This window comes from Gopherus evgoodei, chromosome 10 (assembly GCF_007399415.2).
Source record: "Gopherus evgoodei ecotype Sinaloan lineage chromosome 10, rGopEvg1_v1.p, whole genome shotgun sequence".
Taxonomy (NCBI): domain Eukaryota; kingdom Metazoa; phylum Chordata; order Testudines; family Testudinidae; genus Gopherus; species Gopherus evgoodei.
The window spans coordinates 34,270,384-34,331,331 of record NC_044331.1 but is presented as its reverse complement, the minus strand read 5'-3'; the positions used below and the strand labels follow the sequence as shown (position 1 = coordinate 34,331,331).

General features: G+C 42.5%; 2 protein-coding genes across 3 annotated transcripts; one reads left to right on the top strand and one right to left on the bottom strand.

Annotated features, from left to right (window-relative positions):
- The first annotated feature begins 605 nt into the window (after window positions 1-605).
- RPS27L (ribosomal protein S27 like) lies at window positions 606-6,220 on the top strand. The gene is made up of 4 exons (XM_030577389.1): window positions 606-710; window positions 2,600-2,708; window positions 3,757-3,867; window positions 5,089-6,220. Exons 1-4 carry the CDS (start codon window positions 705-707, stop codon window positions 5,115-5,117), a joined length of 255 nt encoding a protein of 84 aa, XP_030433249.1. The 5' UTR covers window positions 606-704; the 3' UTR covers window positions 5,118-6,220.
- Window positions 6,221-7,603: 1,383 nt separating this feature from the next.
- On the bottom strand, window positions 7,604-37,950 carry LACTB (lactamase beta). 2 transcript variants are annotated; one of them, XM_030577386.1, is made up of 6 exons: window positions 37,171-37,456; window positions 35,615-35,681; window positions 31,718-31,908; window positions 30,989-31,346; window positions 28,413-28,578; window positions 7,604-11,133 (listed from the first exon to the last, which is right to left on the bottom strand). In XM_030577386.1, the coding sequence occupies exons 1-6, from the start codon at window positions 37,450-37,452 to the stop codon at window positions 10,602-10,604; spliced, it is 1,596 nt and encodes a 531-aa protein (XP_030433246.1). In that variant the 5' UTR covers window positions 37,453-37,456; the 3' UTR covers window positions 7,604-10,601. The 2 variants fall into 2 exon arrangements, with proteins under 2 accessions (XP_030433246.1, XP_030433247.1); XM_030577387.1 differs by lacking the exons at window positions 35,615-35,681; window positions 37,171-37,456 and adding an exon at window positions 37,869-37,950.
- Between the last annotated feature and the right edge of the window lie 22,998 nt (window positions 37,951-60,948).

Here is a 60,948-nt window from a genome sequence, read left to right as displayed (position 1 = left end):
CATCTGAAGAAGTGGGTATTCACCCATGAAAGCTCATGCTCCAAAACGTCTGTTAGTCTATAAGGTGCCACAGGATTCTTTGCTGTTTTTCCTGTAGAAGAAACGTTTTGTAGCGCCAATGTTCTGTACCGTAGAGAGCCAGGCCTGCGGCTCGCCTGCTGTCGCTGGGGGACTAGCTTGGTCACTGAAGGGCTAGCCTCAGGGTTGGGTGCTGGGCCCTGTGATCTCCGCAGGGCAGCCAGGCCTTGGGGCCCGCCTCTAAGGAAGGAGTGCCCAGTGGTAGCCATCCATCCTCGGAGCACGCCACTGGCGTGGGGCGGCTGGGATGAGGCCGCGGGGCCTGGGGTTGTGCCCACCTCCGTCCTGTCTGTGTGGGCAGCTGCAAGCGGGGCTCGGGCCGAACGCCCCTGGCGCCCGGGATCCCAGCTGGCTAACGGGCTCCATATCGCACCGCACGGCCCGGGGAAGCGGGGAGAAAAGCGCTCAAGTTCCCGCCACTCTCCAAGGCGGAGAATCACCGAGCCCCGCCATAGGCTGGAGAAAAGCTCTACGTAAACCATAGAGAAAAGACCACCACGCTTCTTGCGCGCCGCCTCCCGGAAGCGGAAGTCGGACTATGAGCCCCGATTCGCTGCCGTGGCCTGAGAGGCCCGCCCCGTTCGCTGCTCAGTCAGTCGAAGGGTACTTCCGGTTAGGGAGACAACATGCCTGTGAGTTGTTTTGTTTACAACGTTGGGACCGAGGGCGAGTCACCTTGGCAGCCCCCTGAAGGGTGGGGTGAGGAGCCGCAGACTGCGGCCAGGGGAGTGTGCCCCCCTCCCACAGCCCTGTGTATGGGACCCAGCTCCAGGGGCCCACAGTGCGGGCCGCTCAGGGGCAACCCTCCCCTCGTGACCTGGATAGGTGTGACGCGGGGCCGGGGGGAATTCTCCCGCATTGCGCTGGGCGGGAGGGACACTGGGGAGGGGGCGCGGCCACGGCCACGTGACACGAACGGCACAGCGGGACGGAGTAACTGACACCCGTGGAATTTTGAAGGGAGGGAGGCGGCGACGTTAGCAGGACGCTCGCGTGCTCACGGGATCCTGGGGGCGCCTAGTGCCCTTCGCACGTGCCGGGACGCCCGTTACAGGCGTCTTACGTTGGCTTCTCAGAATATAGCAGACGAGCGCCACGGGCCTGGCTGCTCCAATCTCCCGGCCTGCCCTGTGTTGGGGTCTGTTAACCCAGGGGCCTGACTGCTGAGCCTGCCCCCTTCTGCCCTGTAGTAGGGCTGAGAGTGCTAGGGGCCCTGCTGTGGGACCTGTCCAAATTCCTTTTCCTGCCGTCGTCCTCTTCCTTCATCTTGAGTGTGGACTATCTCTGCCAGGAGGGAGTCCAGGTTGGGGGTAGGAGGTGTTGCATCTCGTCCTGCTCTAGTGAAGACAAAGTTTAGTCACTCAAGTCAAAGTCAGGAGGAGGATTGAGGTCCCTTTTCATTTCTGCTCTGGTAACATGGGAGGACACTTGTTTGCACTTTGGGAGGGTTGGATTCTTAATTGGTTTAATCTGTTCTGAGCTATCAGATTACCAGGTGGCAGCTGTGGGGCTGTCTTTTGAAAAGCAGTTCAAGGAACAATCAATCACATTGTACTGGGCTTGGCCTATTGGCTGCATTCCAGCTACCTTGAGCTAGCTCAGTGGCCTAGGTTTTAGAAGTTTTCTTTAATCATCTGTTCCATTATGCATGTTTTTAGCAGCTTTGTTTCTTCCATGCGTTCCTGTTTTGTTTGTGTAGAAATGCTGCTTCTAGCAACCCACTTAGCTTTTCCAGCGATGGCAGCCTGATGCCTTCACACTGATTTTAGACACCAAGAGAGACTGTAGAATTGGAAATTCCTTTCTGAAACAAACTATCCAGAAATCATTGCTAGTTTTCTTTATTCCACTGCTCACATCTGATTTTTTTTTAATCAAGAGTGATTAATTCATTCATGCAGCTAGTTCAATATTGTGAGACATTGTATTGGTAAGAATGATGTAATAGTGTGTGTCCCAGTACAGTACATGTTCTACTACATTACAGTAAGAAGCATCTCCAAAGGTAATGATGGTATTGCAGCTGCTTCTAAGGGCTGGTCTACACTACGGGGGGAAATCAATCTTAGATACGCAACTTTAGCTACGTGAATAACGTAGCTGAAGTCAAATATCTAAGATCGGATTACTCACCCGTCCTCACCGCGCGGGATCGATGTCCGCGGCTCCCCCTGTCGATTCCGCAACTCCGTTGGGGTTGGTGGAGTTCCGGAATCGATATAAGCGCGCTCGGGGATCAATATCGCATCTAGATGAGACGCGATATATCAATCCCCGAGCAATCGATTTTAACCCGCCAATACGGCAGGTAGTCTAGACGTAGCCTAACACACAAATGCTTGCATATGTTATGGTTTAGTTTTAATGCACTGGAATTTGCATATTAATATGCATATACTAACTAGGAAAAAAACAGCAGCATAACATCAACAGGAAGTCTCCTATCCAACTGATGTAACTGGATTGAGCAGTATTTACCATCCAATACCATGATTTACCTTTTTTTTGCTGTTAAATCTAGTTGGATAGGGACATAGCACATCCATCTCTAGAGGAGGAGAAGAGAAAGCACAAAAAGAAACGTCTGGTGCAGAGTCCAAATTCCTACTTTATGGATGTAAAGTGTCCAGGTAAATATTTAAGTGCTTTACCCTTTCATTATGCATAACAGTAATGAAACTTACATGCAGTGAAGAGTGATAACAAAAGGTCAATGAAATGTCATTCCTAATTGTGATGTAAACCTGCTATAAAACGGAATATGGGTGTACTTTCTGTGCTCCAATAAAGAGGGGTTTTCTTCTTATATTAGAAATATCAGGATTTCACTTTGTTTTTGCCAGAAGACTGACTTGGGAGCTCTCTTATGCTTCAGGATCTTAATTTTTCTTCCAAATGTATACTAAAAATTTGAGTGAAAGGGATGGGGTTTTGGCAACAAAAGGCTAAGCTTTTTGTTCAGGTGACTCAAAATAGGAGAAACTCTTAGCTGTACTTTTGTTCTTCCATTATTCCAAATGCACTCATGGTACTAATAATGGGAGTATGAATGTAAGCTCGTTCTTGGCATTTTAATCAGTCATATCTAATTCTACTAGTAAGAGATTAACTAGATACTGTAGACAAGGCTTCAGAGGCTTGATTCAGTAACACAATTATATGTCATCCTAGAGTAACTTGTATTGTTGTAGGCCAGGGGTTGGCAATCTTTCAGAAGTGGTGTGCAGTCTTCATTTATTCACTCTAATTTAAGGTTTTGTGTGCTGGTAATACATTTTAACATTTTTAGAAAGTCTCTTTCTATAAGTCTATAATATATAACTAAACTATTGTTGTATGTAAAGTAAATAAGGTTTTAAAAATTAATAAGCTTCATTTAAAATTAAATTAAAATGCAGAGCCCTCTGGACCAGTGGCCAGGACCCGGACAGTGTGAGTGCCACTGAAAATCAGCTCATATGCCGTTTTTGGCATGCGTGCTGTAGGTTGCCTAACCCTGTTGTAGGCAGTGTCCAACTGCTAATATCAGGCGCTTTTAAATTTAATTGTCTAGTATCTTGCAGTTGCCAACTTTTTGTTGGAGGAAGGTTGTAAACCAAATAAAAGCAGACTTTGCTATGTCTCTTTAAACATTTAACCTGGGTCACTTGAATGAAGTCTACCACTATTCCCTTTTAGGATGCTACAAGATCACCACAGTGTTCAGCCATGCTCAGACAGTGGTTCTGTGTGTTGGGTGCTCAACTGTGTTGTGCCAGCCTACTGGAGGAAAGGCCAGGCTTACAGAAGGTAAGAGAGTATGTTTACTAATTAAGCCAGTTTTATTCCTTTTGAAGGCTGTGCATTAATATACTAGCAAAGTGCTAAAGCTTTAATTTTCTCTGTGGCTTAAAAAGCAAAGACTGAAAATGAACAAAGTTCTTCAAATCCCTCAGAAATGAGTGTGTTTGAGAAGTGTTGATTTCTGGTAAACTGGGAGCTGGATTGCAACTGTACATGCAACTCATCTTTTTTGTATTATATAAGGGTGATGTAACTAAACCAGTTTTCATCAAATACTGTATAAATTAAACACCCTGAATAGGCTTTAATGAGTTGTAATTCCTTTCAGATTAACAGTAATGGAAAGCATATGGCCAAAGCTTATAGTATGGTTCATTTACTTCTGAACCTGAAGGTTATGAGGTTTAAATCCCTGGGTCACACATTCACTCTTATGTTGTGGGGTACTGCTGTCAGATTCAAACAGTGGCAGCTGGCCCTCTCCCCCTAGTATCAGCAAGATTCCTTACTTAACATTCTGTGATTAAAATTTGTTTTTATCAAACTATAATTGAGTAAATAATGCCTGCTCTGTTTGCATAGATAACTGGTAGAACCAGTGTTTAACTTTTACTATTTAAGTGTAGCAAAATGCTTAAGATATGAAAAGTGGTATAAAAAACCCCATGAGGTTATATTTAATCTCTTTTTGGAAAAGTATGCATTCAAAGTTGATTTCTGGGCTATACTTGTCAGTGGTAAAACAGGCCAACAACTGTGGATATATAGGTATTAAATAGTAGTGATGCATCTATGTACATTCACAGAGGAGTTTACAGAGTGCAGGGTGCTTGGAATAAGGCTGCTGGCTGACCAAGCTACAGAACAACCCACCCTTGCCCGAGAAGTCACTGCAATTTAGGGTGTTTGCCATTGGAGGAGAGAACAGCGAGATCTGCCTTTAAAAAGATGCAAAGTTAAGCTTGCAATGGCATAGGCATAAAGCCCCTCTCACTGCACATTGAGATATAAAAATGTAGCTGTGTCATTATTATAATCAGATTAGGCCTGATCTGAAATGCTAATTTTTCACTTGACTGTCCTGTAGAGAAAAAGTAAATTAAACCCATTATTTATGTAAACTCAGCTACAGAAATGGCGAGGGCAATAGGATGTTCTCAGGGTTGGCTTCTACAACAACTTAAGGACTATCCCAGTTTGATATCCTTTTGTGTGATTTGTTTACAGGTTGCTCATTTAGAAGAAAGCAGCATTGAATGCTCCCTTTGCCAACATGACTCATATTATACGCTCCTGGAAGCCTTATCTGTTCAAAAATGTCAGTTAATCTACCAAGTTAATTGTTCAACTTTGTAAGCAACACTAGCAGTCACCTGGTGGGTTTTTCTTCCCCAATAAAACGTCTTAATAATGTGCAGATTTTTCCTAGAAATCTATGGGTAATTAAGCTCTATTTTTATAGCTTTTTATTACTGTATTTTGAATGGGTGATGCCATTCCAGACAAGAATCGGAACTTAAGACTTGCTGCACACTGTTTTGTTAATTATAAACTGACTAATCACCACTGCTATATCAGCTATAGAAATGAAAGGCAAGTGCCTGTGCACTTACAAATGGAGACTGCTGTAGGAATACATTTCATATATTTAAGCTTTTTTTTATGCTTCTGTTGTGAGACATGGGGTTAAAATTGCTAGATGGGTATATAAAACAAACATTTTTCCACAGGAAAACTAGAAAGCATTCCCTATGCATGGGGATATGGTATATGAACAAATACCTATTAGACAGCAAACTATTAGAGAGCTGTGAATGGCATCAAGTCACGAGGAAATGAATAAAATTCAATTAAAAAAATTAGTTCCATGCTGTGACAGGTTAATCTAGAAAATAAAGTATCTTGGTATAATGCTTGTTAAGTCTAATACATTGCTCTTAAATAGGTTTTATCCTGTTATAAGACCATGAACTAGCATTTTAAAGTCTGAAAAGATATTATGCATAACAATTAATCAGTTCACCTGAGCAAGAAAAAAAATTGGTTGGCTTTTGTTTTTAAAAGGACTGCTTCTCTTTCTAAATTGCCATGGAATATTAACAGAATTGACATTTCAGTTATTTCTTTACATGGTAAGCCATGTAAACAGTGCATTCTTAAATCTGTATCTTAAGAAATATAATTTTATAATAAAGTCTTGATTTATATGTAAACAGAACTTTTTTCAAAATTGCACAAATTAAATATGTCTTATCATTTGGCTGGCATTGGAAATTTTGTCTTTCCCAATTTAAACTGTATTCTTTTGTGGTAAGAGCATGTCAGCTTAAAATCAATAAAAAAAATGCTTGATACTGTATTTGCATCAGTTTGTGAGATGTTTTACTGCATTTCTTAGAAAGTGAGCATGAATTTAGTGTCCATCTCTTCATTTAAAAAAATCCTTAGTATGTATGTGTTTTTCTTAAAGGTGCAAAGTGGCTTGTGTCAATTGATCCCTACATAACTATTACATATTCTACCAAGTGACTTTAAACCATATTGAGATTTCATGACAAACACAGGATAACTTAAGAGCAAAAGTAACAAGTCAGATCTGATGTGTCATTCAAATTGTCTTAGGTTGGCTAAACACTGCCCACACAGATGGTTAGAAATGCCAATGAGGCAAGACGGACAATTCTTTCTAGATATAAGCACAAGCTAAAATTAATGTTTGATACCCTTTTCACACATGAGATTTTAAGAGTAGCTGAATAACCCATCTTGTCATTCTGTCTAAACCTGGCTGTTGGCAGTAGCGTAAATGAGATGTAAACTCCTGTAATGCTTCCATATAGGGAAATTACGTTGACCAGTGATTCTGATTTACCTTCAATAATGCCTTTTTAAAAAAAAATAAAAATAAAAAGCAATCAGACACAATACCTCCACAGTGAGGTAAGTATCCAAAAGTATGTTCTTTTTGGATATAGAAAGTCTGCAACTGCTATACTGTACACTGGTAAAATGTTCTCACTAGTAGCTTTGATTGCTAAAAGTGTTTTCAAACTTATTTCTTGCCATGAATCTTGCTTTCATACCCATTTCAAATATCTACATTGGGGTGTTTCCTATCACTAGTGCTGTATGCTCTGTGGTTTTAGCAATATGCTTGGATTTTTACATGTTATATTAGATCTTTATCTGATCCAATGCAATGTTTAGTGAGTTTGTTTTTCCTAAACCCCCTCCCCACAACCAAAAAACCCTTACTTTTAAGAACCATTAAACAAAGATCACTATTTTGGAGTATTTATATGACAAAGAAAAAAATAAAGCAACGGCATGTTAGAGTAAAAGTTTTACATTTTAGTGTTTCTGCATTTAATAGCTCATACACTATCTGTTTATGAACGCAGGAACTAAGCCATCCAGGGCAAACAACTCATGTTCTGTTTATGAAACAGTACAGATTTATGCTATTGCGCAACATTTATCAAGTCACTAGATACTCAAGACTATGAAAGAGCATTCCTACTGGATATATTTTTCCATCAGTGTTAATGTAATTTTTAACGTAAATCTTAACTGATTTTGACAATACAGAAATGTCAAAGTAGCTCCTGGTTACTTTAGAAGTAACCCAATCCTCAGCTTCCATGAGCATTTTTTTCCAACATTTGGTAAATTAAAAAAAATGTTGAACAGACCTAATACCGATATAAAAATACAGTTTTGGAGAGCAAAGAAGCAAAATGGCTTAGCACAAAACAAATAGTTTAATAAAATGAGTTTTTATTGTTTAAGGCATAAAATAACTAACTATAATCATGAAAACACTAGACAGGCATTTACATTTAATTAGGAATCTGTGTAAACTGCTGACAATTCTGCTAAATATCACAGATCTATAATAAAATACATTTCTTGGTATGAGTAGCAAAGATTACAGATCCAGACTAACACAGCTACCCCTCTGATACTTGATTTCTTGGTATGTCACATCTCATACTATAACATAGGAGAAATGTGAAAGCAGCACTGACATGGTATTTCTCCATATGGTAGAAGTCAAATCTTTGTGAAATTAATGTTAAAGAGTGGTAGCAGGGTTAGGGACAGGCAAGCCAATCATTCTCTCAGCTACTGCCTGTAGTAGTCTGCTCCTTCAGGCAGAGAAACAGAATTGCTAAGCAGTGCTGTGGCACCTGCATCAGTGTTAAGAGATTTTTAAGGTTTTGACTACGGGTGAGGGCATGGTCCTGCAAAACCAGATATAATCTGGAGAAAGATGTAAATATCCAACATTCTTTCTGTATTGCAACCTCATGAAGAAATATATCACCAGTGAAGTATGCAAGCACAGGGGCTAAAAGAATGCTAGCCACGCTCTGCAATATCAACAGCAGCAGTAACATTGTGAGTAGCTAACTGCATGTGGGGGGGAGTTCAGTGCTTTTTTTTGGTACACCAACTTGAAGCTCTGTGCACAATATAGAGGAAGAAAAATTAAATTCCTTTAACTCACTATTAATACTGAAACAGTATTCTAGATTACAGGTACAGCTTTATCAAAATCCATTAAAATTAAGCAAAACATTTGCTAAAATAAATGAAGACCATACTGTAAATGTTACAAAAATAACTCAACTTGAACTATGAATTAATGTAGTTTCATTTTCCATTCTATACACCTAAAATCCAGATTGTTGCATTGTAATCACAATACAGAAGATCTATTATTATAGCAAGTCTTCATCATGATCATCTTCTGCAGATTGCTTTTGAGCCTGTGAACATTTGGCCATCTCTAAATAAATAATAATACATTAGAACAAAAGGAACATGGGTGATGCCTCAACTCTGCATTACCCATACAGTCATGCATATTTAGCCACCTTTCCATTTGCTCAAACTTAAGTGTATATATTAAATGATAAAACATTTCAGTTCTTGTAAAATTCCTGATTTTTTTTTATTTTAAATAGAGGGCACACAACAGCCTTGTCACTGAACAAGGAAGACATGGTCACTCTAACAAAGCCAGTATCAAAAATTGTTTTGCTGGTGATAAGTTTACCCAAAAGATCCACATGAAAGGAAGAAAGTTAATAGATTTAAGCAGTTCTTGCACTCCAAGAAACTCAATCTGGGCTAAATATGTTAAATTTGTAGGGGAAACTAAGAACTTGACACATATACAGTAAAAAAAAAAAAAGGATTAAAAATAATGATCATGTAAAAACAACAGAAAAAGGTGATAAGGAGATACATAAAATATGCCCTTGTCTACAAGGTTTTATGGGAATTTTAGACAAGTTTTTCTGTTAGGAAGTATAACCAAAATTATTTAAAATTAAGAAAAAATAAAGTAGTAGGAAGCCTTTTGTAACCATTTTAATTAAACAATAGAATAACCTGCCAAAAAGAACATAATTGCCCATATTGAAGATATTCAGGTCAAAACTAGATTAAAGGAGACTCTGAAAGAATGTAGATTATTTTAAGTGAAGGATGACCAAATACTAAGCAGAGATCATTTAGCTAATTTTCTTTAGTGTCCCTATGGAAAGAGGAAAAGAGAAGAGAACCTCCACAGCCATTATGGAGCACCCTTAGGTGCTGGATCCCTGATTCAATATTCCTTGTGCCTCTACAGCAAAGAGATAAGATTTCCTTTGGAAAGCTCTCAGCATTACTTCTTGTTCATCCAGAGGGGATTACTATTGAGCAGAGTTGTCTGCATAGCACAGCTTCTGAACTGGGAAGTGAGAGATACTCTGGGTGTGATCTTTCTCCTCTTGAAGTCAATGGGAATTTTGATATTGACTTCAAGAGTAATCTCTCTTGATTTTGCTCATTATATAGAATATTTTAATTCTGATCCAACACAAAAAAGAGTAAAGGAATACCACTGGGGCCAGCAGGCTGGCTTCACTCATTTGTTTTGTGCTCAGTTAGAAGATGAAAAACCAGCTTAACTCACCATAAGTTTCATCTTCTAATTTTGAACAGGAACTTGAGAGTTACAACTCTGCCAAAAACATGCTTCTGATGAAATCTAGTGTGCATCCTCAGCGTGGGAGCAACTTCAGTTTAATTTCAGTGGGGTTTGTTTTTGGACAGAAGTACAAAACTTTGTATTCAATGTTTTTTAAAAAGCGAAATCTCTATTTCTAAAGTGACTGTTCAAAAATACTGGTGAACACAACTTTGGCCAGCATGAATGTGAAAAATGTAACATGGCAATAAACGAAGTCAGTCTTGCATTTTCTTATTATTTGATTCTATACAAGTTTTCCTTACTTTTATTACATTTAAGGAAACTATTTGCTAATACAAAAATGTCTAGAAGACAAGAGTAAACATCACCCTCTTTCTGGTAAAGACCAACAATAATATTTATTGATCTTGACTGGTCACTACCTTGGCTGGATATGAAAAAAACATTGCTACAACATTGGTGATTTGCAAAATAACTTCTCTTGGAAGGCCTCCCCCCCCCCCTTTTCCATAAGTTAGCAACTATATAGCTACTTCCCTGAGCGAAGACTTCCAAATGCACAAAAATGTAGCACCACTAACAAAAGTCATATAGGTTAATTTCTTTATAATCTGATACATTCTCTCAGAAATGTGTGTTCCTAGCAATCTTGGAGCTCACGTGTACCCTTTTTATGTTTTTTTTTTTAAACTTTGTTCCTATTTCAATACAACAGTACAGTTATTCAGACCTACACTATATTTTAATCAAAGTATCATGCCAATTTGTCTTTATCAAATTCTTTCGCAATCTTTAAGGCAGTGCTGTTGAGGGAAACTGACTGCATATTACAAATAATGTTAACAACTACTCCTCTGGGAGGTGTCACTAACCCACTGTTTATAACCTCAGAGTCCAACTCTTCAGGAAGAATAAGTAGGACACTGCTTGCACCAACTGCTCCACCAGTATGGGAGACGTAGTGTCGCTGCTGTCTGCAAAAACCATATTCTTGCTGTTTCTCCACAACAACCCAACCCATTGCATATTTACCATCCTTATCCCATGATGCCTCAGTGTTTGGCACTGGGGTCCACATTATTGTAATAGTGTCTGGTTTGAGGTAGCCAGGAAGAAGTTTGTTGGCACTGTTTTTAAACTGTCCAACTTGATAACTGTACAGCAAGGCATTTCCAAATTTCAGGAGGTCACCCACTGAAGAAAGAAAGCCGCCACCAGCCCACTTGTAGGAGTTGTCCACATAGGGTGCATTTATGAGCCGTCCTTTTTTGTTGCAAACATAACACCTAGAATTAAACAAGAAAGTTTTAGTTGTCACCCATAAATAAAATGGAAATAATAATCTTTTAATTTTCTAGGTTATAATAAAAGCAAAACAGTGATGAGACAGCGCACTCTCAAGACACTGTGCAATTCAGTGCAATTTTAATACTGGGAGTTGTAATTGCCATGTACTAGGGACCAGTTCAACACTCTGGATATCTGGTGCCATGGAGTTTACAGATATCAGAGATTAAAAACAGCTTGAGAATTCAGGATACAAAAACACATCAAAGCTTGCTCACCTTCCACAAGCCCAGAAAACCCTAAAGGCAGCAGGACATAGTTTTGTAGCGCAGGCAGAAAACAGAGGAGTAAGATTCTGTAGGTCAATGTAGGAGATTAGGGGAAGGATAAAGTATGTGGCTTGTAGTTCAGTGGCCAATAGATGACTAAATACATATTTGTGTGCATAAAGGCAGTAAATGCACAGTGATAGTAAATTCTGCTAAAAATGGATCTCAAGACTCTTGCTCTGATAGTCTGACCCAGTGACTGCCATTTGTCCCCAAGAGCATGTGTTTCATAACAGACAAAAGGATAGCGAGTACTAAACTTTATTCAATATCAGTGTGCTCCATACACTGCAAACTCACTTTAGGGATGCATTTAAAATTACTATAACCTAAGTTCTAATCACCGTCAGGGTTTGTAATCCATAAAAGCAAGTCACAGCAAATATGGCTGACTCCTTTTTTCTAACCAAGGGCTTGTCTACATTACCCACTGGATTGATTGGCAGCAATCGATCCAGTGGGGGTCGATTTATCGTGTCTAGTCTAGACACGATAAATCGACCGCCGAGCACTCTCCCACTGACTCCGATACTCCACTAGGGCGAGAGTAAGAAGAGTCGACAGGACAGCGTCAGCTGTCAACTTACCGCAGTAAAGACACCGTGGTAAGTAGATCTAGGTACCTCGACTTCAGCTACGTTATTCATGTAGCTGAAGTTGCATAACTTAGACTGACCCCCCACAGCGTAGACCAGGTCTAAATGTACTATGCCTCGGCTTAGCAATACTGATAGAAGTGTGTCATGGACCTGCCTGAAGCTGGGGGTATCCTGTGAAGTGAGTATGCCTAATTCAAAGTCCAATTAATGTTGGACTCAGGATGGCCTGTCTGGAGCTCACATGCCACAAAATAAATCAAAAGGCTCTCACTGACCTAAAAGAGAAGAGTGGTCAGAATTAGCCCCTGACAAAGCCTGGTTTTGTGGGCTAAGGCAGAGTGAAGATCCTTTCTTCTGCTTCACTAGAACTGCCATCTGATAGCAGTCAGTACGACTGGCCTTTGCCTGCTCCCAGCCTTCCAACTGCGAGAGGAAAACAACTTGCTGGTTCCGCCAGCAGCTGACTGTTGGAAGCCTTTCTAAACAACTGGAGGTCCCAACTCATTGCCCTTCTTTTCCTAGGGCAGGCTGTACCAAGGCAGTGAGGTCTCTAGGAGTAGGCAGCAAATGCCTGATACACCCGATCATAGAGAGTTATAAAGTTATAGATTAAAAGAAACTCCTGAACAGCACCAGTCAAAGAATTAGCCAGCTGCAGCAGGTATTCAGCTACAGAGAAAGACCATCAGAGTCCTTGCAGCAGTTTTTACTCTAGACATTCTCTTCCCTGTGCTGAAATCTGTCTGGGGATTGGTCCTGCTTTGAGCAGCAGGTTGGACTAGATGACCTCCTGAGGTCCCTTCCAACCTTGATATTCTATGACTCTATGACTGTTTGCTCCAACCCTCTGCACCCACGCCTCCCTCACAATTTCTAGACCTGACTCCCTCCACCTGCCTTCCATGTTCCTTTTATCCTTCCCAGCAATTTTTCCCTCCCTTCCTCTGCATTTCCATTTAACCGATTGCCTAACGAATTCCCAACAAAACATTTAAAGAAACCCAAACCCTTAACCGCCCTCCCCCTCAAAAATCATGGAACTAATAAGATGTTTGCAAATCATCCCTGTTCATTCATACTTTATATCCCTTTCTCTAATGCTTTTTCAGTCTTGTCTATTTAGGTTGTAAGCTCATTAAAACCGGAACCATCTCTCTAGGTATGTCCAGTGAGTGCCTAGCACAAACTGTTCACTGTTAACCTCTAAGTCCTACTGTAATACAAATAAATAATAAAAAGTTAAACCTAGAACTTTAAACAGAACTTAAAGCCTACTGTAAAAGCCAAGATATAGAAGCAACAAGGGAATTTGGAAATAACTGTGAGTAAACGTTACTCTGTTACCCAGGGTTTTCAGAACCCAAAGCAGTGGTAACTTAACTGTTTCACTCCAGGCGGTGTCAGAAATAAATCAATGGGAACACAGTGCTTCTGGCTGATGAAAGACTAATACAAATAAGCATGCTCTTATCTAAAGCTATAATTTATTAGGATAAAGCACACACAGACATAAGCAATAGGTTTAGAACATCCCAAATAATTACCTACAATCTGAGATGGTATTGAGTAATTAACTAGAGATCTGCAATGGCTGGTTGCTTCTCCGCCAAGGAGTAGGGTATCAGGAAAGTGTCTCAGGATAGCTTCAGAGGACTGCTCCAAAGTACACTATTATTTAGTCTTTTTATAACTAACTTTTACAAAACACACAGCCCATAGTGACCCCTACTGGGTCATCACCTCTCCTGACTTCAATAAACTACTCATCCACAAACACTGCTAACAATCTTAGTCATATAAGCTTCTATAGGAAAGGTGCCCAAACTCAAGATCGCCATCCACTTACTGTCTTTCAGTCTCAATTTGTTGACTCTTTTCTCCCCTCCTCCCGTTCTGATTAGCAGACACTGCAAGCCTGCAGCTAGTTTTGATCTTGCCTCCAGAAGTCCTACTTGTTCAAATTAATCCTCAACTATGTGGTGTTCTATTTTACTAATTCACGGTGGCTGAATGCACACAATAAGGTTGCAAATTAGCTTGATCAAAATCTGGGGTACGCACCCCAAATTTGGGGCAACGGCTTAGCTGTTTTTCCTTACATGACCTCTTATCCATACAAGTTGCAACAGAGAAGGAAATTAACCTATTAGACAAGCAGTCATTTTCTAGCATGCTGGAAAAAGCAAAACAGAGCGGAGAAAGGCTGTTTTCGAGAATGTCACAAGATTTTCCTGCCTGAAGACCACAGACCAGACAACCTCATACAATGTGACAAAACATCCCCCAAAATGAGCATGTGGGAGCAGATCTGAATGTGACCTCCTTCACATTCAGACCCCTAGGACTGAGACTAGAGTCTGAACTCATCCCCGAGAACACACAGACCAAAATGTCCAGTGGCCACCTCCGGCAATACAAGCGTCCACAATGAGTTTTACAGGTTTTGTGCAAATGGATTGAACTGAACTCCTAATTTTTAGCAGGTTGTACTGATTGTCCCCACTGATCAGTAAAAGAATGGTTTGAAAAGCGGGCCCCTCGTCCCATCTGAACACTCCTATCTGGTTTCTTCTCTTTTTAAGGTCCTTGAGGTTTCTCCCCATAGTACTGGGCCAGCTCTGGTTGATATAACACCCCAGAATGCTCAATTCTTGAGACAGACAAGGTGGATGAGGTAATATCTTTTTATCTGGAACTGATACAGCTACAACACCACATACAATTCTTGTCATGTTAATACTACCACAGCACCAGCAGAGGGGATCACATACAGACTTTTTAAAAACTGTATGATATGGCTCTGACAAGTTACTTTTACAGCAGAAGGAAAAAAAATTACATATAAAAAGATGATGTATTGCAAAACTAAAGAACAATGGGAAAGGGCACTGTGACACAAATTCAGGAGGCAGAGAACCAAAAAAAAAAGTAATTATTAGTTGTTCAATCTGCTGCTGTTTTTCAGCCTCATTATAGGACTATTCAGAGCATACTGCTAAGATCAAAGAATTAGGTGACCCACACCTAAAACTTAGGAGCTATGTCCATCAGGGATGTAAAAAATTCACACCCCTAAGAGACACAGTTAAACTGACGTATGCCCCAGTGTAGACACTGCAAGGTTGATAGAAGAATTCTTCCACTGACCAAGCAACCACCTCTTGAGGGGGTGGATTTACTACAGCGACGGAAAAAACCCTTCGACTGCTGTACCAAGTGTCTACACTACAGCTCTAGAATGGAACAGTGGCAGTGCTGCCGCTGTGCCACTATAATGCTTGTAGTGTAGACTTCCCTCAGAGAAATAAAGGATGCGAGAAAATCATTAGGTTATCCAGTGCATCTCCCTTGCCAGTGCACGACTGCTCCTCAGACCATGTTAACTACCATTTTGCCTAGCTTTAAGTGTTTCAGGTGATAGGGTTCCTACAAGTTACTTTGGGAGACTATTCTACAGCCCAATGTAGTTGTCTTAACTGGTTTAACCAACAGCAGCCACAAACCAGAGGAAAGCAACAGGAACTCTTCTGTACTTTCTCCAATAAGAAGTATTACTGCAGAACAAAGCCAAAGCAATCCACATGTAACGCTGGACAGGTGAGACACACATCCCAGGCCAGAAGGTACAACAAATAATACTGGGGAGAAGGCTCCGGCCACTAAGAGTACAGGCTGGACTTGTGATGGTGCTGCACCAATTTCCCTGGGAAATACTGTGTCTGATGTCTGCACCAAAGAAAATGAATGATCTGAACTTTCATAAATGAATCAGAGTAGGAACACAGAATGTGAGAGTATGTATGAAGGGAACCTCTCCATTGTGATGAAAGAATTGGAATGATGCAAGATGGAATATGTGGAATCGCAAAGCTATGTTGGAAGGGTAAGGATCACTTAATGACGATGGATGGATATGCAGTGGACTACTCAGGATCCGAGAAAATGGGGTCACGTTAATCTCATCCAAGGAAACATCCAAGTGTGTGCTTGGATATAATCCACTCAGTGAAAGAATCATTAAAATTTGTCTTTGAGCAAAGCCAGTCAGTCTTTCCATCAAACTGGTTTACACCCCTACACAAGTTGATGACAATGTGATTAATGAATTCCATAAAGGACTCAACACTCACTAAAACATCAAATAAAGATATCACCCTTGTAACTAGGGACTTGAATGTGAGCAATGGAGCTGTAGGCTCTCAAAGAAGTAATGGAAAACAATGGTCTGGGTTCACAAAGTGAGAAAGGAAGACATTTAGCTGAATTCTGCTGCTTTAATCCAATGGTTCACAACCTGTCCAAAACAACTGTACCCCTTTGAAGAGTCTGATTTGTCTTGTGTACGCCCAAGTTACACCTCACTTAAAAATGTACAAACTCTGACATAAAAATACAGATGTGTCACAGCACACTATTACTGAAAAATTGCTTACTTTCTCATTTTTACCATAAAATTATCAAATAAATCAATTGGAATAGAAATATTGTACTTACATTTCAGCATATACACCTCTACCCCGATATAACGCTGTCCTCGGGAGCCAAAAAAATCTTATCGCATTATAGGTGAAACCGCATCATATCGAACTTGCTTTGATCTGCCAGAGTGCACAGCCCTGCCCTCCAGAGCACTGCATTACCACGTTATATTCAAATTCATATTATATCGGGTCACGTTATATCGGGGTAGAGGTGTAGTGTACTGAGCAGTATAAACCAATGATTTTAGTTCGTACTGACTTCGCTAGTGTTTTTTATGTAGCCTGTTGTAAAACTAGGCAAGTATCTAGATGAACTGATGTACCCTCTGGAAGACCTCTGAGTGCCCCCAGGGGTACATATACCCCTGGTTGAGAACCACTGTTCTAATCATCTGGTCATTACAAAAAATTATCTTCATCCAGCATCCTAGATGTTTGTACACATGGAGGTCATCTGATAAAACAAAGAACTAAATCAGCTGTTTAATGATACAGCAACACTGAGTGCGGTCAGATTATCAGCTGCTAGCCTCAAACACAAAATTAAAATTACAAAAGACACCTCTTAACCAACCTCACATATACTGATGGTATGATACTCTTTGCTACAATCACCAATGCAATGCAATAAATGTAAAAAGAATTAGTAAGGAATACGGACTATTCCTGAATGCAACAAAATTATGTACATTGACATGATGACTAAGAAAAACAGGACGCAAGTAGACATCTTGATTATCAAAAAGCTATAGTGGAAGTAGATCATATATATTCAACTGTCAGGATTCTCTCCCCACTCTGAACTCTGGGGTACAGATGTGGGGGACCTACATGAAAGACCCCTAAGCTTATATTTCACCAGCTTAGGTTAAAAAGTTCCCCAAGGCACAAATTCCTTGCCCTGGAATGGTTTCGCTGCCACCAACAAGAGAGTTAGATAAAGATTCAGGAAAATGACCACTTTTCCTGTTTCCCCAAAATATCCCCCCAAGCCCCTTTCCTGGGGAGGCTTGAGAATAATATACCAACCATATAGGTAACCAAGGTGAGCACAGACCAGACCCCTGGGTTTTTAGGACACTAAAAATCCAATCAGATTCTTAAAAACAGAATTTTATTATAAAGAAAAAAGTAAAAGCAGCACCTCTGTAAAATCAGGATGGAAGGTAATTTTGCAGAGTGATAAGATTTAAAACACAGAGGATTCCCCTCTAGGCAAAACTTTAAAGTTACAAAGAAACAGGAATAAATCTCCCTCTTAGCATAGGGAAAATTCACAGGCTAAAACAAAAGATAATCTAATGCATTTCCATGCTATTACTTACTATTTCTATAATATTAGATGCATCATTTCAGTAGGAGCTGGATTACTTGCTTGGTCTCTCTCTTTGTGTCAGAGAGAACAACACACAGAGCACAAAGCAAAAACCTTTCCCCACAGATTTGAAAGTATCTTCTCCCCTTATTGGTCCTTTTGGTCAGGTGCCAAACACGTTATTTGAGCTTCTCAACCCTTTACAGGTAAAGGAGGGATTTTACGCTACTCTTAGCTGTATGTTCATGACACCAACCAACGAGGCTGTTCCAAAGAAATCAGAAGACAACAAGGGATCACTTGCTCAGCTATGGCCTCTCAAGAAAGTATGGAAAAATTGTGGCATCTTGAAATGTACAAAGGTGTGACTAGTGAAAAACTTAATTTCTTCCATAGCGATTTATAGATGTGAATCATGGAATGTTAATGTTGCTGACAGGAAGAAAATAAACGCTTTTAAAATGTGGTGCTGGGAAAGCCTTTTGTATATCTCCTGGATGGGAAAAAAGATGAATGCCGAAGTTAGAAGTAGACCCTGATGTTGGAAATTAACATGCAATCTTATGCACTTTGGTCTCATTAAGGATCGAGATGGAAATAACCTTGAGAAAAAATTAAGGGAGGAATGGTGGAGGGTCATCATAGCACAGGACAACCAGTGAGGAAATGGTGGATGGTTTGTGGCTGATCACGGAAAGGTCAGCTACTGAGTGCTCAAAATTAGTGCTGGATCATGAAGGCTTAAGGCAGGGGTAGTCAATACGTGGACTGCCGGTAGGGTTGCCAGTCCTCCAGGATTGGCCTGGAATCTCCAGGAATTAAAGATTAATCTTTAATTAAAAATTGTCATGTGATGAAATCTCCAGGAATATATCCAACCAAAACTGGCTACCCTAACTGCCAAACACTTTTGAATAGATCCTGAAATCTTTTTGTTTACTTACCATCTTTATTATTGTTATTTTCTCTGGAGCCTGGACCTTGACTATACCTTGATCAAGAAATCTGGACCTTGACAAAAAATAATTGACTACCCCAGCTTAAGGTAATTCTGCTATGATGTCACTGATATTCACACATGAATAAATCAGTTTGCCTACTTATTAGTGTAACTGTCTGAATGTTTACCATTCAGCCCAAGTTTCTCCTTCTTCATTTCATGCTGTTTCTCCTAGTGCCACCTTATCAAGGTATTGGGACTTTGTTCATTCCACTGCCATCTGTAAACAGGAGGTATTCCAGAACCATTTCTTAAGACATGCAATGATCTTGCAAAAACTGTCACAAGATGACGACTTTGGAAATCACCACTGAGAACTGCAAACTGGGATGATCTATCAGCAACAATGGAAAAGAGCCACTGTTGAATTGTCTCAATAACATAAATAACTCAAATATTTAATTGGATTATTTTACAAAATATATGAGAGATGTAGGGTAACTATCTAAAAAAATGAACTAAGAACTGATTTCAGCTTTGCCACAGACTTATTATGGCACTTAACTACTCTAACTTTCCCTATCTACAATGGTGATAATACCTCACAGAGGTTTTGCAATTTACTTCAGTGCTATTGAATTAGATCATAAATATCATGAAATAAGCCACAGGGTGGCAGTGTTTTATAGTTTGAGAGCTATCACTACACTTCATAGTTTAGCTTCCAAGGATAATTTCAACAAGGGGCCCTGAATTTTGTCTAGCGTTAAACAGTCCCTGGGACAAACAGAATACCCCAATTACATTTATCCTCTCCCTCAACAATATTTATTTCAGTTTATGAAAGGTTAAAAAAGGAGCCTAAGACTGGGCACTCATCTTAGGTCTTTCAAATCTTCCCTTAGCCGCAAAGCTCCCACTGAGCTCTTCTTATAGCCCTGGTACCTGGCTGCTCAAAAATCAGCAGCCAGCCATTCCACCTCTACTCCAATGGAAACTTCTCCCACTTTGCCTCACAGATATTATGAAGCACACAACAGGCAGCTATAACCATTGGGAATCCTTTTTTCACTGAGGTCTAATCTCGTGAGTAGACAGTGCCAGCAGCCTTTCAAGCATCCAAAGGCACATTCAGCTGTCATTCTGCACCTGCTGAGCCTGTGGTTGAAGTGCTCCTTGTTGCTGTCAAGGTGTCCAATGTACGACTTCATAAGCCATGGGACTATGGAGAATGCTGGGTCTCCCAAGATCACTACTGACATTTCAACATCCCCAATGGTAATCCTTTGGTTTGGAAAGAAAGTCTCTGCTTGCAGCTTTCTGAATAGACCTGTGTTCTTAAAGATGCGTGCGTAATCCACCGTCCCTTACCATCCCGCATTAATGGTGGTAAAATGCACCCAATGATCCACTAGCACTTGCAATATCACAGAAAAGTAGCCCTTTCAATTGATGTACTCTGTGGCAAGATGGCCTGCTGCCAAAATAGGGATATGCATGCCGCCCATCCCTGCCACTGCAGTTCAGGAACTCCAATGCTGCAAAACCATCCACTATGTCCTGCACATTGCCCAGAATCACAGTCCTTCGTAGCAGGACGTGATTAACGACCCTGCACACGTGCATCACAGCAACCCCCACAGTGGACTTCTCAACTCCAAATTGATTCCCAATTGATCGGTAGCAATCTGGCATTGCAAGCTTCCACACAGCGATGGTCACTCGCTTCTTCACTGTCAGTGCAGCTCTCATTTTCGTGTCGCTGCACCAGAGGGCTTGGGCAAGCTCCACACACAGTTCCAGAAATGTGGCCTTGTGCATCCGAAAGTTCTGCAGCCACCGCTCGTCATCCAATACCTGCATAACTATGCGATCCCATCAGTTAGTGCTTGTTTCTCGGGCCCAGACTGCTGCTACACCATCTGCAGTTGCTCTGCAACTGCCAACAACCATCTTGAATTGTTTCTTTCCATGGCGCACACCAAGCCAGCCTGCGCAGAATCGTCATCTTCCCCTATGGCTCTGCTACTGCAGGGTCAGGTGCATTGTGTTCACAATGCCCATCACAATACTGCAAAGCTGTGCAGGATCCATGCTTCTCACAGAGATGGCGGAGACACAGATTTGCACAGCTTTTGAAAAACAGCATAAAATGTTATGGGATGTAGATAAAATAACAGGATGGAGAAAACTGCATCATGGGATGTTAAAACCATGTTCCCAGTCACCCCTGTATGACTTGTTTGCCCCCTGAGGCATTGCAAACCCTTCCGAAAACACCCTGAGCTCGATAGTGGTGAGTTGCACAGTAGGATGCCTGTCCAGGATGCACTGCTGCCTGCATCGATGTAAGTGCTGCAAGTGAGGATGCACACCACTGACACAAAGACTATAGTGTGGACATGCATAGGCAATTTAATTACTACAGCGGCTTAGCAGTTTTACATGAATTAACTCTGCCTTCTGTTTCAGTACTCAGTGAAATAGTCTTGGTTTCTAAATAACAGAAAACAAGCCAGGGCAGAGCTGATCTTGCCTGCTCACCAAACTGACTCGCTACTGGTGAGATCACTTTCAAAACTGTCTCACGGAATCGGGGGGAGTCAGGGCCCTGCACGCCCCACTTCCTGCAATTCACCATGACCCTCAGCCAGCCAGGAAAACAGAAGGTTTAGCAGACGACAGGAATACAGTCCAAAACAGAGCTTGTAGGTACAGAAACCAGGACCCCTCAGTCAGGTCCATCTTGCCAGGTAGGGAGCCCAGATGCCGGTCCCAGGCATCCCTGCACGCCCCACTTCCTGCAATTCACCATGACCCTCAGCCAGCCAGGAAAACAGAAGGTTTAGCACACGACAGGAATACAGTCCAAAACAGAGCTTGTAGGTACAGAAACCAGGACCCCTCAGTCAGGTCCATCTTGCCAGGTAGGGAGCCCAGATGCCGGTCCCAGGCATCCCTCCATTTCCCCAGTCAGCTCCAAACTGAAAACCCCCTCCAGCCCCTCTTCTGGACTTTGTCTCTTTCCAGGCCAGGAGACACCTGATCTCTTTGTTCTCCAACACCTTCAGTTGGCACTTGCACGGGAGGAGCCCAAGCCATCAGTTGTCAGGAGTCAGGGTGTTGCCCATTCTCTGTGCAGACATCATAACACTGGCCCTCTAGGGCTCTACATCAATCACACACCCTTATCCCACCACCTAGATACTTAAGAAATGCACAGACAAAACTGAGGCACCCAGATAGTATTCAGAGAAAACTGTAAGAACATTCCCATTTAGAAAAAAAAAGACTTAAGTAACCAGCCAGCCAGGAAAAAGATTATGAAAACACAGGAACTAGAAACTGACACAAAGATAAAATAATAAAGTTACTAAAATGAAATAAAAAAGGGACAAGAAAAAGTGGAAGAGAAGGAAAGGAAGAGAAAAAAGTTTAGGAAGACATTTCAAATTAGTTAACTTTCACTTTGAATAGCTGAACGTGAAAACTTGGAAGCGAAAATAGTTGTGCAGATGAAGTAGTTTCCAGCAAAGCAGGGAATACAGGGGCCAAGAAAGAACAAATCAAAGGAGAAGCAGCAAATAATTCTTTCACAATTTAAGTGGAAAAATGGAACCCACATTTTAGCATAAAATCCCCACTCTCTAAGTAAAAATAGAGGCTTGTAAGTTGACTAGCATTTCCATTATATTATAAGGGTATATTATAGCCTCTGTGGTTTTATTTAGCTTAGTACTTCTTATACTTTACCCTGCAAAGCCCTGTCTAGTGGTCTGCAGAATGAAATATTTTGAAAGTCAATAATAATAGGGCCTTGGGGTATTGAGAAGGGAGCTAGACTACTATGAAGAAAAGCTTTCTTATAAAGACATCAGCAGAATAAAGAGATTGGAAAAATCCTGGTTTAACTTTAGAATACAGCCAGAGTGGTACTGATCAGAAGCAATACGTATCTACATGTAAAATTACCCAGGGTGGAAAAGAAGAGATGGCTGGCTAAGGCTTGCATTCACCCACCCTTCCCCACAATACTAGATATGCACACTGTTACCTTATTTTTTGTCAGCTCAAAAACTAAAGTCTCATCACTAGCAGCTAGGGTGACCAGAGGGCAAGTGTGAAAATGTGGACAGGTGGTGGGGGTAATAGGTGCCTATATAATAAAAAGTCCGCAAAATCTGGACTGTCCCTATAAAATCGGGACAGCTGGTCACCCTGCTAGCAGCCCAAAAAATACACTAAAACCAAGGGCCTGATCTTGCCAGTTGATCTAACCAACCTGCTACCCTCAAAGTGCTCAGCTGGAGTTGCAGCATGCTCAGCAACTGGCAAGATCAGCCCATTATGACTACGTTCATGATAGCAGCGGCTCAGTGAGTTACAGTTAATTTGCCACTACTATATTGAAGCTTAGCCAAGCACATGTTTTAGGAGAGAACTTGCTTTATATTTTGCTACACCTTGAGACCTGATGAAAGTTACAGAAGCAAGTGAAATAAGTGGGTTTCCCAAGAACAGATAAATTGGCCATGCAGTGTGACCAATTTTCTTAACAGATTATTTTCTCCTTCTCTATCAAAGCAATGAAATACATTAAGAAAATTACATTTTCCTAAATTGAGCAATAGGAGCGTTGCCACATACATAAGCATTCTAGCTACACATACTACCACCAGCTGGTGATGCGATTATGGTTATTATCTATATTATATAATCATTGTCTGCAACTTGCTCTACTATGCATTTGTAAAAGGGCTGCAAAATTCAGATCAAAATATTTTAAATTAAAAAAAAAGAAACCCTCTAATGTCTGAAGCAGTAGTACCAACACACTAGTCCATTATACACATTTGAATTTAGGACGTAACAAACTTCTATACATCTCGAACTTGAATTACATTTCCACTGCTTTAGAGTTAAAAAAAAGTTTATTTGGATAACCATTCTTCATTAAGAACACAAAGTATTTTTTCCAACACAGGAAGTCTGAAAGCTGCATATCAAACTCAGATACCCATGAGGTTTTTCCATAATCTGTTCATGATATTCAGTTAGAATCCTCTTCCCATACCAAAATTTAATGGCTGAGTCAACAAACCTCAAGTTAAGAGCTTGTGGGTGATTTTCGTGGCTAGGTAACTCAGTAAAATAGATTGGTGAGTGAAGCAGCAAGAATGACTCTAACCCATTAAATACAAACTCATATACAAATTCCTCCTTTATGTTTTTAAAAGCTGCCAAAATGGCAAGCTATTAAAAGGCTCTTTTAGATACAAATAATTATAAGTGTTCTGGTGCTGTCATTGGCACTTAAAGAGTCTAATTTATAAATAACTGTGGACTGTTACAGGAAGATTAAAACTATTACTGTTCCATGAAACATTTTTTAGGTAATTTCAGAAGCACATTGTGGTGTCTACATACTTTACAATTAAACCCCTCAATTATTTTTTTTTTGCAGTGTAAGCAATACTTTAATCAAACATTTTGTAAACTCAGACGCTATACTTTAAGTCCTTAAGTATTTTATCAACTATAATGGATTTTGAGTCTAAAAAGAAATTTAAAAGTTATTTTCATTACAACAAACTCTCTCACTGAATATAATTGAAGCTTGATAAAAAACTTGAAATCATTCTTTATGATATGTAGGTTTAAGTGACATAGGCAGATTAAAAAAAGATTTCAAATGAATCTCATCTTTTTTCATTTAAGAAATCTGATAACGTACATTTTTGGAGAACAATTAAAATGAATGGATTAAAGAAATTGATGCAACTATCTCCACTACAACAAGATTTTATTGTTTCTACTCTTATTATAGAAATAATTGTAAAAGAACTAAAAAAAGCCACCACGGCTTAACCACCATATAAAAGCAGCAGTAGGAGATAAAAAGGCATCTTTTAAAAAGTAGAAGTCAAATCCTAGCGAGGTAAATAGAAAGGAGCATAAAAACACAGCCAAATAGAGTGTAAAAATGTAATAAGAAAAGCCAAAAAGGAGTTTGAAGAACAGCTAGCCAAAAACTCCAAAGGTAATAACAAATTTTTTTTAAGTATATTAGAAGCAGGAAACCTGCTAAACAACCAGCGGGGCCCCTGGACAACTGAGATACAAAAGGAGCACTTAAAGACGATAAAGTCATTGCGGAGAAACCAAATGAATTCTTTGCTTCAGTCTTCATGGCTGAGGATGTTAGGAAGATTTCCAAATCTGAGATGGCTTTTGTAGGTGACAAATCTGAGGAATTGTCACAGATTGAATGTCATTAGAGGAGGTTTTGGAATGAATTGATAAATTTAACAGTAAAAGTCACCAGGACCAGCTGGCATTCATCCAAGAGTTCTGGAAGAACTCAAATGTGAAATTGCAGAACTATTAACTAAGGTTTGTAACCTGTCCTTTAAATCGGCTTCTGTACCCAATTACTGGAAGATAGCTAATTTAACACCAATATTTAAAAAGGGCTCCAGAGGTGATCCTGGCAATTACAGACCGGAAAGTCTAACATCAGTACCAGGCAAATTAGCTGAAACAATTGTAAAGAATAAAATTGTCAGACACATAGAAGAACATAAATTGTTGGGCAAAAGTCAACATGGTTTCTGTAAAGGGACATCATATCTTACTAATCTATTAAGAGTTCTTTGAAGGGGGTCAACGAACATTTAGACAAGGGGGATCCAGTGGACATAGTGTACTTAGATTTCCAGAAAGCCTTTGACAAGGGCCCTCACCAAAGACTCTTATGTAAATTAAGTTGTTATAAAAGGGAAGATCCTTTCGTGGATTGAGAACTGGTAGGAATAAATGGTAAATTTTCAGAATGGAGAGTGATAACTAGCGGTGTTCCTCAAGGGTCAGTCCTAGGACCAATCCTATTCAACCGATTCATAAATGATCTGGAGAAAGGGGTAAAAAGTGAGATGGCAAAGTTTCCAGATGATACTAAACTGCTCAAGGTAGTTAAGACCAAAGCAGACTGTGAAGAACTTCAAAAAGATCTCACAAAACTAAGTGATTGGGCAACAAAATAGCAAAGGAAATTTAATGTGGATAAATGTACAGTAATGCACATTAAGAAAAAACCCCAATTATACATACAATGTGATGGGGGCTAACTTAGCTACAACTAATCAGGAAAAAGATCTCGGAGTCATCGTGGATAGTTCTCTGAAGAAATCTACGCAGTGTGCAGCGGCAGTCAAAAAAGCAAACAGGATTTTAGGATTCATTAAAAAGGGGATGGAGAATATCTTATTGCCCTTATATAAATCCATGAATACTGCATACAGCTGTGGTCTCCTCATCTCAAAGAAGATATACTGGCATTAGAAAAGGTTCAGAGAAGGGCAACTAAAATGATTAGGGGTTTGGAACGGATCCCATATGAGGAGAGATTAAAGAGGCTAGGACTTTTCAGCTTGGAAAAGAGGAGACTAAGGGGGGATATGATAGAGGTATATAAAATCATGAGTGATGTGCAGAAAGTGAATAAGAAAAGTTATTTACTCATTCCTACAATATAAGAACTAGGGGCCACCAAATGAAATTAATGGGCAGCAGGTTTAAAACAAATAGAAGGAAGTTCTTCACACAGCGCACAGTCAGCTTGTGGAACTCCTTGCCTGAAGAGTTGTGAAGGCTGGGACTATAACAGAGTTTAAAAGAGAGCTGGATAAATTCATACAGGTTAAGTCTACTAATGGCTATTAGCCACGATGGGTAAGGAATGGTGTCCCTAGCCTCTGTTTGTCAAAGGGTGGTGATGGACGGCAAGAGAGAGTTCACTTGATCACTGCCTGTTAGGTTCACTCCCTCTGGGACACCTGGCATTGGCCACTGTTGGTAGACAGGATACTGGGCTGGATGGACCTTTAGTCTGACCCAGTACAGCCGTTCCTATGTTCTTAAAGCGCAACTTACAAATGTAGATTTTTTTGGTTACATAACTGCACTGAAAAACAAAACAATGTAACACTTTAGAATCTACAAGTCCACTCAGTCCTACTTCCTGTGCAGCCAACCGCTAAGAGAAACAAGTTTGTTTACATTTGCAGGAGATAATGCTGCCAGCTTATTATTTACAATGTTACCTAAAAGTGAGACCAGACGTTCGCATGGCACTTTTGTAGCCCGCACTGCAAGGTATTTACATGCTAGATATCCTAAACATTTGTATGCCCCTTCATTCTTTGGCCACCATTCCAGAGGACATGCATCCATGCTGATGATGGGTTCTGCTTGATAACGATCCAAAGCAGTACAGATCAACGCATGTTCATTTTCATCATCTGACTCACATGTCACCAGCAGAAGGTTGATTTTCTTTGTTGGTGGTTTGGGTTCTGTAGTGTTCGTCATTTAAGACATCTGAAAGCATGCCCCACACCACATCCCTCTCAGATTTTGGAAGGCACTTCAGATTCTTAAACCTTGGGTCGAGTGCTGTAGCTATCATTAGAAATCTCACATTGGTGCCGTCTTTACATTTTGTCAAATCTGCAATGAAAATGTTCTTAAAACAAACAACATGTGCTGGGTCAACATGTGCTTCCAAGACTGCTATAGCATGAAATATATGGCAGAATGCAGGAAAAACACTGAGCAGGAGACATACAATTCTCCCTCAAGAAGTTCATTCACAAATTTAATTAACATTTTTTTTTTTTTTTTTTAAACAAGAGTCATCAGCATGGAAGCATGTCCTCTGGAATGGTGGCCAAAGCATGAAGGGACAGATGAATCTTTAGTGAATTTGGTATGTAAATATCTTGCAATGCTGGCTACAACTGTGCCATGCATGCGAAAGCCTGTTCTCGCTTTAAGATGACATTGTAAACAAGAAACAGGCAGCATTATCTCCTGCAAATGTAAACAAACTTGTTTGTCTGAGCAACTGGCTTAAAAAGAAGTAGAACTGAGTGGACCTGTAGGCTCTAAAGCAGGGATCGGCAACCATGGCTCACCATCCAAGGGATGTATGGGCCACCGCTTCCCACCACCCCCATTGGCCAGGAACAGCGAACCATGGCCAGTGGGAGCTGCAATCGAGCAAACCTGCAGATGCAGCGGTTAAACAAACCGGCCCGGCCCGCCAGGCTGCGTACCCTGGTGAGCCTCGTGCCAAAGATTGCCAATCCCTGTTCTAAAGTTTTACAAGGTTTTATTTTTGAATGCAGTTATTTTTTGGTAGAGAACTCTACATTTGGAAGTTCAACTTTCATGATAAGACAAGTACTGTAGTGCAATCTCTTTAAGTGAATTGAAAAATACTATTTTTTATTTTTAAAGTGCAAATATTTATAATAAAAAATAAATATAAAGTGAGCACTGTACACTTTGTATTCTGTGTTGTAATTGAAATCAATTTATTTGAAAATGTGGAAAACATCCAAAAATATTTATATAAATGATATTAATCACGATTAATTTTTCAAATCGCTTGACAGCCCTACATAATACCATTATTCCAGCCATATGATATTTTTTCATCTTTATATTAGCTTTTAAAAACACACACCTATTAACCCTTGCCAGAAGAGTGAAGAACTTGAGCAAGTAGTTGCCAGCATAGGAATACAGGGAGCAATTTCATTCTCATTTACCTTGCTCTATTGTATATCATTGATTCATTGTCATCCAAGACAGTTGCCAGCATATCCAAGTCATGAAACATTTTCAGCATGTAGTCTGTAAATTTACATCCTGAAGCTCTCTCCACCACAGCACTCAGAAGGGTAAAGCCATAAGTCGAATACAAAAACTGGCTTCCTTGAAAAAAAATGGAAGGAGAGAAAGAGATAGGTTATTAAATACCGCTTGAAAGAAAAAGTTTAATGTTTTCTTCTGCGATCTTTTCCTATGACGTTTCCTATAAAACAAATAAAGTTTTTACACATGGATCTGTGTGTAACTTTGTCAGAACACACTTATTCCCAGTACATCTTATGCACCACACTATACCAATATTAGCTTCTCCACAGTGTAATCAGAAACATACAGAATTAAAAATTATTATTCTCTTTGCTATGTTAACTCTACACAGAAATATAGCATCAGCCAAATTCTACTCATGTAATTAGGAAGACCTGCATTTATTTTGTTCTTTTTAATAGCTACTATTCAAATACCCGTACTCACCAGAAGACAAACTAATAAATAAGATTTAAGTATGCAACAGTGACAGGTAAAAATTTGATAAATGCAATTATCAGTCAACCAAAGAAGTGATATTTAATCTATGTTAAAATTAAAAAATAAATAAAAGACCCAGAACATAACCATAGGAATTGATATAGTGGATCAGACAGAGGTCTAGTTACTCCACTATCCTGTCTCTAACACCACATGACTCACAGGTATGTGTAAGAAACACAGAGCAGGCAGATGTAGAGCAATCTGACTCCCATGTTAGGTCTCCTCCTGATCTCTGTTAGAGACTGGCAAAGCCCTGAAAGCATGAGGTTTAATAACCTTTCCAAAAGATTAATGACAGCCCTGGATAGTCTTATTATTCATATAAATAGAAAAATTAAAAAATAATTGGATGTGTTCTTGGCCTCAAGTACTGCAGCAATGAATTCCACGGTTTAGTTATACATTGTGTGAAAAAGTATTTCCTTCTATCGGTTTTGAATTTCCCGCTATTTAAATTTCATTCAATGTGCTCCTTTTCTTGTGTTTTGAAATGGGCAAAGTTGTTCCTGATCTACCCGACCTATATTGTTTGTTATTGTTTATATTTATGTCCCCTCTTATTCATCTTCTTTCTAAAATAAACAATCCCAAACTTTTCTATCTTGTTTAATATGTGAGCTTTCCCACACCCTTTATCATTCTTAATGCTCTTCTCTGAATCCCTCTAGTTCTCTAGTTTTTGAAATGGGGTGATCACCACTACACACAGTATTCTAGATAAGGCCACACCACTGATCTATATAGAGGAATAATAATAATTTCATCAACCCTTTCCTCACGCAAGCTAACATTTTATTTACCTTTTTGACCACAGCTGCATGTTGAGCAAAAGTTTTCACAGTGCCATCTACAATGATGCCCAAGTCCCTGTCTTGAATTGATAGTTAATTTAGAACCCAATAAGTTGTACGAGTAGTTTTATTTTCTCACTCCAGTGCATTATCATATGCCATCATGTTGCCTGTTCACTTAGTTTGTTTAAGACTCTTAAGTTCCTCACTGTTCTCTCTGGTCTTGACTAACATAACTTTATCATCTTCAAATTTTGCTGCCTCACTACTCAATCCCCATTTCTATATAATTTAAATATATGTATAATAAACACCACAAAATCTAGTAGGAATTTGTGAGGCACTCTGTAGTTAACCTTTTGCAATACTGAAAATGTAATATTTAATTTTCCTTGTTTTCTATTTCTTAACCAGTTCTTGATCCACTGATTAAACAACTTGTTTGGTTGCTTACCGACCCTAAAAAAACTCATGCTGTTGTAGGAAGAAGAGGCAAGAGAGCCAAAGAAAACTTCAGTTAAGAAAAAAGACTTTATGGGAAAAGATTAATTTGACTGATCTTACAAAGTCTCCGTGTGTGTGTTACAATGAGTCAGCTAAAAAAATTACGATATACCTTAACCTTCGTAATTCAATAAACAAATTTTGCAGCATATGCTGTACATGGAACTATTTTAAAAGAACTCACTTGAATCTATTTCTATCCACTCTCCAGGACTCTTTATATTCCATCTGAGGGCCTGTCTACGCAATTTTTCTACCTGTTTATCAGTCTGCAAACTGCTAGTTAAGTCTGTGCAACTCCTAGTGTGGATGCAGTCACACTAGTAGAAGGTGTGCTTATAATCTGTACAGTTTATTTCTGAAACTATAAAAAAAAAGCTACACTGAGATAAGCACCTTTAGAGCACTATAACTGCATACATACTAGGGGGTTGCACCAATGTAACTATATTCAGTAAGTTTCCCAATTTTTTTTTTTAAATCCTTTGCAGGGCATATTTAAAGTGACCAGGTAGTTAGAACATGGCTTGAACACTCCCTTTTGAGGCTCTCATTGGATAACAGGAAAATGAATCTTCTGGTTTAGTCTCAATCCCACATAATGCATCAGCCAAACTACAATCTGAAGTATACTAAAAATCTAGAACTTAAAAAATATTAACTTTTGATCAAACGGCATAGAAACTCACCTGGTTTAAAGACTAAAGGATCATTTTTAAATATTTTCAGTGAATCAATCACATTTTCAAATTTTTCTTTCAAATAATACTCTTCGTGTTCAAATTCCTGTGTTTGCTTGACAGGTTTTAAATTTCGGCCTTTAGCTTCACCATCCTGTTCTGACTTAGCTTTAGCAAAATCATTTTTTTCAGTGTCTTTATCTTCTTTTTCTTTCAGTTCCTTCTCCTGGTTAGATTTTTTTACATCTTGCATTAGTTTAAGAGCTTTGTTGGCTTTTTCCTTCTGTTCCTTTACTTTTGTAATATCTTTCTCATAGTGACGAATTCCACTTAAATGTGAAACTAACAATCTTGTAGTAATGGTGACCTAGTTTAAAAGAAGAATATTAAGTGCATGCCTGCTTAACGAAAGAGACTATACAAGGTGCACTTTTATTTCTGCAATTTATATATTTGGTATGTTAAGAAATAAAGAAATAAGAATTCCTAGCCATTCTTTCTATTGTAAAGTCTGTTAGAAAAACATATTTAAATATTAGTCTGAAAATCCAAAATTTCCAATATTCCTTTTTCCAGCAGCATGTATTGCTTCCTGCCCCTACTTCTTTTAACTTATGTGTGGTGCACCATATACATAAAGATGTGTGCACCTGAAGCATGTAGGTGGATAGGGAAGGTATGGGCCAGACATGAAACTCAGACAACCAGCAATGGTTACAGAACAAGCTGTCCCATTACCTTTTCACCTTCATATTCTTTTTCTGGAAACTCAGGAACATATTTCTGCACTGGAGCATCTAAATCCAGTCTTCCTTCTTCCCACAGTTTAGCAACAGCCATCATTGTAAGACACTTGCTAATACTAGCAATTCGCATGATTGTCTCTGGTTTACAGATTACACGGTTCTCTACATCAGCATAACCCAGACCTTTAGGAAGAATAAAAGGTCACAGTTAGCGGCTTTACATATATAGAGAGAATTCTTTGAGCTTTTACAGTGTTCACAAACTTAAGAGGTTTACTAGAATTCTCCAGAACACTTGGCATCTAAGAAAAACAAAGACATGAAAGGTGTTAGTTTTCAAAAGTGCTCAGTGTTGACCTAACCCTGTTCCCATTGACATCAACAATAGTGATGTCAATGGGACCAGAGTCAGGCCATTTAAGTGTCTTTTTGAAAAATACATCCTACCTTGCCCCTCTGAATCACTCTGACCAGTGATAACATAAAACTTGACTAATGCAGCTTAGTGAAAAATTAAAATTATATCCTAAGGGCAGACAAACATGTCTCTCTCACCAGCAGAAGCTGGTCCAATAAAATATATTACCTCACCCACCTGGTTTCTCTAATATCCTGGGACCCATACTGCATACATCCTTAAAGGCAAACAGTCAATGGAAAAAACTCTCAAAAACCATAACCTAGACTGTCAATCAAGTTAAGTGCCCCACATTCATAAAGCCATATTTTCATTCTTTGAAAGAGCTACTGTGAATTACTCTTTTCAAAAATACAATGTAACTTCTATAAAGAGAAAATAAGATCATTTAAAAACAGGAAATTTACACACACCCTTACAGCATTTAACTCAATTAATAAAGTTTAACTATACAGTGATTTAAAAAATTATTTTTAACCTCTTCAGATATAGACTTAAAGAGGGCTTACATCAGAAATGAAGAAAAATTCAGTAGTCTCCATCCAGTATATTTGTTACACATCTTAGAACTGCTGCATAGTAGTGTGCAATTCCATAGCAACAAGTTCAGTAGTGGGCTCACCAGAGTGTTATATTTCAATCTGCGCTACACTGGTTAAGTTGTATATGGAATGTTGCAGTGCACTATTGGTTAATTTCTAATCTTTAGATACAACACACTGGCAAAGGTCAGTTTTTATTAGCCATATGTGTCTACATATATAAGTAGAACACAGTCCCCTAACATGCTGCAGTCTAGCGATTAGATTATCATAAAGCAGTAAAACTTGCCAAAATACAATGAAAGGGAGAAATCAGATTGACCAGTCTATATTGCCCAAGTCTTCTCCTCTAAAGGAAGCTGAAACCCAGATGCTTATGTTGTGCTACTAAGAGCAGCTGCTGCACTCCTCCCCATTCAACTGTCTGCAAAAATAGCACATCCAAGTCTTAAATCACTATGATCACATTGGCAAGAAATTGGGCAGAATTTTATTTTCCATGTTTCTCCCTTCAATCTCCTGACTTTATTTTAAGATAATGGTGCTCTCCTCAGCCCTGTGGATGAAGGGGTGGGAAGAATCTATCACAACCTGCACCCCTTTATGATACTATTGTTTATTATTTGTATTACCACAGTGCCCAGAAAAACCAATCATGGAGCAGGACTCAACTGTGGTAGGCACTGAGAGTTCTAACCTAACCAATATCTTTCCATGTCTCCAGAAGGAAGATTCTGCTTAAGCAGCAAAGAAGCATAAACTCCTTCTCCTCGGGTTTTTGTGGCACTGACAGTTTCTCGTAACAACACTGCTGCAAAACCTTCTGAATTGAAAGGCATAATCTGAGGAATTCTTTTTTGTGGCATAATTTTCACATGCCACATTTAATAAAACCCACCAAAAAACACACTCCTGTGGCAACAAAAGGCACATGAAAAATGGAAATCAGCTTTTTGAAGGAATACCTGAAGATTCTGCCACAAACAGGCTTACAATGGAAAAGTCTTTTACAACCTTGCTAATGAGCCTTTCAGGGACTCTATAATTGCACTTTAGCAAAGCACATTACTGTTTGTTTCTGTTATCTTAGTTGCCTGAAACAAACATCAAAATATTTTTGGAAAGATAAGTAAGTAGGGTTAATAAAGATCAGTAAATAATTCCTCACTGGAGTTCTTTTCAGACCTATCTAGACATGTCTTTCCAGGGCAATCTATATAACCTGCAAAATAGTTTATGACTATTGGAAGGATTACAGCTGTCAAATCTCAACATGTTCCCAAAGGGAGCTTAAGCACTAGCCCACTAGTATATGAAATATCACTGAATTGGAACCACTCAAGTTTATTCTGACCATTATGTAGATTCTCAGAGAAAGATTATGTCTAATACAGAATAGTAAAATAACAGTTGTTTCTCAAGCAAAGCCAAACATAATCAATAACTGTAGATATCAATTTTTTTATTTCCACCAGCAGCTGCATAAATATGATGTACAGTTCTGTCTCAAAGAGTACCATATAACACCTAGCAGTGAAGGAGAACTTTAAGGGGGGCAGGGGGATGTATGGCAGAATAATTGTGCACAGCAGGTGTTCACAGCAGATGTAGATCAGGAAAGGGCACAAGGAAATATTCTCTTTTAATTACAATATCCACCCTGTTCCATGAGTCTCCCATACTGCTTACTGGGGGAAAAGTTCTTCTGTAAAATGTTTGCAGAAAGAGTTTGGGAAAAACTTTATTAAGCAAACTTAATTTAAGCCACGTTCAGCCTAACTCAACAGGTTAAGTGCCAAGCTAAGTGTGGACTGCTAGTTACCACTTATTAGAACTAAAATCACTTAGCATGACTGACAACAAATTTCCTCATAATTAGTTACAATGCAAGTTAGACCTATGCAAGCAAGATTAAAGTACATTACCTCCCTTTGGTAAGTCTCATTAAAAATCAAGAATTTTGAGCCAGTGTATAGTCAAGACCTTCTTAAGCCTCACCCCTTAGGAATTACCGTATCCCATTTTAGGTCACCATTCAACTGTGCACACACTGTAATGCCTTCAGAGCGTGAAACTTGTTCCCCTCCCAGTAGCGGTCTTGACCTTTTCCTCCACACTTGTCAACATGCTTTATAAATAATCCCCCAAAAGGGTGCTTCAGTTACAACCACTACTATCTTCTACAGCACTGTATCCCAAACTTGGGACGCTGCTTGTGTAGGGAAAGCCCATGGTGGGCTGGGCCAGTTTGTTTACCTGCCATGTCCACAGGTCCGGCCAATCACTGCTCCCGGCCAATGGGAGCTGCTGGAAGCGGCGGCCAGTACATCCCTCAGCCCGCGCTACTTCTAGCAGCTCCCACTAGGAGCCGTGAATGGCCGGACCTGCGGCCACGGTAGGTTAACAAACTGGCCCGGACTGCCAGGGGCCTTCCCTACACAAGTGTGTCCCAAGTTTGGGAAACACTGTTCTACAGAGATACTTTATTCTCCCCTTTACTTGGACCCTCCCCCATTTTATACATTTTAAGGCCACAGGGACTATTATTATTTCTTGTCATCTGTAATTTTTACGGCAGATTTTATAATACAGGCAGTCCTCAGACTTATGCATAATTGGTTTCTGAAAATCACACCGTAAGTCGAAAACGCCATAACTCGAATCCCACAGGAACACTGCGGGATCAAGCATCGTAAAGTCAGAACCAACGTCAAAATCAGAACGAGACATCAATTTACAAATGTTGTAAGTGCCATTCCATCGTAACTCGAATGTTGTAAAGTCATGGCCTGCCTGTACTTTTAAGATTGTGAAGTTAATGGACAGCACCTGGCACAAACTGACGAATAATAATTACTTAAGATTTGTAACCCAAATGAAATGTTAATTTTAAAGAACATGCAGAACAACTGAGTTCCTGTATACCAACCTTCTGACCATACTTCCTTTCCATCTACAGAAACTCCAATTACTATGCCTGGGGCTCCCACTTCATCCTGTCACAAAAATAACTGTCCAGTTATTAAAAGGTTCTGCTCCTTCAGAATTCAAACATACATTCTGCTTTTATGGGATTTAGGATAAGCAGTGTTTCCAGTAAATACACAATTACTGAAATTATTTTGTTTAAATACTAGTTGGGCTGAATTTGTACAAATCCCCTTTGAAAAGCTGCAGATATCTGTTGTGGTGCTGGACAGCTACAATGAGAGTCCAATGAGCTTAAAGATTAATTTAATACTAACTACAACAACTGCAGACAGGGAACATAACATTTTTCAAACTAAGATGCAATATGTGAGTGATATCACATGACAGTCAACACAGATCATTTTAGTGAGTTTGGGATGTTCTAATTTAAACTATACCCTGAATCTTCAGTTCCAAATTTGCAGAATCATGACATTCTATTTACATAGTTCACATGGCTCTATGCTCTCCTCCAGACCTTCAAATAGTCCTGAATTCACATGTACTCACTACTAAAAATACTTCTACCACTAATGTATGTCAGGCCTGCACTGGTTTAATTAGCCCCTTTAAGGGCAGCCCTTCTTGACCGTAAATATATTCAGTAACTGAAATGCACTTTCAGACCCTTCTGACAGTTCTCACATACAAGCAATGATCACATTCAGTGATTTACTGTGAAATCCTGATGTGAACAGAACAAACACCACCACAAGCTGCACAGAAGAAAAGTACAGATACATTCCCTGGGCTGTGGAGATACTTCACTAGTCAGAGACCAGACTCCTAAGAGTGCCCTGGCTGTATAGGGTTGTTCCTCTTTCCTCTCCAGTACCCTAAACACTAGTGATTAGGTTACACAGAGGAAGTTTTCCAAGTGTTCAGACACACACACACAGAGCACTCAGTGATGTAGTTTAAGGGACATGTTCAACTTCAAAATCACATTTGTCTGAAATGTCTTCCCCCTGCAAACGACACCTGAATTCCCACCAGATGGGTAATGTCGTGTGGTGCCAGTCTTGCTCTGTTTACACACCAAAGCCCTGCAGGAATCATAGAATTTTAGTGTTGGAAGGGACCTCACCAGGTCATCTAGTCCAATCTCCTGCTCAAAGCAGGACCAATCCCCAGATTTTCACCCCAGTTCCCTAAATGGCTCCCACAAGGATTGAACTCACAACCCTGGGTTTAGCAGGCCAATGCTCAAACCTCTGAGCTCTCTCTCCCCCTGAGGAGCAGGTTTCTTGTGATTTTTGTGCAGTGCCTAGCACTGGGCCAGGGCTGGGTGCATGCAGCAGTGCCAGCAGGTAGTGGAGATGGGGGTAGGGGGTGGGAGGGAGGAAGGGCAGCAGCAAGAAGCGATTTTAAGACAAGAACGTGCAGCTGTGGGCTGTGAAACACGGGGCCCACCGCTCCTCCTCTCCCCCCACCCCCGGCCATGGGTGCCGGGCCCGCCCCGCCCCGCCCCGCCCCACCCTTCCCCTCCCCGCGGGGGGACCCAGGCCGCGGCACCTTAATCCTCTGCAGCAGGTCCCTACTGCTCTCGATGGCCCGGGCGAAGCCCCTGGGGGGCGGCGGCTTCACCGCTCCCGTCGCCTCCCCCCGCAGGGCCCCCTCCTGCTCGCAGCCGGCCGCCACCTTCACCCCCAGCGCGAGACCCAGCCCGACCCCCCAGCCCCAGGCGCCGGCTCCCCGGGGTGGACACGGGCAGCTCCCCAGGCGCTGCAGCCGGGGCTGTCCCCGGCCCCTGACGGGGCCCGAGACTCGGCGCAGCGCCCGCGCCAAGCAGTGCATCGTTTCAGCCTGGCCACCGCCAGGCAGGAGCAGCTGCTCCCGAGAGCTCGGCCGGCCAAGCCCCGAGCACATCGAGTGGGGATGGAGACACTTGGTTTCTAACCTCGTCCTGGTACTGGGCCCATCTCCCCCTTGCTTCACTTGCCTCCTTCCTTTCCTTCCCCTCCCGCCTGTGCGTTCTCCCCTGCCACAGCCTGGGGCCGGGTAGGGGCTCTCTGACTTTCCACACTGCTGTGCCCCTTTGCCCTTTCTGGAGTCTGGGTTGTCTGGTTTCATCTCACTCAAAAACCACTTGCTTACAAAATCCAGCCTAAAAATACAGACGTGTCCCAGCCCACTAGTACTGAAAAATTGCTCACTTTCTCATGTTTACCATAGAATTATAAAATAAAAAGACTGGAAAAGCTCGTACTTACATTTCAGGCTGATACTTGAGCCTGGGAACCTTGTCTGAAGCCCGAGCCCCATCACCAGGGCTAGGGTTGCCAGGCATCCAGTTTTTTACCAAAAAGCCAGGTTGAAAAGGGACCCTGTGGCTCCAGTCAGCACCACTGACCAGGCCACTAAAAGTCCAGTTGGCGGTGCAGCATGGCAGAGGCAGGATCCCTGCCTGTCCGGGCTCCGTGTGGCTCCCAAAGTGGCCAGTGTGTCTGGCTCCTAGGCACAGGAAGGCCACAGGGGCTCCACCTGCTGCAGCCACCCTAAGCAACACCTCCACAGCTCCTATTGGCCAGGAACCACAGCCAATGGGAGCTGCAGGGGCTGCACCTGTGGGCGCGGGCAGTGCACACACCTTCCTGGCCCTGCCACCTAGGAGCTGGGTATGCTGGCCGCTTCCAGGAGCTGCCTGAGGTAAGCGCTGCCCGGCCAGAGCTGCACCCTGCACCACCTCCCACACCCCAAGCCCCTGCTCCAGCCCTGAGCCCCCTTCTGGACCCCAAACTCCTCATCTACAGCCCCACCCCAGAGCACACACCCCCAACTGGAGCCCTCACACCCCCATACCCCTGCCCCAGCCCAGAGTTCCCTCCCACACTCTGAACCCCTCATTTCTGGCCCCATCTCACAGCCTGCACCCCCTCCTGGACCCAACCCCCTGCCCCGTGAAAGTGAGGGAGGGTGGGGGAGAGCAAGGAGAGGGAGGGAGCGGGGTGGGACCTCGAAGAAGGGGCAAGGCCTCAGGGCGGGGCAAGAGTGTTCGGTTTTGTGCTATTAGAAAGTTGTCAAACCTACCAGGGCAGAAGCATGGAACTTTGCTTCGTGGTGCTCTTTGTGGTGTGCAGTCCCAGGCAACTGCCCTGCTTGCTACCCCTTGCGCCAGTCCTGCATTTGCAACCTCCCTCTAAACCTATCCCATGACCCCCTACCTGCTACTGTATTTTCTACTCTATGCATCTGATTAAGTGGGTCACGAAAGCTTATGCCCAAATAAATTTGTTAGTCTCTAAGGTGCCACAAGGACTCCTTGTTGTTTTAACCTCCAAGTTGAGAAACACTGATCTACAGGAGTTGAGTACCCCCTGGAAGATCTCTGTGTACCTCCAGGGGTATGCGTACCCCTGATTGAGAACCACTGCTGTAGAAGACCCTGAAGGAGGAAAGCCCAGAACAGAGGTGGCTGACCAGTTACTGATGGGCAGCCTAGCAGCACATGGTCCATTTATCACTTCACCTTAGTCACAACACTGGCCCCATCTACACTTACCAAAGATCAACTCTGCTGTGATCAATGCAGCAAGGGGGTCAATTTAGTGGGTCTTCTAAATCAACTGCAGAGCACTCTCTAGTACTCCACCAGAATGAGAGGAGTACGGTAAATCAATGGGAGAGTGTCTCATGTCAATGCAGCATAGTATAGACACTGCAGTAATTCAACCTAAGCTACGTCGACTCCATCTATGTTATTCAGGTAGCTGGAGTATCGTAACTTAGGTCAATTTGCCCCAGTAGTTTAGACAAGGCCTAAATCCCAAGAAGCTCTGCTTTCCATACATGAAAGGCTGCTTTTTTAAGCCTCCCATTATCCTCCAGCACCAATCAGACCCATAAAAATACTGAGTTAACTGTACACAATTATTGAACAAATGCAAGTTTAAGTCAGCCAGAGGAAAAATTCGATCCACACTTAGAAAGATTAAATTAATTTTGGGGAAAAAATAGATTAATCTAACCAGCCCTCGAGCTGCTAGTTAATAGTCTTGACCTGTGCCCGTGCCCTGCAGGCTTTATTGCTTTTGAAGGCTGGCTGGGAGTTTCAAAGAGCCAGTGCTCCTGATGAGTGGCTACAGCTCTCTCTTGAAGAAGTATTGACCATTGATTATAACCCTTGATAGCCAGGATTGTATTCCAAAGGAATTTTCACGATAGCTGATAAAGTTGATAAGCAACATTTTTATCTTTTTAATAGCACTTTTGCTTATTTAACCTTTTTTTAAAAATCCATATTCCCATCTACAGTCATGAGTGATTTGCAGCCCCTTCAGATTAGTCAAATCATCATAAATTCTCTTCCTGCCAGTTTGTTTTGATTTGATTGAAGTGAATTTCTATTCGGAAATGTGCCTGAAAAAGTGACATCGCCTTAACTCAACCATTCTACTCCCAGTGTGTATTAGTCTTATCTGCTGCTCGCACCAACTGAAATAAATTGATACTACTTTTTACCCCTATTAGCACTGCCGCACCAATACAGCATTTGGAGAATGAACTGGATTCTATTCTGTCCCCACAGATCAGTGCTATAGTAAAGGGACCAGTTGTAACCGAAGTGCTTACCAGTGTGACTGGCTGCTATGGGATCACTCTTGATGGTAAACACTGCACTGGGCAGCAAGTGTTTGCAGGATTCATTTCAGACCTAAAGTCCAGGTGAAAAAATGTTCATCATTGGGGATGTATGAGCCAGAAGTAACCCTTTTGACTCTCAGAGCCCAGGGTAGTGTGGCAGTAAGATAAAACATTTTATTTGTAACCTGAACACATGTGATCTGGAATCACTGAGAAAGATTACAAACATAGTATCCCTTAATGCCATTTTTAGAGTCAATTTTCAGACCAGAGCACTTTAATGGCAAAACAGTCTTTCCTATAGTTAGCCTCTTTCTTACAGGCTGAGACTAGGAAAATAAGGTTTCCTAGCAGTGACACCTTTAAAGCATCTCACATTGGAGTTTTCACTAGCCTTTCCATATAATTGTTTTCCAAGCACCCTTTAATAGTTTACTCTGCAGTTTGAATATTGATTTCAAAAGGGAATGAAAAATACACAGACTAAAGTGGACAAAAATCAAGACGGCAGAGAGAAAAGTGATTTTCATGTCATCAGCAGATTCAGCATGACAACTGGTGAGTTATGTGTCAACCAAGTCTAAGTCCAAGAGCCAGGCAGTTAGCCAAGAGTCTGGGTCCAATAGTCAGGATTCCACTGAGCTATCCAAGTAGCTAAATCTGCAACACTGGCAACCTGACAATTTTTGAAAGTAGCCTAGTTGACAGTTAAAGAGCCCTTAGATTATTAACATTAAAGAGTCTGATTCTGACATCAGTTACACCAGGGCAAATCCAGAGTTAGCCCCTGGACATCAGTGGAATTACTCCCAATTTACACCAGTTTAAGTGAGTTGATGAAGAGCTGTATTTATTATTGGACTCTTTGCTGAGCAATCCCATCACCTGAATCCTTTTCTTTCCGCCACACTCATTAGTTTATCATTTTGGTGTTATAAAATTATTAATATGATGAAGTGAGAACAGAACCGGTCCCAAATAATGGTAAAAATCTCATTATCTTTTCAGCATTGATACTGTTTGTTTACTTTTTTGAATATCACTCAGCGGGGACAATGAAGAGGTCAGTTTCCCATTTCACACATTACACACACAGAGGCATGTCCTGGTTTTCATGTATTAACACGCTGCTGCGGTGTTTGGGGTGCACATAGTGGAGGAGAAATGCTAAAAAACAAAGGTGTTGGCATTATCAAACTGTGAAAACATTTATTAGGATTTGTACAAAACCTAACATTTGAGCCTATACTCTCTGGTAGTGCCCTCATTAGTACATTAGTGAGATAATCAAAAAGGCACGTTACTGTTCCTATAGTGGTTCAGTCAAATGATTTAGGGGTGGAGGAGCACTATCCCACTGGGATCTGCTAAGGCAAAGGTCCCCAGACTTGGTGGAACCTTTCTAGGGAGGTGCAAGCAGGGCCCGGGCCAGCTCCCATGGGGGGTGCAGAGGAAGCACCACCCAGACTCTCCCCACCCCCAGCTCTGCTCCGGTCCCACCCACAGCTGCATCCCCGGCTCCTGGCCCTGCCCCCAGCTGTGGTCTGTGAGCTGGCTCTGGCTCTGTTCCTGGCCCAGGGCCAATGCTGGGGGGTGGGGCCAGGAGTGGAGCCACACCTGGCCACAGCCCAGCTGTGACTCTGCTCCTGCCCCTACCCCAGCCCCCAGCCTTGGATCCTGACTCCAGACAACCCCTAGCTGCGGCCCCAGCCTTGGTCTCCTTACCTCTGTCCACATCCCCCCACTAGCCCCACTCTCCGTCCCAGTTCTGGGAGGTGGAGGGGCGCAGAGGTACTGTGGGGCACAACCCTCAAAAGTTTGGGGATCACTGTGCTAAGGAAAAGAACTGTGCACATGGTTCTCCCTCTTCACCTCATGGAAGGCAGTAGAGTCAGCCATCTTCATGACATTCCCTCTTTGGAGCAACAAATCCAGGGATCTGTGCACAGGGAGGGGTTGAGATGGGTGCATTATCCTCCTTGGCAAGCAGTGAATTCTAAAGGAGATACAGGAGTCCCTGGCTATGCGGTTCCATTGGTGCTGTGCTGTCATGGAACCAAAAAGGTCCTGAGAGGCTACAGCACCAGTGTAAAGGCACAGGGCCTCTACACAAATCGTCCTAACTTCTTGTAGATCTTGGGAGATCTGCAAATTTGGCAGGGCTGAATCTTCACTTATTTTACCCAATGAGAGAGCTGGATTAACCATTTCCTCTCCGAATAATCTGGGAACTACTGAACTGGGGGTACCTTACTGAGTTTTCCTCCCTCTGGGTCCCTTACCTGTGTTTTTCCATGGAGGGGATGATCTACTGACTGACAGGGAAACAATAACTAGTTAAGTGGCCAAGTTAGCAAGAGGAGGAGTTTATCGGCTAACCAAGAGACAAGGGTCAAAGACATACACAAGTCACTGGATTTTCAACTCTGCACATCAATCTCTCTCTGATGGTGTAACATAGGAAAAGAGGATCCCAAAGGTTCTTTTTGATGATATGCGACTAATGGATGAAAGAATAAAGTGGTCAGTAAGGTTGAGAAATTATCACAGTGACTTTTATTGTTAACCTTTTTTAATTTAGTTATTTTAATGGCATGCACTGGAGCCGGAACTCCTCCAGTGATCCATAGAATAGACAAAGCACAGACAGGAATGATGGAAGTTTCACTCCAAATTGTTGCAATGACATTTCATTATGCATAACACGGAAGGGTATGCACCTATAGTGCCATAGTAAATGGATTGTCCGGGGTTTTGCACTTCCTTTTCCGGTGAATTTCAGGGCATTTAAATAGTGACTTTAAAAAAATATATGCAAGTTTAAATAATATATGCAAGTTTAAGTAATCCAGCACAATAGCTGTTGAGTGTTAACAATGTCCACTCCATAAATCTTATTACCGTTGCCTGGGAACAGGACAGCTTAAAATCTGCAACAAAATGGAGCCACAAAGGGGGCGGGAGTGTCTGCAGGCAGCGGGTTGATCTTTTAGAACTCATCATAAAATAAACTAGGAGAAAATTCTAGGAATCCAGCCTAAGGAATTTTGACATCCTTCCCCACATCTGATGATCTTTCAAACTACAGGATTTGGCAGTAAGCCAGACCAAATAGCTTTCATGTGTAAAGTCAAATGCAGAACAGATGATACACATTTCAGTGTACAGGATTTGATTTCTCTTACTATTTTCTCAATAAAGCTTGGTCGTTTATCATACTGCAAATTCATACCTAACATGCACAAGGGCTGAACCCCTTTTCTAGTAGTGTAGCATTTAATTTCATCATATTACAATACTTACAAAGGAAACAGTTTGCAGTGAGAGGACTCGCTACATTCTTAAATAACCTAGTCAGCAGGGTGACTCTAGCATCATTCTTGTAAATATTAATCTTCCCAGGCTAGATCTTGCCATAGTTTTCTAATTCACTTCAGTGAGGAGCTCTGCATAAAAAAACAGTGCAATAATATGGCCCATAGTTCTATGGTAAACATGGGACTCCTCAAAGCTGCCATTTTAATTGAATATTTGTGTTGTGTGCTTCAGTATTGTAGTGTTACAATCCTGTAAATTGCTGAGCATCTTCTGCTCCCATTGACTTTCATAGGAGTTGAGGGCATTCAGCGCTATGCAGAACTGGACACTTATTCACTTTTAAATTTTAGAAGAAAATAATAGAATAAAAGAAAAGAGTCAGTTTTGTTCAATAGTGTATTATGCCTCTTCCAGCTTCACATGGTACTCAGAAATACAGGGCCAGATTCTTAGTTACGCTCTAGCTTCTCTAATGCCAATCAAGGGGCTGGAAAGTAGCTAGAAAGCCGGAGCTGGTGCTGCTTTTGGCATGGGGGAGACACCAGATGGTTTAAATCCAGCATAGCTGGGTCTTACACCATCCTGCTCCCCTTCTCACCCCTCAAGCTTTACAACTCACCATGCTTGAAAAAGCCTGCATGGAAAGAGGGCCTTAGTTAGGAAGTGTCATAAAACTCTGTCTTTACACATTTCTTCCACATTTGCAGGACAAGCAGCAACACAAACTATGTCCTTGTTCACTTACATTGCTATGCTAACATTTCAACACAGGCTAATTTCAGCCCCTGCCTACTACCTCACCATGGAGAATCCATTTAGGCCTCAGCACCTCTGAGTGAGGCAAACACAAAATATTCAACAAGATGAGTCTTTAAAACAAAGTATTCATGCATCTACCCAATTATCCTGCTCTGGTATTTGAAGATTATTGTGTTAATTGGCCCATTCATAATATTGTTAGTATGTGATCTGGGGAATGGATAACTCACCCAAGTAGCAGCTGTTACTTTATACTGCACTGCTGCACCTCAACAATTGCCCCTCCCTCAAAATAAAGTGATATGCTAATTCCTTCATATGCTAATTCAAATTTACAGGCTGCATGGTCTAGAAAGGATGACAAGGAGCCAGGTTTCAGCAGAAGTTATTTCAGTCTTTTTCCAGATATAGTACTATGAAAGTCAGTCTCTGAAACATTTCCATGATTTCTAGTGACATTCCTCTATTTCTGATACAACGTTAATGGATCCTAAGGGAATTTTTTGTGTTAGAACTGAAGTCATTCTGTTAGTCTCTACTGATTCTTGTACCACCCTCATCCCCATAGTATCCAATTGCTTTCCAGTACCACACCAGCAACATGACACATATCTGTCACATATGGTTCATTCTCTCCCCTATACAACTGTGTGTGTGCAGTGTAATGTTTTGTTTTGGTAGGATTGTAAAAAAAAACACAAGAAGAAGTCATCAGTAGATAGTAATATTCCTCCAATAAAGGGACAATGTTAAGTCAAAAAGATCACATGCCCAATTCTGCCCTGATTTATATGCCATTCAACCCCAGTTATGTCCGTGGATGGCACAGGATGGAAGACAGTACAGAATTTGCCCTTATACTGTTTTTTTAATGCAATTATTTCCTTATATGTGTTACTGACAATACCTTGGATTAAAGCAGGACTTTTTTTTTATTAACTGAGTTTAGTTTTCACTATTGATGCTACATGTTCACTTTTTGCTTTTCATTTACCGACTCAGGACTTGACACTGTCTGCCATCGCTGACGGAATCATAGAGCCCACACAGCTCTGCACTATTGTCATGAGCAGTGCAAAGGCAGGACACACGATCCTCTGGTATTTGCAGCGCTGCAAGAAGAACCACAGCAATAGGGAAAACGACAATTTCATGGAAGAGAGATTACTGTGCAACATAGTGAAAACCGATTCAAGGTTGTTTAATTTGTTGTTCAAGCAGCTGTAGATGGTGAAGCTCTGCTTCTGGGCCTGAGAAACAAGATCTGTCTGGTGGGATCACATTGTAATGCGGGTTTGGTCAATGAGCAGTGGTCGCAGAACTTTCAGATGTGGAATGGATCTGTGTGCTGAGCCCATTCCACCCATCTAGTGCAGGGACACCCGAATGAGAGCTGAAAGTGGAGAAGTGACTGGTGACCATACTGTGGAAGCTTTCAATGCAAGATTACTACTTATCAGTGGGAAATCATTTTGGAGTTGGCAAATCCACAGTGGAGGGCCATTACTGTTTCCTGCTATACAGGACAGTGACTCTTGGCAATGGGCAGGATACACTGGATTTGCAGCAATGAGGTTCCTGAACTGCAGTGAAGCAAGAGATGACATGCAAATCCCTATTTTGGCACCAGTCCACCTGGCCACACATCAACAGAAAGGGCTACTTTCTATAGTTATCCAAGCATTGGTGGATCACCGAGGATACTTCACTGACATCAGTGTTGGCTGGTCAGGGAAGGAGCCTGACACTCACATCTTTAAGAACACAGGTCTGTTCAGAAAGCTGCAAGCAGGGACTTTCTTTCCCAGCTGGTGGATTACGATGTTGGCGATGTTGAAATGCCAGCAGTGATCCTGGAGAAGCCAGCCCTTGCACCCTAGGCTCATGAAGCCATACATCGGCAACCTTGACAGCACCCAGGAAAGATTCAACTATCCTCTCAGCAGGTGCAGAATGACAGCTGAACGTAGATTGAAGGGACGCTGGCATTGTTACTCACAAAATTGGATCTCAATGGGGGGAAAAAAAAAGAACCCAATAATTATAGCTGCCCATTGTGTCCTGAATAATATCTGTGAGGCAAAGGTTGCCAAGAAGGTAGAGGGGGACTGGCTGGCTTCCAAGTTTGAACAGGCTGGCACAAGGGCTATTAGAAGAGCTCAGCATGGAGCTTTGTGACTGAGGGAAGCCTTGAAAGAGCACTTTTACCATCAGCCACAGGAACACAGTGTGGTGGACTGTGCTCCACCTGGCCCTTATATCTGGGGGACTTGTGACGGGATCCCCTCACCGCTTGTGGCACCTCCTCCTGCTTGTCTTGGGGATTAGCTCTGCCAAGCGTTGTGCCCTCCTCAGTGGTCTCTCTACCTGTCTTCTCTCAGTCTGCAGCCTCTTTGACTCCAGTTCATGGCTTGGCCCTCCAGACAGGACACTAAGTTCCTTCCCTTCTGGGGAGATCGCAGTCCTTCCAGACCAGCTGTCCCAGATGATGTCTCTAATGCCCTGTTCCACTGCCCAGTGGCTGGTAGAGGCCCACCCTCTACACTGGGTTCCAGCCAAGGGACCCTACAACATACAGCCAAGGCCTGTATTGTCCTAGTCCTTGCTGCAGTTTCCCATGGCTTCTTCCTACATAACTGGCTTTGGCTCTCTCTCTTTGGGTTTGCCAACGCACTCTACCTCCTCTCAGAGTAACTGTTTCCCTGCAGCCCACCTTTGCTACTCATAGCTCCTGGGCTTTATACAGGCTTCTCCTGTTCCTGCCCAGTTGAGCCTGCTTCTAATTAGTAGCCTCCTTGTAGTCTGTGTCTCTCCCCTACTTGCTGCTCAACTGGTTAATTAGGCCTGCCTGGCCTAACTTACCATCTCAGGGCCAGTGTAGGGAATACACTCCATCACCAGGCTATTAGGGACTGCATGGTGCTTGGTGTACATTTATGATAACACTGTTTGTTAATTAACCTATTCATTTTGCAGTGCTTGCTGTACCTTTATAATTAATATGCTCTGTTTGCCACTCATCCCATGAGTTCTGGTGCCCTGTACAATAACAAGGACTGGGTGCTTTCCCTAGAAACCTTTGGAAGAGGATTGCAGAGTACCTCCATGTACGTTTCATCAAGATATCTCAGGAGTACTGAAGGGACATCCCTGTGCACGTAAGCAAATTGCTCTGCACGTCCCCCTCCTGCCTAACTCTACAGGGGCATGAAAAGCAGATTATAACTCTCTCTGCCTCTCTTTGTTGTACTGCTATCTTGTCTAATATGAGTAAATTAATTAAAAGCTGATAGCTGTGTCCTGCTATGTTGTGGTTGGACGCCATCAGTACATTGAAATGTTGTAACTGGACATGCATCACACACTTACCCGAGATTCTTTTCCCTGCATTGGGCTTGCCCAGGCTCAACTGCCAGGACTGTGGTGGAGTCTCAAACATGTCCTGGGGGTGGGAGGGCGAAGCTCCCAACACATTCAGTAAAATTTTGCCTCTCAGTTGGTTGTTCTGCTCCTGCTATGGCCACAAGACAGCACAGTGCTGAGCCGGTGGATCTCCCTCTGCCCACGGAGACATCAGTGTTGAAGGAACTTGGGGTGCTGCTGATTCCTGTCATGCCCCTTGCCTGCATCCTCTGTGCAATCTGCTCATAAATGTCAATGTTTCTATGACATCTGCGTAGCTGTGCCTGCACAGCCTCTTCTCATAGATCCAGGATATCCAATACTTTTTGTCTACTCCAGGCAGGAGCACGTTTGGAGCATGTAGCTGACATAGGGTGACCAGATAGCAAGTATGAAAAATCAAGACACATTTTTTTCATGGGGTGGGAGAGGGGAATAGTTGCCTATATATGACAAAGCCCCTAATATCAGAACAGTCCCAATAACATCGAGACGTCTGGTCACCCTAAGCTGACATGGGCAGCAGCACACACCAAGGGACAGTTGCTGGGGGTACTCACCAAGCTGGGCAATCAGGAAAAGGCATTACAAAAATTCACTACAATTTTAAAGCAGGGGTGGGATGACTTCCAGTCTCCATGGCCTCTAGGCAGTGAAGTTTACCACTGTGACCAGAGCGGTCACTGTTGGGCATTGTAGGACAGCTGCTGGAGAACTGTTAGGGTCAACATAGGTCACACCACGACTACAGTCACACTACGTTGACCTCAGTACCTCACTCATGGTGCAATGCTCTTTGGGGAAGTGGTATTAGTGTGTTGCCATAATGGGATGCTTTCATCTGCAGGAGACAAATCTAAGCATGAATACGTGCACAATTAAGTCGACACAAGGTGGCTTCACAGTATAGACCAGGCCTCAGAAATAAGAAATATCATATTAAGAAGTGCCACATATATCTACTCAGTGTGCCCACTCATTTTGACTTTAACACCAGACAATGAGTCTGCAGTTGGAGCACAATTGATTTAATTTTCCTGAAGAGGGAGGTTCAAATTTAAAGAGTTAAGATGCCACTGATGTGAGAGGAATTTTTAAATCCAAAGAAAAGATAATTTTAATGTGATATGACTGACATTCTATTTTTTCATTAATAGGAGGGTCTATAACAGTTGTAAAACTTTTTAAAAACAAATAAATTAAAATTAGGTCTTCAACTTATCCCTTCTACGCATCAGCAAGTTAAATCAAATGGAAAGGTCCCTATAAATATGTTGAAAGAGAAAATTATTACTAGGAATCTAATTTATTATTTGTGAGGGAGAAAATGCCAAAAGGAAAATAAGGGGGTGGGAAGGTTGCAACTTAAAAGATTTATTGTGTAATAAAAAATTCAGGATCTAGGAGAGAGTAAGGCATTTTCAGCAGATCAGTACATGGTTATTTTCTGTGGGAAGACAGACAAGTTAGTGGAAGATTCAGCCAGCATGTGGTTAGTGATTTACTTGACCACATCTAATGCTGCCGCACTCATACTATGAAAGGGACGTTTCCAAACAAGACAAAAACTCTTTTTGAATAAAAGATGAAGGGAAGTAAAAGCGAGAATGTTAAATGTAGTTAGAAATCAATCTTTCCTTTCCTTCATCTTTTCTTCAGAAAGACTTTTTGTTTTTTTTGGAGAACCAAGGGATGGAACTTTAAATTCCCTTTGACATGGAATATTCATTCAGTAGGTTGCAGTAAGAAACCTTACTGGTTTAATCAATGGGCAACAGAAAAAGAAATAGCTGCACTACAGTAGGACTCCATACTAGCTGACACACTAGCTAAACTGGCTCTAAAACAGACTGACCAACCAAACACATTATTTTTTTTTTCTATGGACAACAACTACAATTTTCAGCTTTTTGAATCTCCATGCTAAGTATTATTGCTGGATGTGAGATTTTACAGAAGTAGTGCTGTCTTCACCAATGAGGAACAACAAAATTCTGTGCTCGGATGCCTAGACCTGGCTGAAATCCAGACATTCCTTCACCAAAGGTATGTAAGTGACTATATAGTTACAGATTTTGCGTTGAGAGGAAAAACCTGCCTTGCACCATTCATTATGTGGATGTGGATGTAAACCATCTGTTGTGAATTATATGCATTACATATTTCACCTCCTTTCCCCCATTTGTGAATCATTGCAAATGGATCCTGATTTTCTTTGAAAATTTGTGTAAGAATAATTTGCCAAATAATTTCCAATCTGTGTGTTATTTCTCAAATGTTCACTCTAGATGAGTGTGTGTGGATTTGTCTACCTATTGTTCCTGATTAAGCCCACGTGGGGACGTACATTTTCTGGAATAAGAGTGTCCAGACATGTTGTTAATTAGGAATAACTCCCTGTGTAGACAAACCCTGAGTCACTTGTTTCTGTCTCGTTTCTGTTTCTTAACTGGATGACGGAATTTTTTAAAATAGGAAAATAAGGCATTGTGCCATTCCAGCATGAATTTACAGGTGTGTAAACATTTCTGAAGCTTTCAGGATTTGCAAACCTTTTCAGCAATTCATAGAGGTTGTCTGAATGATCACCAATAATTAAGGCTATGTTTTAGTCATGGGTATTTTTAGTAAAAGTCAGGGACAGATAACAGGCAGTAAAAAAAATTCCTGACCCATGACCTGTCCATCACTTTTACTATATATTCCCACTAAAACTTGGGAGGGAGAAGGTATCGGAGGAGGACAGCCCCAGTACTTGGCGGGAGGGGAGCACAATGCCTGGGACCCCCACTGGTGCTGGTGGGGGGATATTTGGTGTGGCCAGTGGGCTCCCTACCTGGTTCCGCACCTCTTTCCACCCCAGCAGCAGAGTTTGGGCATGGGAGGGGGCACAGGGGGTTGGGGCATGGGATGGGATGAGGTAGACTCTGGGCGGGGGGCTACCTGGAAGCAGCAACATCCCACCTCTGCCTGCAGGCACGGCCCCCACAGCTCCCATTGGCCACGGTTTCTGGCCACTGGGAGCTGCGAAGCCAGTGCTCTGGGCAGAAGCAGCGCGCAGAACTGCCTGGCCATGCCTCAGCCTAGCAGCTGAGTGAGGGGGATGTTGCCCCCAAGGTAAGCGCCACCCAGACCCCACCTCACCCAGTCCTGTGCCCTAACCCTGTCCCCTCCTACACCCCAACTGCTGCTGCTGCTGGTGGGGAGGGGCACACTTAACTTTGCCCGGGACTGCCCCAGCAGCAGCTGGTGCGACTGGTGCAGTTGCTGCCTGAGCTGTGACTTCCATGACAAACCCGCAGCCTTACCAATAATGAATAATGTGACCCAAGAAATTGAACTCACCACTTTGAGTCATAAAAATATTTACAAATCAGGGTTTATTCGCTTTATAACTATTTGACCAGCTCTAATATGCATGATCAAGTGGCTTTTTTTTAAGCAAAAGATCTATCTTTTTTCATTTTGTCCCTCTAAAAACCAGTTCCATTGCTTTTTAGAGGAACAGAGTTTATAGGTATGTTTGGCGACAGAATCCTCTGTCCTTCTCCATATCAAATGCAGGATAGACTAGCCAGCTGTTTCTCACCAATGCTTATTTAATTTCAAGATTCTGGGAATACGATACTATGGGTCCATTGAAGTAAATTGTAAAATGCCCATTGTCCACACCTAGACTAGCAAAATAGTAGCATTGAAAAACATGGTAGCAAAGTCATTTTTAATTAAGAATTCTGTAAACACTAACAGACAATTTCTAGCAACTTTAAAAATGAATTAGATGGTCATGATTAACTGTAGCTGAACCACAACCGGCCAACACAATTTAAAGGTATTACATCCTTTCTAGTCTAGTTAAGCATGATCTTTTCCTAGCCTAGACAAGACCACTGATGTAACTGTGGCAGGACTTGTGTTATAGGAATGCTGTGTATCTGTAAGTAGTTAACAGATAAGGTGGCAGTAAGTGGTGCTCACAATTATGTAGAACAGCTCCTAGGTACTGTAGGAACTGATTGTGCACTGCAAATGGCTTCCTCTGTGCAGCCCCTGGGTTTTGTACAATGATAGGCTGTTTTTTGTTTCTTTATACATGTCACAAAAGTGATGTGATTAAATCTTGATTTACTCCCCTTTCCTATATATGCATGGATTGTTAGCCACTGAAGTCTGTTGACTTTAAATAATATAGAAAATGAGGGTATTTTGCAGCACCACAGTGCTACTTAATTGCTATATCAGACTGGCACCCTTCCTGGGAACAATGAATGGGCACTGGAAAGTTATTATTATTATTCCAGATACCTGGGAAAATAATCCTGAAGAGACCATGGTCTGGTTGCAGGCAAATTAAAGGGACACAGATGTGTAATGTCTTCATGAAAGAAGAAAATTATTTAGAAACTCCATTTTCTCATGTGGAGGATTTTACATACTTTGTATTGAGATCATCTTAATTCTCCTGGGATTTAAAAAGATTTTTTTTGACTAATTAAAAATAAATAGTGGGAGAAACTTTGGGGAAAGACATATTTTAATGGTGTAAAAATAAAAATATAAAAATATAAATCAGGTTTACCTCCTGATTTTCCTGAATTTCTCTTCAGACAAACCCATTTTTGTAGTCAGCAGGTGTTTGGGCTCTGTAAGGAGGACAGAATTTGATCCTTAGAAGTGGATTTATAACTAGAAGTAAAGTCAATTAATTATCCGTTCTGATCTCTTTGCTAGTCTCCAACTTTTCTCCTCATTCAACTCCTCTATTTTAGTTTTCATCGAAAGAGCTGCACTGATCACCCTGGAAACTGCAGTTGTATATATGCAAATGCATGTGCACAAAAGTATACAGCTTGGGCAGCTCACACTGTCAGCTTCCTCTACACCGTGGCCAGGGGCGGCTTAACTCTCCTGTGGGCCAGGGGCTATTAGATTTTGTGGGGCCCCTAAATACAAGTCTTTTTCCTAATTTAAAACAAAATTATCACATCGAGGCTATTAATGCTATGCTAAATTTGCCTTTTAATTAATATAAAGCTGTTCTGTGGTTACATTTCAGTCTTAAAATATACAGTTAAGTTAATTCAAAATAGCCTACTTCTTACCTTAGAACAGCTGTTATATTAGTTTCTTTCTAGGAGGAAGTTTGGCTGCAGGAGGGGGCTCCAGGCTGGGGCAGAGTGTTGGGGTGCAGAAGAGGGTGAGGGGTGCGGGGTCTGGGAGGGAGTTTGGGCGCAGGAGGGGATTCTGACCTCGGGCACAGGGTTGGGGTGCAGTCTCTGGCTGGGAGGTGCTTACCACAAGCGGCTCCCACCTGGCGCTGCAGCACGGCTCAGGCAGGCTGCCATACCCCCACGCTGCTCCCGGAAGTGTCTGGCTGCTGACATGTCTTTGCACGTCCCTTGTGGGGGAGGGGAACGTGTCTCTGTGAGCTGCCCGTGCTCGCAAGCACTGGCTCCTGGGTCAGTCCTGGGAGCAGGACAGGGCCGGTGCAAGGATATTTTGCGCCCTAGGCGAAACTTCCATCTTGCGCCCCCTCCCCCCCCAAATCACATACATTATACACAATACACGGTCACAGAGTAACATGTTATAATTTAGAATTTATGTTTCCGCGCTTTAAGTTTAGCAAATTTAGAAACAAGTTCCTCCAAGTCAATGCTGTGAGCAATGTCATGTTCTATTGACAAGGTAGATAGCCCAACAAGTCTTTGTTGCAACATTGATATTCGCATATATGTTTTTATCAACTTGAGCTTCGAGAAGCTTCGCTCACCACTGACCACAGAAACTGGGAGAGTCAAGAGGATGCGAAGAGCAATAACTTTGTTAGGGACACTATCTGTCAGCTTATTTCCCATATGAAGTTCAATACATCTTGTGGTGATGAACTCCTTTGGACTCGTCTTGCAATAGCTTGCAATTCACTGCACAAGTCAAAGGCATCAATATCTTTGGATTCACCATGTTGCAAAGCTTTCTCCAGATTCAAGCAATTGTTCCATAATTTTGCTTTTGTGTTTTATTTTGCAAACTGTAAACATCGTATATGAAGCCAATACTGAACTAATTTGTGTATCAATGTGAATCTTTCTTCAACCGAATGTAGTGCTGTGTCATGACTGCAAAGTAAAAGTTCACTTTGAATTTTTCTTTCGGATCATAAATAGGTTCGTCATCTGCTTCATATGTGAACTGCTTCCTCTTCTTTCTAATACGGATTGGATCTGGTTCAAAAAGTGCCGGTACATCCACTCCTCTGCAAGTTCACCTGCATTACCAATGTTTTTTCAAAGGCTGCGTCACTCTGCGGCCCACAAGAAACTTCTTGGTTTCTCCAAGTTGATTAATGGCATCACATATATCAAATTCTTTTGCCTGAAGTTGTTTGCTAGTTATGTTGATCTCAAACAATATGTCATACCACAAAACAAGAGAAACAAGAAACTTGAAACTAGAAATGGCTTTTGTAAGAGCCTTTGCATCAACTCGTGATGTATTGCCAGATGATCCTGTCAGAGTATTGTCTTCATAGATGTCTACCAGAGCATCACAGATGTCACCAATGAAAGCAGAATGGAAAAGCTCCCCCCGCAGAAGACCTAAGACAATGATGGCTGGATACATAAACAGACACCTGTCCCTCACAGGCACTACCTCATAACATGCCAATTTTGCTCAGGACAGAACATCATAGAGGAATACTATGCATTCAGTGGTCTCTACACTGGCCAAGCAACAGCATGACAACTAACTTAACCAGTCCATCCAACTTTTTTGACTGCTTCTTGGGCACTGGTGAAGGGTAGCGGTGCCAGACTGAGCCCGGTGATGGGTGCACTACAAATCTACAAAACTGAGGCAAGGTGCTGGCCTAGAGTCCTGCTAAGACTGCTGTCCTGCACCAGTGGAGCACAGCCTCCATGAGGAGAGAACTCAAACAAATATTACGCTTCTTCTGCGTGATTCTCCCAAGCACTTCTTCAGGCAGCTGCTATGGGGGTCACTCACAGGCTTAGGCCTGCCTGTTGCAGGCAAAACACAGCAGCAGGGCTTAAAACTCAGACAGGACCGCCCAGAGGACTCAGGGGGCCTTGGGCAAAGCAAAATCGGGGGCCCCTTCCATAAAACATTTGCAATACTATAGTAACATGTATTAGGAAATGTAAAAAATAACTAGTGATATACATTCAAAAATTAATTTGTAATAATTTGAAAATAAACTAAATACATTATTTAAAAACATTAAAAGCTGTAATGGTCTGTATACATTTGCAATTACATAATGGGCAGTTGCTGGGTGATTGTGATAGTTGGTACCAATGGGCTGTCGTTGCCTGGGGGTGGTGCTGTTGTTGCCCACAGCTGGGTGGGGATCTGGGTTCAGTGGTGCCCAGCTCACAGGGGCTGGGCTCAGGGATGTGGTGGGATAGGGTCAGGGGGGTTTCCAGCTCAGAGGGGCTGGGCTCAGAGCTGGGGGTCAGGGCTGTTGGGGGGATGGGGTCAGGGGTTTCCAGCTCAGAGGGACTGGGCTCGGAGCTGGGGGTCATGGGCTGTGGGGGGCATGGGGTCGAGGGGGTTTCCAGCTCAGAGGGACTGGGCTCGGAGCTGGGGGTAAGGGCTGTGGGGGGATGAGGTTGAGGGGGTTTCCAGCTCAGAAGGACTAGGCTCGGAGCTGGGGGGGTCAGGGCTGTGGGAGGGGATGGGGTCAGGGGGGGTGCCCTGGGGGCACTGGGGCAGCTCAGCTCTGCAGGCTGCTGTTCTCTCCAGCCGTCCAGGCACAAGGGGAGTAGGGACCAGCCAAGGACCAAGGGGGCAGGCACAGGCACCTGAGGCACTTGCTTACCTTGCCCAATGCATGAGCGTTGGGGTCCTCTTTCTTCCTCCGCTCCACCAACCACTGCTGAGATTCTTTTCTTCTCCGTGCCCCTGGCTGGGACGCTGGGGCTGACATGGAGGCTGAGCCAGGGGGCAGCCCCCGCTTTCCTCCAGAAGCGAAGCCCTGGTGTTGCGCCGCTGTCGCAGGGCCCCTGCCACGTGCCCTAAGCAGAGCTGCGCAGCTCTGCCCAGCCGCCGGCGCCCCTGCCGGCAACGAGAAAAATTGCAGAGGCTGGAGCCCCTGCTCTGGGAGGGAGAGGATTCTGAGCCTCTGCCTGCAGCTCAGGATTCCCCTGGGTCAGCGCCGCCGCCAGCCCGAACTCTGGGCTGCCGCACCGGCGCCCTGACCCTGGGGGTGCCCTGGACTGCCGGGCTGCCACGGCGGCGCGCTGACCCCAGGGGCGCCCTGGGCTGCCGGGCTGCCACAGCGGCTGCCTGACCCGGGGGGCACCGTGGGCTGCCGCAGCGGCTCCCTGACCCCGGAGGCACCCCGGGCTGCTGGGCTGCCGCGGCGGCGCGCTGACCCCGGGGGCACCCCGGGCTGCTGGGCTGCCGCGGCGGTGCGCTGACCCTGGGGGTGCCCTGTGCTGCCAGCTGCAGGCAGCTCAGACTACCTCTCCAGCAGCAGCAGCTGCAACCATTTACAAAAATTTGGGGGGGCGCCGCTTTTTGGTGCCCTCAAATCTTGGTGCCCTAGGCAACCGCCTAGTTCGCCTAAATGGTTGCACCGGCCCTGGAGCGGGGGCAGTGCGTGGAGCTACTTCTCCCGTACACCAGGGGCTGCAGAGACGTGCCAGCGGCTGGCTACTTCTGGGAGTGGCGTGAGGCCAGGGCACGCAGGCAGCCTGCCTAAGCCCTGCTGTGCCGCTGGACTTTTAGCAGCCTGGAGATCGCGATCGACTGGCAAAGACTCCAGGATCACTCAGTTGATTGCGATTGACGGGTCGGTGACCATTGAATTGTATATAATTATTGATTTATTTTTGTAGGGCTCCCCTTAGCTCGAGGCCCTGGACTGCAGCCCCTAAAGCCCCTGCGTTAATCCAGCTCTGACCGTGGCTTTCCTAGAATAGTCTTGGAACCAAAGCACTTGAGTTTTAAACTTCATGTATAAAAGCCTAAAAGTTTCAAAATGAGAGATATAATTCTGTGTGTTTATCTCCCTCCCCACTTGGCTAATAAATTCCATAAGCCATTAGGCAGAAAGTGTCATTCTTAAACTTAAACCCCAAAGATGCAATTTATATAGAGGCAAACTCCAAATGCCCCCTGAAACGCCCTCTGACTCCAAAATGCTGAACAGGGGAAGCTGTAGGACAGGAGTTCTCAAAGTGGGGGCTGGGACCCCTCAGGGGGTCACAAGGTTATTACGTGGGGGGTCGTGAGCTGTCAGCCTCCACTCCAAACCGCGCTTTGCCTCCAGCATTTATAATGGTGTTAAATATATTTAAAAGTGTTTTTAATTTTTTAGGGGGTTGCACTCAGAGACTCTAAAAGGGACCACCAGTACAAAAGTTTGAGAATCATTGCTGTGTAGGAGATGGCCTGGCTTCTAGCAGCATGGTGATTAAACAACCCCTTTCCCCTGAAAAACAACCCAGTTAATTACCATAAGCTAGAAACACGGTGACAGCTACTCTGGCTCCCTGCCACAGGATTGCTTATCCAGCCGCTGAGCATGCCTGCCAACTGCATCCAGCCATCCAGAAGTGACATGCTGGAGTAGCATATCCACAGCAGATGGCCAGATGAATGAAAGTAAAATGAAAGAGCACATCAGATCTAATGCAGATAATATCTAGTGGTGTCAAAAACATATTTCCAAGCTCTCTGTTGGGTGTGTATGGAAATCCTTGCACAGGAGCTTGTCTGAGAAATGTATGGCATATATTAATGTTTACCTTTATTCTTCTTCTACAGTCGGGACACAAAATAGGTTGTCTCAGTTGGGAAGTGACCAAATTTTCCAGATTCTCTTGTTGTTTTTGAAGCTCTAGCATCTCTTTGTAGTATTCTCTTTAATTCATTCAAATACACATGTAGATATAGCAATGAATCGACACTTACCCCAGCAATATGGTCTGAATATATTTGGGCTCCTGTACTTTTGGCTCCACTCTCAGTGCTCATGCTCAACTCACTCATTCTCTTCCCACCGTAATATGCTGTCTTATCTGTTGCATTCTTAGAGCTGGACCTGAACGAAAACCCCAGAGCTAAATACTCACACACTTTGAGGTGTTCCAATCCAGAGCCACATTTTGTGCCTGAAATCCATTCTAGTTCTCCATCTAATGTGGGGCCCCATGAAGTAAACTGAAAGATTTCCACTGATTTCAATAATCTTTGGATCAGGCCCTTGTCATTTTACTTGCCTTTAAAGTACTGTGCTTGAGCCTTGAAACCTGAATCACCAACAGTGTTGTTTATGACCAGGCACAAGTGACTCACCAAGCACTATCAGACACCATCACTATGAAACAGGAAAAGCTTCTTGTAAAATCAGAAGTTTCTCCAGAGGTTGGGAGGAGGCATTTAGCTTTGAGCCCCATACATCCACGATGTAGCCTTTGTTGCAGTCTGCAGGAATCACTTCTCTCCTGGTGTGTTATTGCTCCCAAAATAGATACATTTGGAAAAGGAACTTCTCTATTTGTGTGTCTGAGTGCACCGATTGGTATGGGGCTAGTTTTCCTCTCTCTCACACTGGTGTAAATCAGAAGTAACTCAAGTTAATGGAAATACAGTGATGTAAAAACAGCATGAAAGGAGACACACGAGGAGACCAGAATACAGACTGGCTCCTTTCAAGGAACAATCAGATGCGGAATTTCATTTGTGCCCGCACATGCCATATTATAGGAAAATGCTGGGGAAAACAGCTGTTTGAGATGACTGACATCTGCAGTCAGAACCTAAATAGGTGACAGTTTATCCCTACAGTCACCAGGATGAAACTATCAGCTGCTTGATTCAGAAATAATCCAAGATGACTCAGTTCTTTGACCTTGAGCTCTGACCACTCTATACTGTTTGCAGGGTCAAGACTGAACAGTTAAAGCATTGCTTCAAAAAGTGACTGATGATTACTCAAGTCACAAAAAAAATCAATTTTTCTTAACTGTCATTCTTGTGTGCTCACCTTGGGATCTGTCCGTCAAGCTGGCGGAGTCTTTCCATCATCACCAGTAACAATTCTGCAGTTGGAACATTGCAATTTTACTGATGACACAGGTGCCAGAAGAGGCCTTGTGTCCATGGTTATCACACTCCAAGCTGGTAAGAGGAGTGCTAGGCACCCGCCGAAGATGGTGGGTTAGGTGCACAGCATGTGGCATGGTGGTTGGCAGCTCTCTGAGTGTGCTCAGAAATAATGTTTCTGAGAGGATTGAGTGTGAGAAGCAGAAGGTTGTGCCGATGATGGGAGTGGAGTGACAGGGTTGCTGGGTCTTCTGCCATTTGCAAAGAGGCTCATAGCACTATTGTTGGAAAAACTGGGGAGCTGTGAATTGCTGGGGTGGAGGTGGATAGAAGAATTTGCACTTGGGTACCTGTGTATACATGCCCCACGACCAGAGTGGCTCTAGAATCCTTGAGGGAGTGAAGCGAGTCATCCGTCTCTGATTAAAGATGTGAGACTCATCAAAAGGAAGTCCCTCTAAAGTGGTCTGGACCTCCTTCGGGAACCTGGACTCATGCAACCAGAACTCTCCGTGCATGATGATCCCCATAGCCATGGTATGCAAAGGTGTGTGATGTGTCCAGTGCAGCCTGCAGTGTAATCCTGGCCACCAGTTTCCCTTCCTCTAGGATAGCCTGGAATCAGGCTTGATTGTGTTGGGGCAGCTTGTCACTGAAATCGATTAGCTTACTATAGGTAAGGAAGTCGTATTTTGTGAACAAAGCCAAATAGTTTGACATATGGAACTGTAGACTGGCAGAGGAAAAGACCTTGTGGACCTGGAATGGGAATGGGAGTCAGAGTGGAGGACTGTCATGGAAATGAAGATTCTCTGGACCTTGGCACTGTCAACCTGGAAGGACTGTGAGGCTCAGTCATTGGTGCTGACGGATCCGATGGTCTGTGCGGTTTCTTGTGCTTATGCACCTTGGAATGTGCTGCTTCTCTGTGGCCAGAACTCGTGGATGGGGAAAGGATTCAAGAATTTCATTGGTTAATGGACAGAGCTCTCATACTCACCGAAACTGCAACACCCTTGAGGAACAAGAGCTCCACATGCCTGTGTGGGGCTCATTTTCACCTTACAGCAGTAACAACTTCCACACAGAGCATTTCCTGGGGATTAATGACCAGCTGGGTCCCCTTGCACCCATAATCCCTTGCAGCTGGTTGTTAACCCCCAAGAAATGCCCTGGGCTGGGGCTGTATATACATACAAAATATGCTCACTTACTCATTTGGTACCAGGCTGCTGACAGCTGAAAAAAGAAAAAAAGCAATGGGGGAAAATGGTAGGGTCTGTTTTTAAACAGTCAAGAAACTTCCTGGGTTATGAAGTCCTAGCCCAGTGAGGTTCCACTGAGGCAAACAAAATAACCCTGAGAATTATTCTTATTAATATGCAGTAGCCTTGACCTACGTGGTGGGTGCTTTCCAAGCGCTTCAGGACAGTCCCAGCTGTGAGGAGTGCTCAGACTAAGGACTGTGTTGTAACACAGCAAATACCTGTACCCAGCTGTGGTATGGCAGTTGTTGCTGATGTGTGCTGGAATTTAGGCTGTAACTGTTCTGGAACATGGTTTGATCTCATCTACACATCCACAGCCAAAGACAACAGGGGTAACTGGGGCCTAACGCAAGGTCCTTTGTGGTTTGGGAACTCTTGAGGACTTATTTACAGCACTTGGAATAACTTAATTCAATGTCTCCGTTTCCCCCCTCCCCTCTCCAAAAGAAAAAAAAGGTCCTGAAGCTTAAGGCCATTCAAAAGAAACAATACTGGCTCCAGCAGTCAGCAGTATCTTACTGTCCACTACACCTACCTGCCAACACCATTAGTGAAGCCAGGTTAGTTTACTCTTGGGGGTATAGAAATAGCAGTAAGGAGCATGTGCCTGCTCATTGGGGAAATGCGGCAACTCTGTTGCTACAGAGACTTGGACAAACAAAATAATTTCTCAATGGTGCAGTAGTAAATCACCAAAGGCCAAATCAGGCCGTAGTCTCTGGGGCCTTGTCCCAGGAGCCCACACTATTCTGCTGCATGAAGATTGTGGTGGAGAGAATCTGAAGAACTCATGCAGGAGTCCACACACTGGATGCATCACAGGGCTTCGTTCTGCAGGAACTTTTAGCTCCAGCCTGCTGCGGGTGCTTTAAAGTCAGGGGAGGGG

Coding starts and splice junctions, on each gene's coding strand:
- RPS27L (XM_030577389.1), top strand. Junction 2,709..3,756: donor TATGGATGTAAAGTGTCCAG/GTAAATATTTAA, acceptor ATTCCCTTTTAG/GATGCTACAAGATCACCACA. Junction 3,868..5,088: donor AAAGGCCAGGCTTACAGAAG/GTAAGAGAGTAT, acceptor ATTTGTTTACAG/GTTGCTCATTTAGAAGAAAG.
- LACTB (XM_030577386.1), bottom strand. CDS start 37,452: ATGCACTGCTTGGCGCGGGCGCTGCGCCGAGTCTCGGGCCCCGTCAGG. Junction 31,909..35,614: donor AAAGGAAGTATGGTCAGAAG/GTTGGTATACAG, acceptor TTCTTCCTAAAG/GTCTGGGTTATGCTGATGTA. Junction 11,134..28,412: donor ATGATATACAATAGAGCAAG/GTAAATGAGAAT, acceptor GTTTAATTCTAG/GTGTTATGTTTGCAACAAAA.